Raw genomic sequence first — 72,089 nt, 5'->3', positions numbered from 1 at the left:
TTACTAGACTATCACCTATCATGTCCTCGGATGTCAGGACGGTTACGTAGGTTGGGATAACACCTACGGGTTCACATGCCATTCTATCCTCGGTTACGAAGGATACGCACGTAAAACCTACGTGTACGCATTACTTACTTCTATCCTCAGGTTACGAAGGATACGTGCGTAAAACCTACGCACACTTTATACACACTTCTGTTCTCGGACGAAGAACAGGGATAATAATACGAACAGTCTAGTGGTCACTTAACATGGGAAGCCCCCACCAGCATAACTTACTATCGGCCCTGTAGAGCCACCTGTTACTTACTGTTACACATTTACTTACTGTGAACTCGCTCAACTAGTTTGTTGATCATTCTGTTACATGCCTTGCAGATCGTTAGGTACTGGGAGCTTGCATTGGAGAGGCGGGTCGTTGTGGACGAGGATCGTGTTTCTTATGTTGAACTGTTACAACGCTTAAACTATTTACTACTGTTGGTTTCTTTACTATGCTTCCGCTACACTTTAAAACGATGATATGTTTTGAACACCTTTTGTATTGAATGGATGGTTTTCTTTTATCTTACTTAATATTAAATGCATGTTCAATATGATTGGTGGCTTGATCCTGGTCAGTCACGCTCCCAAGCGGTGATACTCCACAGATGGATTTTGGGGGGTGTGACAGATTGGTATCAGAGCCATCGGTTATAGAGAACTTGGTTTTAATATGGGAAAACGTTTTTATTAAAACCAGACTATAACCAGAACAGTGCTCTCAACGATCCACAACGACGCTTCGCTCCACGTGCAAGACTCGACATACTAGGTAATAAGGTTTATGTTTATTGCCTACATGCTAGAATTGCATAGAACTTTGCTCGTAGTATGCCTACATTACTTTGCTCGCTACTTGTTACTACTTGAGAACACCTATGTGCCTACACTTTTCTGTCATCGCACCACTCGCGAACCATTCATACATATGCTACCTTTACTGTTCGATCATGTTTGGACGTGTTAACATGACTCAAGCCCAGTTGACGGCTTTCATTGACGAACAAGTTGCCGCGGCGCTTGCAGCCGCACCAGCAGGAGGTATAACCTGCTATTCCAAACCTATCCTAGGACGTTAGATCCTACTCTCGTGACCCAACTCTCGCGCTTAACCTTGACCTATCTTTCTCGCGCAACGGGTCGGAACGCACAGCAACCTGTCTGCACATTCAAGAACTTCATGGACTGTCGTCCAAGCACATTCAGTGGCACAGAAGGAGCGGTGGGACTACTCCATTGGTTTAAGAAGCTCGAGTCAGTATTCGAGATGTGTGAATGCCCTGAGGCACGCAGGGTCAAGTACGCCACTAGTACGTTGGAAGGAATCACGCTAACCTAGTGGAACGCGCAAGTACAGATTCTCGGGTTGGCAGCTGCTAACGCCACCCCCCTGAAACGGATTCAAAGAACGCATTAAAAGGGAATACTGCACGCGTGATGACACCCACAAGTTGGAAGTGGAACTATACCATTTGAAAATGACGGGGTCAGAAATTGAAGCTCATACGAATCGGTCGAACGAACTGGCCAATATGTGTCCAACCATGGTGGACCCTCCAAGCAAGCGTATCGAATTGTACCTCAAGGGTCTAGCCTCAGACATTCAGAGCCATGCTGCATCGGCTAACCTCGACGATATCCAAGACATTCAGTGTCTTGCTCATCGCCTCACGGATCAGGCAGTGGAACAGAACAGGCTGCCTAGTTGTATCAGCGCTATTACTATCGCTACCACTTCTGCTACTCCCGCTACTCCTAGCGACAACAAGCAGAAATCCTATGCAAAGAAAAGATTGTTCGCATTCCTCGTTCTGGTCAAGAACCTCTCGAAGTTCAAGACGACAAGAGTGGTGCTGTAGTAGGCAGCATCTCCCTCTTAAAGGCGCAGAAATGTTTACGAAAGGGGCACACTGCAATCCTGGCACTTGTCACTGTCGCATCAGCAAAGGAAAAGAAGCTGGAGGATATTTCAGTTGTACGCAACTTTCCTCAGGTGTTTCCTAAAGACTTACCTGGCTTACCGCCACATCTTCAGGACGAATTGCAACTCGAGCTCGCCCCAAGAGCAGCACCTATAGCTCGAACACCGTATCGCTTAGCTCCATTAGAATCGGAAGAACTATCGACTCAGCTACAAGAACTCTTGGATAAAGGCTTTATTCGTCCAAGCTCCTCGCCTTGGGGAGCTCCAGTGTTATTTGTGAAGAAGAAAGACGGTACGTTCAGAATGTGCATCGATTACCGTGAACTCAACAAGGTGACGGTGAAGAACCGCTATCCTCTTCCTCACATTGACGACTTATTCGACCAGTTGCAAGGGTCGAGTTATTACTTCAAGGTTGATCTAAGGTCTGGTTATCATCAGCTGAGAGTCCGGGATGAGGACATCTCCAAGACAGCATTCAGAACTCACTGCAGCCATTACGGTCTGGTTATCTTATGAACAGGGTGTGCAAACCCTATCTTGACAAGTTCGTCATTGTCTTCATCGACGACATTCGGATCTACTCCAAGAGTCAGGAGGAACACGAGCAGCACTTACGTCTTTTCTTGGAACTCCTTCGAAAGGAGCAATTGTACGTAAAGTTTTCTAAATGCGACTTCTGGCTTCGTGAAGTCCACTTCTTAGGCCATGTGGTGACCAAGGATGGGATTCATGTCGATCCATCCAAGGTAGATTCGATCAGGATTTGGCCAGCACCGCGTACACCAACAGAAATACGCCAATTCTTGGGTTTGGCGGGGTATTACAGGCAATACATTAAAGACTTTTCGAAGATCGCGCAGCCGCTTACTATGCTGACATAGAAGGGTGTCACCTACCGTTGGGGAGATTCCCAAGAGACCGCTTTTCAGTACCTTAAAGATAGATTCTGCAGCGCACCTATTCTCTCATTGCCAGAGGGCACGGATGACTTCGTGGTTTATTGCGACGCATCGATACAGGGGCTTGGTTGTGTATTGATGCAGCGGTATAAAGTTATTGCCTACGCTTCGCGGCAACTCAAGATTCATGAACGGAACTACACGACGCACGATTTAGAGCTGGGAGCTGTTGTTTTCGCGCTTAAGATATGGCGACACTACCTGTACGGTACCCGGTGCACGATTTACACCGATCACAGGAGTCTCGAGCATATTCTTAAGCAAAAGGATTTGAATATGCGTCAACGAAGATGGGTTGAACTTCTGAACGACTACGAATGCGCTATCAAGTATCATCCAGGCAAGGCCAATGTTGTGGCTGACGCCCTCAGTCGAAAGGACACCCTACCTAAGCGCGTGCGAGCGCTACAGCTTACTATTCAGACCAGTCTTCCTGCACAAATACGAGCTGCTCAGATAGAAGCATTGAAACCTGAAAACGTCATGGCTGAAGCCTTACGCGGTTCAAGGCAACGAATGGAACAAAAGGAAGACGGCGCCTACTATGTAACGGGGCGTATTTGGGTCCCACTTTATGGCGGCTTACGCGAACTTGTGATGGATGAAGCGCACAAGTCTCGCTACTCGGTACATCCAGGGGCAGATAAAATGTACCACGATATCAAAACAACATATTGGTGGCCTAGTATGAAGGCTCACATCGCCACCTACGTTGGAAAATGCATAACCTGTGCGAGAGTCAAGGTTGAATATCAGAAACCAGCAGGCCTACTGCAGCAGCCCAAGATACCGCAGTGGAAATGGGAAGAAATTTCCATGGATTTCGTTACGGGCTTACCTAGATCCCAGCGTGGGAATGACACTATTTGGGTAATCGTTGATCGACTCACAAAGTCTGCTCACTTCTTGGCTATCAAAGAAACGGATAAGTTTTCTACCCTAGCAGACGTTTACCTTAAAGAAGTTGTTTCGAGGCACGGAGTGCCCACTTCTATTATTTCGGATCGCGATGCACGATTCACGTCAGAGCTTTGGCAAGCGATGCACAAATCTTTCGGCTCACGATTAGACATGAGCACAGCATATCATCCTCAGACGGATGGGCAGTCTGAGCGAACTATTCAAACTCTAGAAGACATGCTTCGAGCGTGTGTTATCGATTTCGGCAATGGCTGGGAAAAGCACCTCCCTTTGGTGGAGTTCTCGTACAATAACAGTTACCATACCAGCATTCAAGCCGCTCCATTCGAGGCATTGTACGGACGTAAATGCCGGTCACCTCTCTGTTGGGCAGAGGTGGGGGATAGTCAGATTACGGGTCCAGATATTGTTGTGGACGCCACAGAAAAGATAGCACAGATATGACAACGCATGGCGGCAGCGCGCGACCGTCAGAAAGCCTACGCGGATAAGCGTAAGAGACCGTTGGAATTTGAGGTCGGGGACCGGGTTTTATTGAAAGTTTCACCCTGGAAGGGTGTGGTACGTTTTGGTAAACGGGGCAAACTCAATCCGCGGTACGTCGGACCGTTCGAGATCATTGAGAAGATTGGCAAGGTAGCCTACAGATTAAACCTACCTCCTGAACTCGGTGCAGTTCACAATGTATTTCACGTGTCGAATCTGAAGAAATGCCTATCAGATGAGACCCTCATAGTTCCTTTTAAGGAACTCACTATCGACGAGCGGTTGCAGTTCGTCGAGGAACCAGTTGAAATCACGGACCGGGATGTTAAGGTCCTCAAACACAAGAGAATCCCTCTTGTTCGAGTTCGTTGGAACTCCCAGCGTGGCCCAGAGTATACCTGGGAACGCGAAGACCAGATGAAAGAAAAGTACCCTCAGTTATTCGAAACCAATGCATCCACTTCTGAGGCTGAAGCTACTACTACTGAATTTCGGGACGAAATTCCAAATCAACGGGGGGATGATGTGACACCCCAGGAAAACCAGTGAACGATGTAACTTACCTAGCTTCCTCAGTAAGTGCGTACCAAATTTCGGGACGAAATTTCTTTTAAGTTGGGGATAATGTGACAACTCGAGTTTTTGACTTTCACTTTCGCATCAAATACGCGCTGACTTTGACTGTTTAGTTGCTTGGATTGTGGACTTGAATTGTACAAGTTGTGTGTTAATGAAATGTATTGTCGTTTTGTCTATATGTGATTATTTGCTGTGATAGAATATAATATTAGAATTATTATTATTATCATAATAACTTTTGGTCTAGACCTCGAAAGATAACATACAGATCGAAGGACTCAAAGGACCACGAAGGATATCCTTCGATTCGAAGACCACGAAACATATCCTTCGTGCACGAAACATAAACTTCGAGCTCGAAACATATCCTTCGGCATTGTTCGATATGTTTCGGCCCAGTTACTCTAATGGGCTTGGCCCATTTCTGTGAAAGGTTTAAATACGTAATACTTGTAACCGGCAGTTAGTTTTTCAAAAACCCTAGTTTTCTTTTGTGTGTGTGTCGGCAATCACAAACAACCGGAAATCACCTGCTGATCAATTCCCTTTGCTTTCATTCCCGGTTAGTGCTAGTTGTATGGTTTTAATTGATTGAATGATGATATTGTTGCATGTTTTGGATTATATGATCGCATGATTTGAATAATTAAGGATGTCTGACTAAGCTTGTTTGAATCGGCTGCCATGTTATAGATCTGGATTGTTGTATAGTAACATTAGATTTCATGCTTGATAATCGACTAGCATGATGATGACTAATATGATTTCATGATCAATGCTGTGAATTGGTTGTTAATCGGCTGGGTAATCAGGTCAGGGTGATCGATATGTATTGATGTTTGATAATCGGCCATACGTGTATGCTTATGAAATTGGATCATAACATGATTAAGTGATTTTGTTCTTATGATCGAATTAGGGTTCTTAAGTGAAACATTGTGATTATGCTTGTTTGATCTTGTTGGTGTTGGTAGAATTGTGAAATCGGTGTTAAATGATAATCGGGTAAACTTGGAATAAACGTAACTGCTATGACCGAAAGATATCAATGGCTCGAAACATAGTTTGACCGAAAGATACTAGTTTGACCGAACCATTATTGGACCGAAAGATAGTTGGACCGACAGATAGTTGGACCGAAAGATAGGTTGGCCGAAAGATGACATAGGATTCGGAACATAACATTGGTCCGAAGGATAATTGTGATAATTGTTTCCGAAAGATAATTGTGATTACTGTTGTCGAAAGATAGTGACTGGATTCGAAGGATGTTAGGGATTATGAACATACTTTGACTGATTGATTATATGCTGGATTTAATTGGCATGCCATGCTTAGAGATGAATGTTAGCATCTGTATTCGTGCAAGGTGAAATAATACGCGTGTGCTGTTATGCAACTGACTGTTATGTGAACATTAAACTGCATGCGTACAATTGCGAACATGAACTGATTTGTTATACGTGCATACACTAGGACGTGATTAATTACTTGTGAGTGCATAACTTAGCATACCGAGCAAACCAAGGTGAGTTCACACTCCTACTAAGGCATGGGATTCCCGGGTTGTGGGAATGGGTTAAAGGTTATTATTGAAAGGAACGTACATATGCTTTACTAGACTATCACCTATCATGTCCTCGGATGTCAGGACGGTTACGTAGGTTGGGATAACACCTACGGGTTCACATGCCATTCTATCCTCGGTTACGAAGGATACGCACGTAAAACCTACGTGTACGCATTACTTACTTCTATCCTCAGGTTACGAAGGATACGTGCGTAAAACCTACGCACACTTTATACACACTTCTGTTCTCGGACGAAGAACAGGGATAATAATACGAACAGTCTAGTGGTCACTTAACATGGGAAGCCCCCACCAGCATAACTTACTATCGGCCCTGTAGAGCCACCTGTTACTTACTGTTACACATTTACTTACTGTGAACTCGCTCAACTAGTTTGTTGATCATTCTGTTACATGCCTTGCAGATCGTTAGGTACTGGGAGCTTGCATTGGAGAGGCGGGTCGTTGTGGACGAGGATCGTGTTTCTTATGTTGAACTGTTACAACGCTTAAACTATTTACTACTGTTGGTTTCTTTACTATGCTTCCGCTACACTTTAAAACGATGATATGTTTTGAACACCTTTTGTATTGAATGGATGGTTTTCTTTTATCTTACTTAATATTAAATGCATGTTCAATATGATTGGTGGCTTGATCCTGGTCAGTCACGCTCCCAAGCGGTGATACTCCACAGATGGATTTTGGGGGGTGTGACACTAAATACCCGTCATGCTATTAATTTGAACTTGACCATGACAAAAGACCAAATGGGTTGTGCTATCCCTCGTTGACTTGGTTACTTGTGCTTTTAAGATCGCTTTTTAGACAAGATATTTTGAAATTTTTTTTGCAATTTTCCCCCATCCCCACACTTGAGGTAAACATTGTCCTCAATGTGTAGTGTTTACATGAACGGGTCAAAAACAAAAATTTTTACTACTCCCCCATCCCCACACTTGAAGTACATATTGTCCTTAATGTGTAAGAACTAGAGTTTTAGAAATGCACAAGGGATGTGACACGACTAACCTTCCCAACATTTCACCCCGGAAAATACAATACAAAATACAATCCACTTATTCTTAACTAAGAATCAAAGTAAAAGGAAACACATGCACCTGACTTTTGTCGCTTGATGCTCATATCTCCTTCGTATCTTCATAAAAATGGTTGTCCCGCGAACATGTTGTACCTACAAATTCTAATCCTTGTGTAGAAGCATGCTTCTCACAACCTTCAAAATTTGTTAGTTACCTAGTTCTACCCTTTTTATGAACACATTACCAAGCCATGCGTTATTTCACTTCGATTTATGTGGAAAATATTTTACAACAACAACAAACCTAACTCACTTTTGTAGGAATCACGGTTGCATTTAGCTTATGTGACAAGCCCTTTTAAACCTCCCGATAGCTCGGGAGGACGAGAGGTCTCGTGAGGGTTATATAGGGAACACACCCACAACGTTCATTTAACTAGGCAGAAATTAAATAAAAACGACAAAAAAATAAAGAAACAAAATATACAACAACAACAACATAAAATATACCATACCTCTACCGCTGATATCGCTCGTTTGGATCCACTGGCGGGTTGGGCTGGTATTGATAACCAGTGAGGGCCTCAAACATCTCCCTATAGTTATCGAGGGGACTCTGCTCCCCTTGAGGCGGCGGTTGGTACGGAATCGGGATAAAACTAGACCCTACCGCTTCGGGCCAATGAGGAGTCGGGTCGGATGGGCCTTGTGGGTGGGGAAAGTCGGGGTAATTTGTCCATCCCGAGTGCTCGGCATATGGGAGGCCGGCTTGATAGTCTCTTTGGTGTCGCTCCTGATCGTGGAGCACCTTGGCTTTATTAGCAGCCATTTGTTGAGAGACATACAAGGCACTCCAATGGCGTCGGTTCAATTTTCTTTCTTCGTTTTGACGCGTTGCCTCTGCTTCTTCCCATGCCCGTCTTCGGGCTGCCTCATCCTCTTGCATCTTCGCCAACTGTTCCATGTGTGATCTCTGCATTGCTTGGAACATTTGTTGCTCCTCCACAAACTTATTCATTCTCTCCCGATGGGCTTTTGAGCTGCCCAATACTCCTGCATTGAGGGTCCATGGGATCCCTCCCAAGCTTCCCTTCTTCGGTTATACTCCCGGCCTTCACCTATACACGCAGAGACATTATCATATATCTCTTGTTGTCCCCGATCAAATTTTTTGTAGGAGGGTACCCGTCTCATGGTCACAAAACCCGCTACATCCGCATTAATTTCTCTATGCGGCCTCATGTATCTCTGTCTGGATCTTTGTGGACCAGAGGGTGCAGCTTCCTCCTCTTCATCACCCATTTCTTCATCTAACCTTCCGATTCTGGTGGTACCCCTGAAGTAAGAAACTCATACTTGTTACCCAAATTATCGGTCACAACATACTTGTTCCCCGAGAATATAATCTCTATCTTCCAATTCTTCCTCATGTAAGCCTTGTTAAATTCCTCCAACAGTTTAGATACCCATAGTGATTCCGGGGGTAAGCAATTTTGTTGCACAATCATGGCGCTAATGAGGCGTGCGTACGGAATAAAACGCCTCTAGGATGACTCCCTGGTAGCCCACGTGTTCATCATCACTATGTGTCTCCATGACAATGTTGGGGTTCCATAAAGCAAAGAGTGCACCACCCTACAGTCACTCGCTCTAACACCTCCATGATCACCAAACCTCACCAAAATGTTCTCAACAGAAATCCCTTGGAGAATCTTTCCCTCGATCGTCATTTTCTTTCTTTTTGCTTCTCCTCCTTTGTTGAAAGGTAGGATAACTTCTATCAGCTGCTCGGGGTCATCAGTGTTCATATGATTATCCAAGAAACGCTCAATAGGTGGGTAATCATATGCTTGTACTCCCAAGGAGTCGAAACGCGCAATACAATTCATTGTCTCGACGGACATTGTCATGTTCCCTCGATTAGTCTTTCCCACCAACTTCCACTGCGATGGAGGTTCATTTTTGTTCACGAGCTTCAGAGTAGATAACCATTCACATACCTCCGCTAAATACACCCTGGAGGTATTATCTTCACACCAGTCAAGGACACTTTCCCAACCTAGACGTTCGAACATCTGCACAATCCTAATCTGACGAAATTCTTCTACGTTCACAACCCGTTCACATATCACCCTTTCTGGAACTGAAGTGTTCACATTATTCACCATCTTCCACTTCCATAACTTAGCCTCCAACTTCCTATCCTGATAACCCGACAATGGTTTGTTTTTCTCTTCATCCCAAACCTTAGCGTTTTGGCTATCCCTAAACTTCACCCACTCCCAATCCTGCCTATACAATCTCGCATCATTCTCCTCTACGGAGCTTAGCTGCTCCCACTTCTTCGGTATTAAACCGGAAGAGGAACCAATTCCCGATGATGAAGCTTGCCCTGTAGTCTTTTGTCTTTTACCACAGGCCATAACTACAATCACAAACAAGCAAAACATCAACATAAACTCAACCTTCATTAGGCTCTCAAACTTTGAACATGATATGTGATGTTGAAATCTTAATTAACAAGTGAAAGTAAAATCGCATTTTTAAACTTACAAAGCCGCCAATTTTATCACCTACTTATCAATTTCCTTGTTAATCTTATAATTTCGACAACATTTTCAACATCACCTTCATGTTCCATCATGTTCATAACAAGTGTAAGTACTTCACTATAGTTATAACATGCTCAAATTCCATCCATAACACTAATCATACTTAAAATCATGCTAGAACAACATACATTGTCTAAACAACCTACTCTTAAACTAAAAAGTTTAAAATTTCGGAAGAAAAACACTAGATATATGAAAATCAAGCATAAAATTAAGGAGAATCCATACCTTTGTGTTGTTGGAACAAGAAAAACTGTGAAAAGATGTAAAACAAATAGATTGATGAACACCCCTTCAAAAACCCTAAATAACACGCCCAGAAATCTTGCAAAATAGCAAGAATTGATGAAAACCGTGTTGGGGGTTTTGTTCCTCTTGAAAAATCAGCCAAGATGGACTCAAAAATTAGTTGATTTGGTGAAGAATTGAGAGAGTTATGAAAGCTTGAAGGTTTTAGGGTTCTTGAATGAGAGATGGAGAAGATGATGAGAAAGGGTGAGTTAGGTGAGAGAAAGAGCAAGGATTTAGAGGGTCAATGTTGAGTTTTGGGGGTTGTTGGTTAGATAAAAAGGACTTTTGGTTCGGTTTCTTGCGTCAAAAACGAGTCAGCCGCGGAGACAAAATGGTAACCCGTCGCCGATGGGTCCCACCCTGTCGCCGACGGGCAAGGGAAAGTAGGGGTGCTGGCGACGGCTTAAGTGTCTGGTTACGGATAATTGTGGCTGACGGGCAATTTTATAACCCGTCCCGGACGGGCTCACCCCCGTCGCCGACGGGCACCTGTTTTCAAATTTTTTTTTATGAAAAATATAAGGAATTTGTGCACTTTTTCTAAAGGAACTATGTATATACAAAAATCCTAAAAATTATTAAAAATCTTTTTGTGAATTTTTATAAGTTAAAATTTTTAAATGCAATAACCGTCAACGGCCCTACCACCCCCAAAAAAATCGTGTATTGTCCTCAATGCGCATAACAAAGCCTAAACACATACCTTGTGTCTTCATGACCCGTTCGGAATGTCCGGACTTCACACAATCAAGAGAGATTAGTATCAAACTAAAACGATTATATCTAAAACACAAACAATTAAATAATTATACATAACTTTACACAAAATGTTACTGGTCCTTATCACTCGACCTCATAAACCGGTATGCTTACCACGAAGCTCACCGATTCTTTGTTTTCATCTACCTTTTCGTTACCGTCAAGAAACGGTTTCAGCCGATGACCATTTACCGTTTGCCGTACCCCATCCTTCGGGTCTTCGATAGTAACATCACCCAGTTGTCCGACCCGGGTGATAACATAGGGTCCCATCCATTTGCTTCGGAGGTTTCCGAGAAAGAATTTGAGTTTCGAATTGTAAAGCCACACCTTTTGGCCCACCTCGAACTCTTTCTTTCTCAACTTAGCGTCATGCGCTTTCTTCATCCCATCTTTGTACTTAGACGCGCATTCATATGCCATTTCCCTTAGCTCCTCCAACACACACAACTTGAGCTTCCGTTCCTTACCTGCGTCATCATATTGAACATTAACCTCTTTAATAGCCCATAATGATTTGTGTACAAGTTCAACCGGTAAATGACAGCTTTTACCGTAAACCAACCGGTAAGGTGTAGTGCCAATGGGTGTCTTATGTGTCGTATGGTAGGCCCATAAAGCATCGTTCAACTTAATTGACCAATCCTTACAGTCCGCCCGCACGGTCTTTTGCAAAATCTCTTTGATTTGCCTATTCGACACCTCAACTTGCCCGCTTGTTTGCAGGTGATAGGGGGTAGCAATCCTATGGTCAACACCAAACCGTTTTAGAAGTTTCCCAAACCGAAAATTTTTAAAATGAGATCCTCCATCACTTATGATGATACGAGGGATCCCAAACCTTGAGAAAATATTAGTTTGGACAAAATTACAAACCACAGAATGGTCGTTTGTCTTGGTGGCTATTGCTTCTACCCATTTTGACACATAGTCAACGGCCACCAAGATATACAAGTTGCCATAGGAATTGGGGAATGGGCCCATGAAATCAATACCCCATACATCGAAAACATCGAATAAAGGATTGGTTGCATCTTTATACAATTTTTGACACTCTATACAATTTTTGGCAAACTCATTTGTATCTTTAAAAATAGTAGGCCAATAAAGACCACTATTTAACACTTTATGACCCGTTTTGTGACCACTAAAATGGCCACCACATGCAAACGAGTGTAAATGTTGCAACACGCTTGGAATCTCTTCATCGTCTATGCATCTTCGTATCACTTGATCCGCACATTCCTTCCACAAGTGCGGTTATTCCAATCGGTAATACTTGATTTGAGACATGAAGTGTTGCCTCTTCCGTCTATCCCAATGTGCTGGCATATCACCTGTAACAAGATAATTGACAATGTTAGCATACCATGACAATTTATCTAATTTCATTATGTGCTCATCTGGGAATGACTCATTGATCTCTAAGGACTTCGAATCCTCTTCAACTGTCAACCGGGACAAATGGTCCGCTACCACATTCTCGATACCCTTTTTGTCCCGTATCTCCAAATCGAACTCTTGGAGCAACAACACCCACCGGCTCAACCTCGGCTTTGCATCCTTCTTCTCCATGAGGTACCTAACTGCAGTGTGATCAGAATAAATAATCACTTTACTACCCCATATATAAGACCGAAATTTATCCAATGCATATACCACCGCAAGTAACTCTTTTTCGGTGGTGGTGTAATTCAATTGTGCATCCGAAAGAGTCTTACTTGCGTAGTATATGGCAACGGTTTTCTTGTCAACCCATTATCCCAACACGGCCCCCACCGCATAATCACTTGCATCGCACATAATTTCAAAAGGTAAAGACCAATTTTGGCGATTGCAAGATTGGGGCCTCCACTAACTTCTCTTTCAAATTGTTAAAAGCATTTTGGCAATTTTCATTAAAATCAAACGGTTGGTCTTTCAACAACAAATTACATAAAGGCTTGGTTATATCACTAAAACCTTTAATAAACTGCCTATAAAACCCCGCGTGACCTAGAAAAGACCAAACACCTTTAACAGTCGTAGGATACGGTAAAGTAGATATAACTTGTACTTTAGCACGATCAACCTCTATCCCACGACTTGACACCACGTGTCCCAACACTATTCCCTCTTAAACCATAAAATGGCTCTTTTCCCAACTTAAGACCAAACTAGTTTCAACACACCTTTTTAACACTTTATCTAGTTGGTCCAAACAAGCCTCAATAGATGATCCAAAAATTGAGAAATCATCCATGAAGATTTCCAAAGACTTTCCCACCATATCTGAGAAGATACTCATCATGCACCTTTAGAAGGTGGCGGGAGCGTTACATAATCCAAACGGCATTCGCCTAAATGCGAATGTTCCGTAGGGACATGTAAACATAGTCTTTGATTGATCTTCCGGATGGATGGAAATTTGGTTATAACCAGAATAGCCATCTAAGAAGCAATAAAATTTTTGCCCCAACAATTTCTCAACTATTTGATCTATGAACGGTAAAGGAAAATGATCTTTGGAAGTTGCGGTATTCAACTTCCTATAATCAATACAAATTCGCCACCCGGTTACCGGCCGGGTGGCTACCTCTCCATTGTGTTTTCCCCACACACGACTGTGTCGCAAAGAGGTATACACGTGTCAACAATGTCTGCCATATAGCATTCATCATCAACTGGAGGGTTCATAAGTCCGGAAAAAACATGCAACCGCAACCTTCGGTTTCCAAATGTCATGTCAACCGTTCCTGTTCTGTAGTCAATTTGAGCATTTGCTGTTGCTAAGAACGGTCGACCCAAAATCACCGTGGGTTGTTTGGTTGGGTCCTTGGCCACGTAATCGAGTACTAGAAAGTCCACCGGATCGTAAAAATCCTCGATTTTCACTATCACATCTGAAACAACTCCACGGGGTAGTTTGGGTGTCAAATCGGCTAACACCACGGTGGTGTTTGACGATTGAAGTGGACCAAACTCGTATTGGTCATATAAACTACCCGGTAGAATACTTACGCTAGCACCAAGATCTAGAAGTTCCCGGTTAATTTTAAAATCACCCACTTGAATCGAAATTATAGGCGCACCCGGATCTTGGAGCTTAGGTGGAAGTGCACCCGAAAGAATCGAACTCACGTTTTCGGTTAAATCTAATTTCTTTGGAAATTTGTGAGTGCATTTTTGGGTACACAAATCTTTCAAGTACTTAGAATAAGACGGTACTTGTTTGATTGCGTCCAAAAGAGGTAAGTTGATTTTGACTTGTTTGAAAATTTCCAACAACTCTTCTTGTTGTGGACCTCTTTTGTTTACAACCTTCTTTATAGGTCCCTTCAATGCTTCGGGATAAGGGGCGGTATTAGCCTCCACACCCTTTTCCTTAGCCTTGGGGACAGGGATGGTCACAACGGGGGTGTTATTGTTCTTTTTCAAGTTATTTTTATTTTGAACCGTTTTACCATCCTCATTCTCATCTTCACTAGCATCTTCCACCACCCATTCAACAAACTGGGGTGATGGTGGTTTGACACCATTATCTATGACTCGACCACTACGTAAAGAAATTTCATTTAAATGTACCTCATGTGTGTTTCTCGAGCTTGACCCTTGATGCTTAGGGTTTACCGTAGTGTCACTTGGAAGCTTCCCCATGCTTCCCCTTATCTGAGCCATTTCTTCCGCGAGTTGGCCCACTTGCTTTGCCAATGCCTCATGTGCTTTATCCCGAATCTCGTTTGTCTTCTTTATCTCTTTGATATCATTGTGAGATTCTTTTGTGTTGCTTTGAGATTCTTTTTGCATATTTATCAAGGCATCCATCTAGGCACTCAAGTCATCGCCACCGGTTTGATTATTCGACCCGCTTCCATTACCACCTTGATTGTTGTAATTTCTTTGGTACCCACCTTGGTAATTGTTGTCCCTACCTTGGTACCCTTGGTTGTAATTTCGTTGATAACCTCCTTGGTTACCACCTTGGCGGTTTGGATATGATGACCCGCTTTGACCTCCTTGATTACCCGATTGGAAATTCGGGTTCATTTGATTTGCAGCATTACCATATCGGAAGTTAGGGTGATTTCTCAAACCCGGATGATAAGTGTTGGAGTTCATGTCATATTGCTTCCTATCTCCATACACTTGGTTGACTTCCTCCGTGTAGTCACTTGGCCCCGTTGGACATTGTTCCGCTCTATGTCCAATATCCCCACAATCTTCACATACCTCGAATTAAACCGCATTTACTTCCTTTTTCTTTATTCGAGCCATTTCCCTCTCTAATGTAAAGATTCGATCTTTAGAGTCGAGATCGGGAAGTGACCGGGAAACGGGATGCTTCTTGGCTCGATCGGCCGCTTCTTTCTCTTTCGAACGCTTACTCATCCATTCCAAGAACTCCCAATCATCATCTTCATGGTTGCTTAGAAGGGTCCCATTGCTTATTGATTCAAGTCGGTTCCATGTATTGTCATCTAGACCCCGTACAAAGCACTTAACCAATTCCCACTTCTCGATTTGATGATGTGGGCATCTCCGCATCATTTCTTTGAATCGAGTGAACGCTTCATGCAACGGCTCACCCGATAATTGGCGAAAAGACCTAATTTCATCACGAGCATCATCGGTCTTCGCCATAGAATAGTATTCATCTAGAAACGCTTGTTGCATTTCTCCGCATGTGCGGATGCTATTGGCTGGGAGGGTAAGGAACCATTGCTTCGCTTTGTCTTTCAATGAGAATTGGAACAAGCGAAGTTTAACCTCCTCTAGTGCAAAGTTATGCCCCCCGATAGTGTTGCAAACCGAAGAAAATTCCGCCAAATGCGTATACGGCTCATCGTTGGATCTCCCATTGAAATGCAGAAGTATGTTGATGTAATGAGGTTTACAGTCAAACATCCTTCGCTCGCAAACGATTGGTGAATCGTTTTCAGTAACAATCGGCCTGAAACGGTCATTCACTCCCCGTGGAGGTTGTTGACGATGATAAGGACCGTTAACTTCTTGATCATCCATTCTCCGGTTATCATTCCTATCATCTCTTCTCTCGTTCCTTCTTTCATCTCGTCTCTCATCCCTTCTCTCACCCCTTCCAACATCTCTTCTATCATCTCTCCGATTTCCACCTCGGTTACCCCCTTGATGACCACCTCCCACGAAACGAGGAATCCGGTTAGGGTTAGCATTGTTGTTGTTGTAAAACCCATCATTCCGGTTCCGTTGGTAGTTGTTTCGTGGTTGGCGGTTATTCTCGTAACCACCATTCCTTCTATTCCCATGACCATACTCGTCCTCCCCAATGTAGTTGGCATTTTGATAGCCAAACTCTTCATCTTCGTACCCTCTTGCATGGTAGCCATTACCCTGATTGATGTATCCCCAATCTTCATCATCATCCACTCGATCATCATAATAACCCCCATCATCCGAATTTTCTGTATGAATGCTTACATGTTCTGGCGATTGATAACCGGGAACATTATAAGGTTCATCATCGGGGATTGCATTTCTCAAGTCGTCTATATTGAAAAATGGATCTTCATCCGCGGGATTGCCGCGATCTCGATTACCTCTACGATCGGAGTTGACATTCCGATCATCAAGGTTGATGGGTAAAGATGCTTGTCGATGAAGGGTTTGTTGTTGAGGTGTTCGTTGGGTGTTATTAGGATTTTGGTTTCTAAAAGGTGGTGTGGGTGGTCTAGCGTTGAAGTTACCACCCGGTGCTCTTGAGGTGTAGGTTGGGTGTTTTGGGCGGGATGAAAGTTCCCTCGGGATTGAAATTGATTTGGATTGAGATTTTGGTTGGAATTGAAATTTTGATTGGAGTTGTGGTTCGCCATTGAATCGGTTTCAATAGTCGGTGTGAGTGGTGGTGTTTGGTTGGTTTGATTAGAAGCAAGAGTTGCTTCTAACCGGCTTGCTAGGTTTCTTCTTGCGACTCTTTCGATTTCCGGTTCGTAGACTAAAGGTGAAGTCCTCCCGGAGTTCCGCGTATGCATGCATTACCTGTAACCTGCACAAGTAACACACCCCGCGTAACAAGGAAAAAGACAAGTACAAAAAGAAAGCTAAACAAATTAAACAGTTAATCACAAAAATTCAAACAATATCCAAACACAAAGCGCACGCACTCCCCGGCAGCGGCGCCAAAATTTGATCGGAGTGTCGCGCTCCGGTCAAAGATAAGATTTATAAGCCCAAATTACCCTTAACAATGTGTTAGTGGTAGCAAGGGGTCGAACCACGAAGAGTATGTGGTTTGTGTGTGGATTCGATTGAATTATTAAAAGTGTCACTATATATGAAGCTTGCTAGAATAATTTTGTGTTTTCGTTTAATTGAGAGATATGATTTTTTTAACTAAATTAATTGATGAGAATGATTAATGACTAATAATTAACAATTGCAAGAAAATTGGTGACTAGAACAATAATAATAAAAAGGAATCACGCCCGGTTTCGGTAATTGTTAACCTAGGATTTCTACAAGTTTTAGTTTCAACTCAAATGCATTCGATTAACGGATTTAGTGTACCGTGACTTAGGTGCTACTATTTATCAACGTCCCGAAGAATGGACAAAAAGACACTTTGTAATCAACACAAGTAAATCCTAACAACGACAATGTACAATTACATATCACCATTTCGCAAAGTCTTACTTTTAACATCGTTCGACAATTCACGAATTCTTAACAAATGTAATACTATTGTTAAAAGTTTCAAAAACCAAACACAAATTGACACTAAGATGAAACAAGAACAATTCGAAACACTACAATTAACAACTACCTACACCAGGGTGAAACCGAGATTATTAGCCGCTCATGGTTGATGAAGCTTGATCACCGGAAATTTGGAACACGAATGATACCATCTCGAAGCTTGTAGGATGAAGGAATGATGGATGATTAGGGTTTGTGGATGAAGATGGTGAGTGTGAATGAAGGATGGAGAATTAGGGTTTGAATGATGAATGTGAATGGTTGATGGTGATTCTTGATGATGATTCGGGTGTTGTGGATGTTCTTGATGTTAGAGATGGAATGGTACGTGATTGATATCTCAATTAGGCTCCAAGATGTTGTTTCAAACTCTTCCACAAGTGTAACTCCCGAAATCCATGCCCCCGAGCCAATAGAAATCAATCTTGATCCCCAAATCAACAAATTCCTCGTTTCAGTATTCTGATACCCGTCGTCGACGGGCCTGACCCCGTCGCCGACGGGCTCCCAAAATAGCTTCTATGGCCGACGTGCTAATTACCTAGATACGGGAACTTTTGGCTGACGGACATTTTTAGGAGGCGTCGCCGACGGCCTGGGCCCCGTTGGCGACGGGCTCTCGTTTGCGAGGTTTCTGTTTTTCACTCCCAACACTCCCGGTTGACCCGTGACACGTTCCGGTGCTCCGGTTTTCGACCCGGTGACCCGTAAAGCTCCCGAAAAGCTCCTTAAACTTCGTTAAACCTGCATAACACAAATCTTATTAAAAGTAGGCCATTCAAGATTGAAACTTATGTAAAAACACAAACTTACGCAATAACGAACACCGGTTTTCAACCACGCATCAACTGTTGATGTATTTAATGTTGTCTTCTGCACTTTCGCAGGTGGTGTTTGTAATGGTGGTTTTGTTTTTGGTGTGGTAGTGGGTGCTATTATGATGAGAGCAGTGGATGAAACAACATATGTTGAAACCACTGAAGTATCAACAACTGTTGATACAATAGGTGTCTTAACATCTGTTGGTTTGGTTGTTGGTTTAGAGGTTTGATGTGAGGAACTTTTGGGGATTTTAGGAGTAAGTTTAGTGGTTTTGGGAGGTGTGGTTTTCGGTTGGCTAACCTTTCTGGTAGTATTTTTGGGTTGGCTAACCTTTCTGGTAGACTTTCTTTTGTTTGAAGTACCCTGTGCCTCGTCTGAAGTACCCTGTGCCTCCTTAGCCCTAAAAATTTTCTTTTCCTCTTCAAATCTTTTATCTCCCTTTGTTTCCATTTTCTCTTTTAACTTTGCTTTTTCTTCAGTAAAAGCATTGAGGGTCACATCAACCTTCTTTGACCCATCTAGCTTGGGAATTTCTACCAAAAGTTTAGACATTGGATCTGGTGGTAGATATAAACCTTATTTACCCTTCTTTCCTTTCTCCCCCTTTTTGGCATCATCAGGGTTTTCAACATAGATGATTGAAGGAGGAGCAATGCCAGTGGTTTGGAGCAGATGAGCTTTAATGGCTTTGATATCTGCTTGAGTGTCTTTATACCTAGCTTCCATGATATTTCTGATCATTTGAAGTTGAAATTCATGTTGTTGATCAGCATATTGTCTTTGTTTGTGAAGCAGAGGTAGAAATAATTGCCAAAGCTCAGCAGGGGATGGAGCAGATGATGAAGCAGTTGAGGCAATTGAAGGAGCTTTTTGAGATTGTAACAACTGCTGCAGCATATTTTTTATATCTACAACAGATGTTTCAATTTTATCTACCCTCTCTATCAATTCTTGGTATTTTAAACACTGTTTCCACTGGTTCATCCACTGATACCCCTTTGTCTTAGTACTGGGGACTTCTTTCTTCAGTAGTGGTTACCATTGTAAACACACCAGTGGGTATTGGATATACACTAGTGGTCACTTTGGTTTCCAATGAAGAATTTTCCTTCAAGGGAGTCTGACTAATGAAACTACTGTCCAGGTATAAATCAGTTGATTCAACACCTGTAGTAGCTGCTCCACTTGAACTACCACCAAGAGTTACTTGTAACTCAAGGGGTGTAACCTCCTCAACTGTTGATGGGATAGCAATGGTAGAGGAATCAGACTCAGTCACTTGTTGAGGTATGTTCTCAGTGATAGGTTGTTGAAAAGAACTGATTTGTGCCTGATCCATATCCAGTGCATTCAACAGAGGTAAAATAGATGGTGGAATTTGTGAAGTGAGGATGGGGGTTGAAAGAGAATTTGCCCCGGGAGCAGGGGGAAGATGGATTCAAGTGATTCCAGAGCTTCATAATGTGGGGTCCCTGTGGATACAACCTGATCCTTTTGAGAGGATGCAGGAGGAGTTTGAGGCTCAGGTTGAGATCTTTCTTCCAACTGCTGTGAGAAAGTAGCAGCAGTGGTTATAGGTGACTTTTGTGTTGTCACAGGAGTTACTTTTGGGATCTCATCTTCCAGAAGGTCCTTTTTGGAGGGTTTGGGGGCTTTTTGGATTTTGTCTTTGTGGTCTTTTTGGCGATTTTTGGTGATTTTTGGTGTGGGTTTCACAGCAGTGGTTATGCTGCTGTGATCACCAGGAGCAGTAAGCTCAACAGCAGTAACCTGAGGAGCAGAGGTTGTCTCAACTAAATTCTGCTCAGCTTCCCCTGTTTGTGTTTGAGAAGTTTTTGACAGCCTTGTAAATGTTTCAGAAGATAGGCTGTTTATTTGAAAAGGTTTTCCTTGGATAAGCACATTTGCACTATCCTTTGGAATTTTCTTTTGTAATAAAATGGTTTCTTTTTATTTTTTATATTATTAACATTTTTAACCATGTCATTGAAAATCTCCTGGGAGTAATTGAAGTTAACATCTGCCATGATAGCATATCCCAGGTATTGGATTTTCAATGGTATTTCATTAAAGGCAGTTGTTTTATTTGAAACACACATGAGGAGGGTATGGAAAAAAAAAATCTCATGGGAGGTGGAAAACTCCCTTTTTGCAAAGTATCTTTTTCCATTTGTTCCTCATACCCCCTCTCAATCAAATCAGTTTGATATTCTTCCTTTGGGAATGAATTTTTACCTGTAAGATCATTTATTTCAAAAACCTCAGAAATAGTTTGAGGTGTGACAGCAACCTGAATTCCCCCAACTGTTGAAGTAATAGCCCAGGGCTTTTTGTCCTGAATTTCAACTTGTGCATGTTTCCAGAAATCTCGGAGGGTATCTAGGTAGATTGGTGCGTTGCAGGTTAGCAAAGTTTTGTACTTTGAATTGGAAAGGGCATCAATGACGGAGTGAAAGGTTGTGTTTTGACTTGATTTTTCAAGTGTACACAGGTAGTTATGAGGGCTTTTTAATGCGAGAGCCATGGAGAATCGAAGATAGTTGCGAGTAGAGGAAGAAGATGAGTGATTTGAGGGATTTTGATGGTAACTTCTTTTGAAAGGAATTTTGAATTCGATTCGACAGTGAAAACCCTGTTTGGGGTTTTGATCAAGGTTTTATAGGGTGAAAAAATGAATGCTGACGTGGCAGCGGTTACAAAGATCTGACGCCTAAGTACTGTCCACGTGACAACCTATTATGAATAATGGATGACAGTTGTTTGGGAAACCACTGATGGATCAATATCAGTGGTTTACAGTGGTGAAAATGAAAACAGTGGCTGACTTTTGACTATCAGTGGATAGCTAATCAGTGGATTAAAACACTGATGTTTGATCAACAGTGATTATCAATGAAAATGAAAGAACAGAGGTTGACTTTCAGCAGTGGATGGAATTCAACAGAACAGATGTTTGAACCAAAAACAGTTGTTATGACAGACTTTTAGGATTAATGAAAATTTTCATTTTTAACTATTTTTAAGGATGAATTTTTTATTTTCTAAAGACATTTTAATGCTTTATTCATAGAAAAACAGGATTTTGCCTGTCATTCCATGTTAAGCATGCCAATCCTAGAGATCAAGCTTTCAAAGGTGGATGTGTCTAATGCTTTTGTTAGCACATCTGCCAGCTGATCTTTAGTTGGAACATGGTGCAGAGAAATCAAACCTTTTTCATAGCAATCCCTCACAAAGTGATGTCTGATGTCAATGTGTCTGGTGGTTGAATGTGAGACTGGATTTTTGATGATATTTTCTGCTGCCTGACTGTCCAACATGAGAGGTGTCTTTAAGGCAGTGATACCAAAATCCAACAGTTGATTTTGAAGCCATAACGGTTGGGCTGTATAGCTTGCAGCAGCTATATACTCTGCTTCAGCAGTAGATGTTGAAACAGCTGCTTGCTTTTTGCTTTACCAAGATATTAAGCAATCACCTAGAAATTGGTACCCTCCTGATGTGGACTTCCTTGTTGCATTACATCCAGCAAAGTCACTATCTGAAAATCCTGAAAGCTTAACATTCCCATTAGCAGGATACCAGATACCAAGTGTGGGAGCACTTTTTATGTATCTGAATATCCTTTTCACAGCTATGAGGTTAAACTTCCTAGGGGCTGATTGGGATCTTGCACAAACACATGTTGCAAACATGATGTCTGGCCTTGATGCAGTTAGGTACAATAAAGACCCAATCATGCTTCTATATAAAGTTTGATCCACCAAATCATCCTTTTCATCAGTCATGACTAGCTTATTTGTTGCCATGGGTGTACTACATGGTTTACAATCATTCATCTCAAATTTGTTTAAAAGTTCTTTAGCATAGTTGCTTTGATGAATGAAAGTGCCATTTTGCAGTTGCTTTACTTGGAGACCAAGAAAGCACTGTAGTTCAACCATTGTACGCATCTCAAACTCAGCTGTAATGAGATTTCTTAACTCTTCACACATTTTTGAACATGTGCTTCCAAAAATGATGTCATCCACATAAATCTGGACAATCATCAAATATTTCCCTCTCCATTTTAAAAACAGTGTTTTGTCAATTTTTCCTCTTGTGAAGCCAATAGAGAGAAAAAAGGTGGAAAGAGTTTCATACCAGGCTCTAGGTGCTTGTTTCAAGACATACAAAGCTTTATTTAGCTTGTAGACATGATTTGAATTAAATGGATCCTCAAAACCAGGAGGTTGACAAACATATACCTCTTCTTGAATCTTACCATAGAGGAATGCACATTTGATATCCATTTGAAACACCTTTATGTTGTGGTTGACAGCAAAGGCCAAGAATAGTCTTATAGCTTCCAATCTTGCTACAGAGGCAAAAGTTTCATCATAATCAATGCCCTCTTACTGTCTGAAACCTTGAACCACTAGCCTTGCTTTATTCTTGACAACAATGCCCCTTTCATCAGTTTTATTTTTGAAGACCCACTTTGTGCCAATAGGACTTACACCCTCTAGCAGTGGTACAAGCTCCCATACTTGTTGTCTCTTAAACTGTTGGAGCTCTTCCTGCATGGCCTCTACCCAACTGTTGTCTTTTAGTGCCTCTTGGTGCTTGACTAGTTGATGGAGAGATAGAAAGCCAGCAAAAAGATAGATGTTTTGGGATTGACTTCTGGTGAGCACCCCTTCACTGATGTTGCCAATGATTTGGTCTGGTGGATGAGACTTCAAGAAGATAAGATCTCCTTTGTATGGAACTATGGCATTTAAGGGTGAGGGCTGCAGATGTGAATCATCTGAGCTAACAACTGTTGGTGACTTTGATGATCCAACAGTGTCTTGAAATGGAGGTGGAGGTATAGGAGGAAGTGGTGTGGAAACATGTTGACTTTTATCCACTGTTTGAGGATTTTTATCAACAGTATTTGATGATGTGGAAGTAGGGGTTTTGGGGCTACTTTGGTCAACAACTGTTGATGTAGCAGTGGATGAGCTTTGACAGCTGTTTTGAACATCTGCTGCTCTGGCCATGGAGGTGAACTTTTGTTGTGGAATGATCACTTCATAGACATTATCTGATGGAGGAGTTTGAGATGGACCTGCACTGTTAGTCTTGACAGAAACATTTTCAAAGGTAAATTTATCAAGATCAAATAACTCAGCAGGATTTGCAGGGATTTTCATTGAAGAAAGCTCATTGAACTTTACATTCAAAGTCTCTTCCACTGTTTTGGTCCTTGTGTTAAACACTTTGTAGGCCTTAGCAGTGGTTGAGTATCCTAAATGATAACCACAATCTATTTTGGCTGCAAACTTTGAAATAGAATCTTTTAAGTTTAAAATGAAGCATGGGCAGCCAAATACTTTAAAGTATGAGATCAGTGGTTTGATTTTATCAAGAATTTCATAGGCAATCCTTTGATGCCTGGAGTTGATCAAAACTCTGTTCTGGACATAGCAGCCAGTGTTTACAGCCTCTCCCCAGAAAGTTAATGGCAAACCTGAATCAGCAAGCATGGTTCTGGCAGCCTCTATCAGTGTTCTGTTCTTTCTCTCAACAACTCCATTTTGTTCTGGTGTCCTTGGAATGCTGTACTGCCTTACAATTCCTTTTGACACACAAAACTCATCCAACTCCCTATTTCTAAATTATGTGCCATTGTCACTCCTAAAGACTTTTACTGGCAAGTCAAACTGCTTTTCAACCTGTTTGACAAAGTCTTGCAGAATGCCTGCAGTCTCATCTTTAGAATGTAAGAAATAAGTCCATGTAAACCTAGAAAAGTCATCTACAATTACCAAACAGTATATTTTCTTTCTAAGACTCGTGACTTTTACTGGGCCAAACAGATCCATGTGCAACATTTGCAAGCACTTGGTTGTTTTGGACTCTTCAATGGACTTAAATAAGCTTTTATGTTGTTTTCCTTTTAAACAGGAAACACAATGCTCTGGACAGGTGAACAATTTTTGTGGAAAACCTCTTACAAGGCCCTGTTTTGACAAAGCAGTGATTGTCTTGAGATTTGTGTGCCCCAATCTTCTGTGCCATAGTTCTGCCTCTTTGTTAGAGGCAGCTGAAAACAGACAGGCATCAGTCCTGGGGCTCTCTTTTGACAAATCAACTACATAAACATTGCCACTCCTTTGAGCAACAAGTTGGGTTTTTCCATTTTTTATTATTTCTTCAATCTTTTTAACCATTTCTGGTCCAACAATTCTACAACACTCCTTAGTAAAGAATGACCCATACCCTTTGTCACTCATTTGTGAGACACTAAGGAGGTTGAATTATAGATTGTCTATCAGATTGACATTTTCAAACTTAACATTTCCAGACTGAACTGTACCAGAACCCATCACCTTCCCTTTACTATTATTACCAAAAGATATATCACCCCCTCCATGAGTTTTGAATTCCTTGAGTAGGGCTCTACATCCAGTCATTTGCCTAGAGCCTCCACTATCTACATACCAAAGACTATCTAAGCATGCAGAAGCTCTCTGCACATCAAGTAAATAATTAGTTCAGGAGGGTCTCCAAAGCCAATAAGGCTTTGGATGGGGTCTCAACAGTGTCTGTGTTAAGTTCAGAAGGATGGACACTGGTTAGCTCAGGGGTTTGGATAGTTTTTGAAACATTTTTCTCTAACCACTGTTGGGGGTCATTTCCCATCAACTGTTGATAACCAAAAGGATGTCTGTTCACTTTTGGTTTAGAAGGCCTTTTGTAAGCCTCATAAACATGTGGGACCCTTAGGTATGATGCTTGACCTCTACCTCTTTGGTATTGGTTAGCAGGGGGTGCATCTGTCACTTGAACCTCTCTTTTAACAGAGGTTTGGTTCAACTGTTTTGTAATAGCTGTTTAGACAGGCACAAATGGTGGTTGCTTTTTAACTTGTGATTTTGATGAACTCATGAGTGTTTTTGAAGTGTACTCTTCCTTTTTGACCTCAAAGGATTTTAGGTACACACACTCCTGAGTGAGATGGTTTGACTTACCACAGATGGTGCAGCTTTTTGAAGGCACAATGGTACTTGTTTTATGAATGTCATAAGCTTTCAAATGAAAACAATCTTTGGTCAAATGATTTTTCTTTTCACAGAAATCACAAAACAAGTTTTTAATCTTTTCTTTTTTTTTCTTCTTTTCAGACTCCTTTGCAACAGAGTTTTGAACCACTGTTGGGATGTCCTTAAGAGGAATTACCTTGCCCTTTGGAGCTTTGACACCATCCACAGTTGAGAAATCCATAGGTTTAAAATTTTCAAGGATGTCACACTCATCAGACCATGTGGGTTTAAATTGGTATTTCTCAATCTCCTCAAAAGTTGAGGACCCCACAGATCTTTCCAGAGTGATTTTTTTGCCATGTTTATCAGTTATTTTAACTTCTTGGCCATCCTTGTTGGTGGGTATGATTTCAACAGCGTTTTGGACAGATTCATTTGCAGCATTTTTTTCAACTTGGTCATGTTTTCTGAACCCTACACCAAATTTTACATTGCTTTTGATCTGTTTTTCAATCATAACTTCATAACCTTTGCAAGATTCCACCCATTTTTCACATGTAATTTGGGTGGATTCCAACTCCTTTTTGCAGGCCTAATATTTTCTATCATTGCCTAAAGTTGGTCCTTGGTTATGCTATGCTCATGTTTGAGGCTGCAAATCTCATTTTCTTTTTCTGACAATTTGATTTTCAATTCTTTTAAAGATTTTTCAAATTGTACTTCATCATTTAACAATCTATCTCTAAGGTTTTCATTCACCTCCTTGATGTTTGCAAATGCTATGATGCATTTGTCTGAACAAAGGTTTTTAAGAACCTGGGGTGATACCTTAGTTTTTTTTTTTTTTGGGTAAAGGGTTACCCCGGTAAATTTTATATCAACCAACAAACAAAACAAGTGAGAAGCAAAAGTACTTCCCAGTTCTCTCGGAAGACATGCCAACCGAGAGTCTACACGCGTCAGCAAACAAGACGCCTACAAAAACACACCAGTCAAAACGAACAAATTACAAAACAAAAGAATTAACTCCTAGCCGTTATCATCATCAGCTAATAGTAACCCTCGAGGAATCACAGACATCATGGCACAATCACAGACATGTTCACTTTCTTCTGGTTTCTTCTCTTCTTTTTCACCTTGTTTCTTCTCATCTTCTTCAGCAGACCAGGGCTCAGACAGTGGTTCCAACAGGGGTTCTGAATTTTCTTTCAACAGTTGTTCACCAACAACAGCAGTAACCACTGCTTCAGCAATTGTATCCACTGTTTCAGCACTGGATGTTCCATCTTCAGTTTCCAGCCCTTTAGGAATTGACTCTAATGCTGAAAAACAGAATTCATCACTCGAAGTAACATTATCAGCATATAGAGCAAACTTTTAATCACCCAGATCCTCGGGTAAGCTACTCCAGTCAACAACGCCTTGGGTGAAAAAGCTTTGCTGATCTGGTTGAACAACTATTTGTGCAGCTTGTTGAGGTGCAACTTGTTGCACCTGAACCTGAGGAATTGGGGCTTGAACATACTGTATCTGAGGAACAGTGGTTTGGACATAGTGCACAGGAACAAGGGTTGCAGGGTGTGCATAGTGAGAAGTGTTTATATGAGTAGCATGGGCATATTGGGAATAATGCACAGTGGTTTGGTTATTTTGTGGTCTTGGGCTAGGATGTGTGATGATTGGTGCACTGTTTTGACTCCTACACTCTCTAGCAAAATGACTTAACCTATTACACTTGTAGCATTTGATCTTTGATTTATCTAACCCTACTTTCAAGTTCCCATGTAACCCTGGAAATTTTCTCCTTGTTCTCCTATACAACTTGCTGGTTCTAACACTCAGCAGTGCAAGTTGGTGCAAAATATCCATCTCTTCCAGATCAGTTGGATCAAAATGCTGGAGATCATTGAGTTCAAAGCACAGATTGTCAGAATTCTGGTTTTCTCCATTAGTTGTAAAAGCGTAATTGGATAAGTAAGAGTCAGAGTTCTTAAAAGCTCCACCAGCTGTTATGTCAATGTAATGATCATAACTCTGATCCTTACTACCACCAGATTCTTCCTGACCCAAAAGAGCTGTGTTGCCAAATGAGTAGTCATCTGCAACTTTCCCATTCTCTTGTAACTTCTTTTTCTAGTTCAACTCCCTTTCATAGGTCAGGAGTCTACCATGAAGCTAGGTCAGTGTCAGATCTTTGAACCCAACTGAATTTCTGGTTACAAAAGCAATTGTGTCCCATTTTTTCAGGAAGTGACCTAAGAAACCTACTATTTTGTGTTGAATTAGCAAATTCAACCTTAACAAGTTTTAGTTCACTTATGAGACAGCTAAAACGTTCAAATTGTTGTGTTAATGATTCACCCTTAATGTGACAAAAGGTTTCATACTGTTGATTCAAAACTTCCCTGTTGTTTTCAATCACTTCTTCAGTCCCCCCAAATTGTTCCTTAAGTGCATCCCACAATTCCTTGGCACAGTTACAATGTAACAGCCTAGCATAAATTTCATTTGGGAGTGCAGATGCAACGATGCTAAATGCCTTGGCATCCAGTTCAATTTTCTGAAAGTCCTGTTCAGAATAGTTTTCAATTTTCTTAGGTACCATAACTTTTAGATCCTCAGCACTCGGCACCATTGGACATGTGGTCCAAAGACAACCGACTTCCGACATCCGGTATTTTGTTGAGCTAGGATGTGACTCATCCTTCGCTCCCAGATGTTGCATTCAGATCTGACCAACATAGGTGGTTTGAAGAGTGAAACAGTGTTGTTTGTGTTATCCTATGATTGTGACGCCACTCTGGTTGTTTTACAGGTACTGAATAATCAACTTGTACGTGATTACATGGGCGGATGTAAAGAGGAACAAGGGGTAGCCTCCGCTACCGCTTGGTCGGAAAATTTTTGACGTTTTTAGTGTAAATTTTGGAAAAATTTTGACGTTTTTTCGATTTCGTTACCGCCTATTTATAAAACGTTACCGCTTGGTCAGAATCCTAGATCCGCTACTGCGTGATTACACCTTACTTTGTTTTTCAACTAAGACCGAACAATCGAGAATAATCAAGAGTATCAACGAAATTGAGCTGAAATTTTACGTCAAAATGATTGTTAGATCAAATTTGACTGTCCTTGCTCTGATACCAATTGTTAGGATCTGAGTTTCCTTTGATTGTGTTTGTTTGATTAGAATGAAAATGAAACAGAGTTAATTGCAGCGGAAATAGATGAAACAAACTTTCAGCACACAATCAATGGAAGAAAGATTTTTAAGCAAACATGTTTATCTCATAATCAAATGATTGTATTTATTACAATAATCAACTATAATGCATGCATGCACGAATCTCCCCCTCAGCCTGAGCTCACTTGATTGTTCGTACAGAATGACTTGGTGAAGAAGAGAGCTAATAGAACAGTACAGAATACTGTTCTATTTATAGTACAGAACAACCACTGAGCATCTTTAGTTGACGTCACCATGAAAGTGACATCTAACCTCCTAACAACCTACAACACTTACCAATACAACTACTGTTTACAAACTACTGATTACGATACAAATCAAAACTAAACTAGTGATTCTTCATTCCACTGTTGTAGTTCCAGCTGTGCTTTGATCTTGAGCAGTACTTGAGACATAACAGTAGATTGAGCTTTAGTGCTTTAACTCTTCATCAGTCTTTAAGATCAGCAGCAGTTGTGAAGGGCGGTGCTTTGAGTCATCAGATGTTAGGCCACTTTCAAGGGGAAAAATTATGTACAAATTACTGCTTATGATGAATCCACTGCTCTGATCCAGTTTTGGGTTTATCAACTATTCCTTTGTAGGGTTCAATCCCAACAGTTGGGAATTATGTTTATCACGGATAATTTGAAAGGTGTGTGGTCATTTTCCGGTCAAATTATTTTGGTGGTTCTCCCGAATAATTCAATCAGATATAAATCAGATTGAGTAATCCAACAAATAGTATGTGTGTATGTGAAATCATATTGAACGAGATGATATTGTGACCAAAACACTGATTACAAAATTAAGGGTTAGGGAAGGGTAACTGCCATTAGGCAGTTATCTTATTATCTGAATAAAAAATCCTTAAAAGAGCCTCATTTTCCATTTCGACCCCAGCTAGAGGTCCCTTGGACCAGCCAAGGACCGCCGCCCCTTAGGCTCTGCCCCCGGACTTGGATACTCCTTTGATTACGGGCTTCGTCCATACCCGGACCCCCGCTAAGGGGGCTTTGCCCCCTTGGAACCCCCTTTGATTACGGACTTCGTTCGTACACTTTGAATTGTAATAACTCAAACAAGCATGCACTCCAGCACCTCCTAACTTGCTTGATATGTATTACAATTAAGTTTGTTCACTAAGTTAATCCCAATTATATCAAAAATCTAACAATCTACACGTAACAAAAATATGTTTCTTTAAATGTTCTTTTACTTCATCAATAGACTAAAAAATGGGTTTTCACTTTAAATTATTTAGGGGTATCATTTTTTAATGACAAAGCGTATCCTAAATTACATCAAATAAATCCTAATTACTCCTTGCTGGGACTGAATAAAAAACATCCCACTAAAAGACAAAAGCCTCTACCAAATGAGCTAACCTATTATTTAAATTTACACGTTAGTACTTAGTATTTACTCATTGTTTAAAACCTCTTTTCTCTTTGTCTTCTTTACTCATTGTTTGGAAAGAATTTGCAATTTCTTTTTCTTATGTCAACCGGAGATCACCACGAAGATTCTACTGAAGAGATGGCTGCTGAACTTCCACCGTTAAAGTGGTCTAGGGCAACTTTTGACGGTTTAATTCGGAATCTCAGGTTTCCGGAAAACTGGGGTGCCCGATACCCTGACGAGGGTCAGACAGCGGCGGATGCTCCGGCCGGGTATGTGACCTTGTTTTGGGATTTCTTCTGTGCAGGCAACTTCCGTCTGCCTGCAACGAAATTTTTCCTTGAAATTCTTGAGTATTACAAGTTCCACATTTCCCAGATGCACCCTATTGGTATGGTTAGGGTTCGCCTCTTTGAATTTGTGTGCCGAACGATGCATATCGAACCAACAGTTCCTCGATTCCGTGTTTTCCACCAAATGCATTGTTCTCAGAGGTTTTATTCTTTTATGCAAAGAGCGTCTGCAAAGAAGATCTTGCTGCAACCGCCGAAATCCTTTCATGATTGGAAACAGAAATTCTTTTTTATCAAGGCAGGAGTTATTCCGATGAGGATGATCTTTAGGGGAAAAGAGGATGTTCCTACTGAGACCATTCAAACCCCTATCGACGAAAATTGGTATTAGGACCTGAAAGACGTTCCGTCTATTGCCTTGCCAGAGAAAGCCCTTGTTGGTGCCAATATGAGTCTGAATTGGAAGATAAATCGAGAAGAGAAACCGGTGTATATGGAGGATGGTAAAGGTAAGATTTGGGTTTTGCCCTGTTCCTTTTTTTTTTGAATTTGCCTTTGTTTCCCCTTTTGCGCAATTGTTTCTCCATATGTTGTTGCTTTTGAGAGGGAAGGTGGGAAAATGACTACCCTTCCCAAGAAACCTGATGAGGAACCGTGGTATCACCACATTGTGAAGAACTTTATTCTTCCACGGGATAATGACCTGTCTGCGTAACCTGCTGCTGGTGCTGGTAAGTTTTTATTGCGGTGGTTTGTTTGTTGTCTTTGCGTGCTTGAATAAGTTAATTTGTTGTTTTGTAGTAGGCGAACTGTCTAATTTGGGCGTAGGCCCTGAGAAGAAAAAACGTGCGCCGACAACTACTGCCGCGCCAAAGAAAGGTGATGCCGAGAAAGCTCAACCCTCTAAGGCAAAAAATGTTGGAGGAGAGAAGAAAGGTATGCGTCGTTCCTCTGACTCCTGGTGTGATTATGTGGTGGTATATGATTCATTGGAGGGACTTGCGCCTGCAGTTATAAGAAGACCGAAACCGGAACCAAAAGATACTGCTGATATCCCTCCCTCGAATCCTGATGATCCTATTGATTTGGAATCCAGTCCTGAGCGCTTAGTGAGGAAGAAAGCGGGGAAAAGAAAACAACCCGATGTTGAAGCTGGGGGTCAGCCTGCGAAGAAGATTTAGCGAAAGAAAATTACTAGGAGGGGTAACCTGGATGCCTTTATTTTAGAATCTGTTCCTGGTAAGTTTTATCTTTTGCTCTCTTCCTTTTACTTCCTTGAATAAGTGTGATTCATGTGCTTGTTTTTACAGAAAAACCAAATTCTCCTGTTCCCACAGAACCATCGCCTGTGGTTAATGAAGAACTTCCGCCCTCTCCCCCACGCGCATCTGTTGCTGACCAATTAAAGAACACTGAGATCCCTGAGCGTGAGGCGGAGAAGACTGCTGGGGCTGAGAATCTTGAGACTGATAAGCCTGTTGATGATGCTGTGGATGCAGAAAAGGTTACTAGCCCAGAGCTTGTGGATGGTGCTAGTAACCCACAAACTCCTGAACTTGCTGCTCATGATTTGGAAAAAAGGGAAAACTGCTGAAGAGATCCATGTTACAACTTCTCCTTCCAAAGCTTCTGGTTCTATGCCTGAGAACATTGAGAAGGTCACTGTTGAAGACCAAGGCTCATTCTCTGATGCTGGCAAGAGTTCTCCAATCCGCCCAGACGAAACTCTGGGGGGATTATTATTATAGAACTTACTCAGAAAAGAATGCTTCTGAAATTCACATCCCTGTTTGGAATTTGAAGAAAGGGGACACCTTTTCAGATTGGCGCGTATGCCGAGACTGGCTACAGGGGACCTTTCCGCCTGTAGAAATTAAGTTTCAAGAGGGACATCTTCACGATCAAACTTATCATGCCTATCTTGAGGAGGTTGCTTCTTATACATCCACTACGCACCGCATAGTGTGTGAGTGGCACAGTATGTATAAGGAGTGGGCTGCCTTCAAGGTATCCAAGAAGAAAGTTGCTGATGATGAGATTCGTGTTGCCCAGTTGCGGGCTAAACTGGAAGCTGATCAGGCTAAGTTTGAGACTGATCGGAAAACTGAAGAGTGGTCCGTTGCGGGCTGGAAGAGAAAAGCGGAAGCCGAAGCTGCCCTTCTTTCCGAGGAGCGCAAGAACTGGAAAAAGATCTGCGAGAAAGATAATACCGAGAAGATGGGTCTCTGCAATGTTATCAATAATCTCAAGGCTGAGGTTGAGAAATTGAAGAAACAAGATGCAGAGATCGAAAAGTTAAAGAAGGAAAAAGCTGACGCTGAAACTGCGCGAGATGAAACGCGTTCGCACAGAGAACGAAGTGAACAACGAGAGGTATATACATGCGCCATTCTTGCTATTAAAGATAAAGAGATAGAAGAACTTACTGCTTTGCTGTCTGATCGGGAACAACTCAAGAAAGATTTAGAGCTTGCGCATTCTGAGAAGGCTGAAACTTCCCGTTGTCTAGCTGAAACTGAAGAAAAGTTAGAAAATTCTGAAACGGCGCGAGCGACGGCAGAGAGTGAACTTAAGCCTTTGAAAAGTGACATGTTATGGCTGAAGGAACGCGGAATCGCCAGTGTAAGTTGCTTTCTGCTTGTAATTCTTGTGGAAGATTTTTGTGCTTTTTCCTTATTTGCCTTTCTTGCTTTTATAGGTTGCCGAATCGGTGTTGAATTCTGAAGAACTAGATATAACAGTTGCGCGATTGGTGGTTGCTGCGCGAAATTACGGATATGCTCAAGGGTATGCAGAATGCTCGCACCATGTTGTTAATGCTTTGAAAGTTGATTGGGATACTAGCAGATCCGCTACTCATGGTGTTAATACTGGCACTGCCCTTGTAGCTATGAAAACAGAATTCAACAACTTACAGCTTCCTGTCATGGATCTTATAAACGTTGCATTGCAATCCGAAGATCATGTGTCGCAACTGAAAGAAATCTTCCCGGATGGAAATGAAGGTGAAGGTTTAGCGTAGGTTTCCTTTTGTGGTTGTATGAACAATTATTTTTGTAGTCTTTTTTGAATGTGTATTCCTTTTTTGTTAATGCGCTGCCGCGCAAGTAACATGTATTGAAACACTGCCGTGTTTGACAATTTTTAAGGCGTATTGGTGCGCCAGGAGTAGTATGATGTGTTTTTGGTTTACAATATTTTGCATGGGTACAATTACTTTGATTAGGTAAGGCGAATGAAGGTGGTATAAAGCTCATGTGTGAACGTATGGTCTCGCGTGTTGTAATCACTGACCGTTCATGAGACTTGTATTATATTTACCATAATGTTTTTGCGCTTACCAAAAGAAATTGCATGCACTTTGTAAGAAAAAACACAAGAATAATAGAAACTTTGTTGTTTATTCATGGATAAGGCGCAAAGGCCGTACAAAGTCTATTAAAATAATTACACGGGACTTAACTTACACTCTATTTCTCCCTCAGAATTGATAAACTGTAGAGTCTGTTGCAATCTGCGAGGAGACCATAGAGTTGTTGCTTAATTTTTTGCTTTTTTACTCGGGCCTTCCTCGCCACGAGTGATCTGTTTTATCTCCTTGCGCACATTTTGTAATAGGTGAGTGAGCTCACCTCTTTTAAGCGCCTTCTCGATCTCAGTGCGCAAGGAGATGCAGTTATTGGTGGTATAACTGTTGTCTTTGTGATAATCACAGTACTGACTCGGGTCCTGTCCGCGTTTGTTTTTCATAGGTGGTGGAGGCTTAAACTGGTAATCCTCCGTAGTCAGTACTTCCGCGGGAGTTTTGGTTAGGGGAGTCCATTGTCTCTCCCTGTTTTCTTGTTTAGCTTCCCTCTGTGCGGTGAGCTTATTGATGGTAGCTCGTGCATCTTCTGATGAATAATTCCCCGAACTTGAATCGCGCCAACCTTTTTTAAATTTTTTCCCGCTGCTCGGGCCTAAATCTGTGGGACGGTTGTGCGGTGGTGGCGACCTGTTGGTACTGAGATTTTTCTCAGTCTGGGCATAGACTTTAGCCTCCGCCATTAATTTTTCCCAGCTTTTTGGGAGTCCCTCCGTTCCGGACAAAACTTTTATCATGTCGTCACACCTGACGGCATTTTTAAATTGGGCTCGGATCAGATGCTCGTGAACGTTGCCTATTTCAAGTACTTCTTTATTATAACGAGTAATGAGGTCTTCTAAACTTTCATCATCACGGCGCCAGATATTCATTAGATCCGCCGTGTCGCGGATGGATCGCCTTTGCTGGCTTTAGTGCACCAAAAACTTCTCGCGCAAGTCTACCCATGACGTGATTTTTCCCACAGGCAGGTTGTCAAACCAGAGCCTTGCGGCGCCAGTAAGGGTTTGAACAAAGAGGTGACACCACATTGGTAGAGTCCAGCCTCCCATCAATCATGCGCTTGTGAAGACTCGCAAATGGTCATCTGGATCCGTCATACCGTTAAACTTGCCTACGTTGGATGGGAGCTTCACTTTTCTAATGGGGCCAGAGCAATCTCGCTAATAAATTTGGAATTCTCTGCCGCTTCTGAAGGGCGATAGATCAGATCATAATTGTGCTCACCTTCGGGATTGTAAACCGCGCGGGGTCTACATTTGTTGTAGTTCGGTTGTAATCGACTAAACACACTGGCACTATCTCCTTCACGGTAAGTTTGATCATATTCACTGGTGTGGGTGTTCTGTTGTGAACCCAACCTGGTGTGAACTGATGGCCTTCTATAAGAGTGGGACTCATCTTGGTACTCTCTCCTGTGATTTTCGGACTGAGTATACTCATATCTCGTTGGAGATCTAGAGTAGACTTCAGTGTCTTCGATCTGGACCCGTGATGGTCCATCATGCTGAGAAACGTGTGGGACTGATGGTGCTCGATTTCGGGATACAGGCCTTCGTGATTGGGTCTGGGGAGCAGTTTGTGCACAGAGTTGTGCATACATAGCATTCAATGCCCCCTGAGATCTGACATACCAGGAGATTGGAGTCCCTCCTGTGGGTAGAATTGAGCTTACAGGGATCTCAGGCTGTACCCCTAGGGTGACAGGTTCGTTTGGATGGTTATTAGTGAACTGCACCTCATTGTCATCCGAGGGTTCTTCTACAATACCCTCAACCTGGGTATTGTTAACGAAATTTGACCGAGGGCCATTTTGACGATGATTTGAAGTTTCTTCCATTTACAAATGGAAACAACAAGGTGAATCGAAAACGAGAAAAAATGGATGAAACAGAAAAATCGGTGGGCGCCAATGAAGAAACACTGGATAAATGACCGGAATCAGATAATCCAGGGGGTTAGGTTCTGCATAAAAAGGGTTGGTTCTCTCTCGTTCGGTTCAAAGGGATAGATCTTCTCTTCTTCTTGATAGCTGCAAAACAGACACCGTCAGACTCGCCACGGGGAGAATGGGGGTTCTCTCCGTGACCACCCTCCGGCGTGAGAATAAGTATCGGTATATGAAGAAGAAGAAGTATAAGTGAAGTGAGTATGACTTGAAGTTTGTACCTGAATTACTCTTCTATTTATAGCCGGGAGTTTGGGCGGGAAAACCTGTTATTGAAATATTGACGGAATGTGCTAACTCCGTAAGCGGTTATCTCTCCCTCCGTTAATTCTCTTAATCCTACGTGAGAGCACAGTGGAAAGTGGGCAAGTGGAGATTTCTCTTTGATTCCATGCCATCATCGTGACTTCAAGGGAGCCCGGGATGATGACACGTGGCCTAGACGGTTATAACCGTCTGGTGGTGCACGATTGAGTCTTCTAGAAGATTACAGTCGTAATCCAGTGTGACTCCTTATCGTGTGGTAGCAGTGAAGTAATAATATCCAAGTCTGGTTATTATTTAAGCGGGAATGCCTACTGGGATTTTTATCCATGTTTGTTATGGAGAGAGGCGCAAGGATTTGTTAATTTCCTTTTGGCGCGCAGGTGTTGCTTGTTGTCTTTCTTCTGTGTCCTCTTTGTTGGACCGGTGCGCGGCCGCGCAAGGTCTAAAGAGGTTTTAAAGACAAGGTTGTGGTATGGTGTCAAGTACTTAAAGCGAGGTTTTTGGGACCTTACCCCTTCAATTCCAAACTCTTATTATTATTTTTAAATTGATACAACATTGACAGAAAATCAAATGTGACACATGAAATTGATATAATACACACTTAATAATTCATTTATAAACATCATCATCATTATACTTAGTAAATTCCACCAATAGCAAAGCTAAAGCCAAAGAAATTGATATAATACACACTTAATAATTCATTTAATGGTATGTGGGAAGGAGACACTATTCATGCCCCTTCAATATAATATATATAAAATTAATATATATATATATATATATATATATATAAAATTACTACTTATCTTGTATAAATTTAACTAGTAGATAAATATATACAATTCTTAGAAAATGATACAATATATCTAAAATTGTTATTTTGTATGAAGTGTATACTTACTATAAGGGAGGACGGGGCACCGTGCGGGATGCCTTGTCCGGCTTCTAAGTCGTGCCAATACGCCGTTGCCATTCTAGCGGGTTGGTTTGGCCAGCGGAGAAAGCCACGTGAGATGTGATGATTTCGATGGTTTTGACTGTTGTGCAACGGTCATGTATTTAAAAAAAGTTACTTAAAATAATATATATATATATATATATATATATATATATACTGCCTATAGACAAAGGTTGATTAATGCATGTACTCCCTTGTCTTTCGGCTATCAACGCCACCACATGATGCATGATTAACTATCCACCTCTTTTAACATTATTTTCACGAAATTAGTAAAATAACATTAAAATTAGTGCATTTTCACTTTTGCCCCTAAGCACCCACATATATATATTATATGCGCATACTTCAAGTTAGGCAAATTCATCTATAAACATATATTTTCTATTTTTATTTTGAGTCTAATATCGTTTTTCACAAGTTAAAGTAAACCGACTTCTTACCTTTTATACATATTAGACGATGGGGTATCGGGTGGGGTTGGGGCATGGGTTGGGTACAAACGCCTAAGTCATCACTCTGGGTGGGCTTGGGTTTCGGCGTGGCCCCTTGGGCGGGGGTTTCAGCCCGGGCGTTAGGCGGGGCCTAGCGGTCTTCCGTGGCCGGCTCTCATTGGCTAGGTTGGCTAGGCTATAGTGGCTAGGATTTAAATTTAAAAAACAACCGTTTGGCCAAGCCAAACCCATACCCCAACTACTATAAAACCCCCCACCGCCTATCCACATCGCTACCTCAACCCTTCACTCTACCTAACGCTTAATTAGGGGTTTTTTTATATGTCTAAATATGTTTTTTTTAGATTTGTAATCCTTTTTATTTTATTTTTTTTTTTTGTAGGATTTTGTAATTTTTAGGAAATTTTAATAATAATTTTAGGTTTTTTTTATTTTGTGTGTATTTTTATAATAATTGAAAAAAAAATATACACGTGGCCAACCCACGCGGGCTAGCCACGCCCCGCCATACCGACCCAACATACAACTGACCAGTGGTGTCCCTCGAAGTCCACATGTCAACCCATGCCCCAAATTCCCGTCCCACCATACCCCACGGTCTTAAATAAGGAAATATATATATATATATATATTTATTTATTTATTTATTTATTTATTTCCGATTTTGACATGTCCATTCCTTTGATTAAGCTCATGCATGCAGTGTTGTATTTTATATATAACCCAATTCTAAGGGTATAGTTGGTGTGTACGTCTCTGTTTCTCTTGGTTTTCATATTTATCTTTTTATTCTCCTCAGTAGTCATACAAAACTTCCTTCCACCGCCCTGTTACGGTGGCAGTTATGGGTGGAGGGAGGTGTTGAACTGGTCGGTGATATGGCAGCAATTGGTGGCTCCGTGTTGGAGATTAAGCCACAGCATGACTTGGTAGATGATCAACAAAACTTTCTAAAGAGACTAAGAGAAAGGATCGACAGGTGATACTTTATTTTTACTTTCTTTTTATTTTAATTGTTTCAGAAAAAATAAGTATCATGATTTGAATCCAAAATTTTTCCTTGTTAATGGTTTTGTTTTGCTAATTGATAACGATTTAGGTGTAAATTTTTTATTGGTCTCAAAATAATTGTTCGTGTTATTGTTTATTTTTTTTAACGGGCAACAGAATTAATCCTCGGCATCTCGGGACACCTATTGGATCAAACGAATTACTCCGAGAGTAACCCAAGTCCACCACCAATTCTGGGGAAAACCCGGTAGCCCACCCGCTCGTAGGCACGACAGTGTAATTACCGGTAAAACCCGTTTGGCTCAAGGATCGAACCCAAATTTTCTTGGGTCTCCTATCATTGTCCACCAGTGTCTCACTCTGCACCAATTTTCCTCTCATTACTGTTTATAATTTCCGTAAAAAATCGGTTTACTTTACAGATTTGATGGTTGTAAATTTGTAATGTATGTATTCCTTATTTAATTATAATTAGTTACCCTCGTAAGGGTGTCGGGACGTAAGAGGTGATGGATGCGGTGAGAGAGTTTACCGCGCGGGTACACCGCCGCCATCCCCCATACACACATGGTGAACAATGCAAATCAGGGTGGAGTCACCACTTGAAATGCATGCTTTTTTTATAGTTGTTCCTCCAACGGCTCTATAACTGTTAACTTTTAAAACTTAAAAAAAAAATAAATTAATATTTTTTTAATACCTCTCTCACATTTTATTTTCTCACAACTCACACACCATGGATAAAGAAAATAAGCGTGATGCAAAAAAAAAAAAAAAAAAAAAAAAAAGGTTCGGTGTATATCATAAATAAATGCAAACATTTCCTATAAACAAGAGGGGTTGTTAAATTTAGAATTTTAGACTACATATATCATAAATGGAGGGATTTTTTACTTTTTTATTTTTTTCTTTTTTTTGGATGAGCAACGTATCAATGTAGGAGGGAGAGATTATACCATTATGAATCAAACTGTTACTGATTGAAAGCTCACCACGAAGTATGAGGGAATCCTAGTGGTTGTTAACAAAGCTTGAAGTGACCAAATCGTGTGATAAAACGTACGTAATAATTTAGTATGAACTTGCTAATTTTGAATAAAGGTACCCTGTGAAGATTTTTTAATTAGTATTCTATTTTATATGATTTTTGTAAGCGAATTATAATTGTATTTCTTTGGATTGCCTCTACTCACACATTTGAAGTTTAGGTATAAATAAAAGTTTCATTTTTTAGTTAAGTAGTTTTCGTTTGTAATAAGTTTAGGTTATAACATTAATTTCATTAAAATATTTGTTAACTTTGTATAAAATAACTAGAGTTAATTATACAGATAGACCCTGTGGTTTATAGCCAATTTCACATTTGAGTACTAACTTTTTTTAACAGATATGGTTTCAATTTTGTAACACCTTTGTGTACTAACACCAAAATTATCAATATAATGACTAAAATACCCTTCCATTTTTTTTTTAATTTTATCAATGTAATACCTTTGGGTACTAACACGTAATTTTACTTAAGTTTAAATCAGTTTTACAAAATCTATTTTATTTATTTTCATCTTTATTTTATATCTCTTAATTAACAAAAAATCTATTTTTTTTAAATTTTTTTGTAAGTAAATATTTATATATAATTTTTTAAGAAATGATAAATAATTTAGCACGATAGAAGTTGCTCAAAATCTTAAATAATTAAAAATTCAATAGGTATAACAATAGTTGGTAATGTGCAAATAAATTATTATTATTAAGATATTATGTTAAAACTTCGAGTATTACACATGTTTAATATATAAAACTTAGTTTTAATTTTTATAATTTTAAATATACGGGATTAAATAATATAAAACCAATAACAATAATAATAAAAGATTGTATCTCATCGGAACTAAAGTGTTTCCTAAGCACATAGATACAAAAATAAAATAGAGACGTCATGGTTTAATCACACCGTCTCAAAATGTGCCAAGTAATTGATCGTAACAAACAAATCAGATTAGATTATACATTTTTACGATTTTACTACAAAATATATTAAATTAGTTGTAGTTATTTTTAAACAGTTTTTCTCGATTATGCTACACATCTTGATATATTAATTTAACTAATTTTCAGATATTATATTCATGTGTTTTCAAGATTGCTATGAATTTTAATAGATACTTATTATATCATTTGTTTCATTATTTAATTTATATTTTAAAGAGTTTTTATAATTAAAATTATATAAAATGTATTAAAAACTTATAAAAATATTTACTAGTAAGTAAACAAATACATAACACTAAAAAACATTACATAAATCTTAAAAACATTACATAAAATAAAAATACGAAACTAAAAAACAGATAATTTAAATAAAAAATCTAATGATTTTCCACGCCGAGCGGAGCTTGAATTCACGGTGGTGCACATGCCTAAAGCTGATGAGAGCCAGTTGGATGATGTCGTCCTCCCCGAAATCACCACCCTCGAACTCCACGGTGGTGTGGATCATCTTGAATCTTTCGCAATCGAGACGGATTGTCCTAAAACGATATGAGAGGGAATCGACGGTTCGGTTGTTCTCACCCGTATAGGCTTGAAAGTATTATCGGGTTGTCCTCCAAAAAGGACTGCTTGAGCGCCTATCCGGCGTGTGGTGGTTACATATAAATTGAATTTTATTTGTTGTTTATGATATAATTGATCAACTATATACTTTTTTTTTTCTGGAAAAAAAATGATTACATAACTTTGATCATTTCTAAAGTTTTTATTTTTTAACTTGCATATTTGTTCATTTTGTTAAATGCTAAATGAACAAAATGTAGGCAAACCTAACCTCTATCCTTGTGGATAGAGAGGCTGCTTCCAGAGAGACCCCCAGCTTCAAAACAAACGACATGTAAACACGTAGAACTGTAAAAGTAGAAGTAGAAAGTTACCAAATACAAATTAACGGAAGAAAAGTTAAGAAAAGAAGTGGTAACTAACACAGTAAACTTGAAACAAATATATCATACAGAAACCACATATACCCAAGTAAGACCTCTTAAAGTGTCTAAGAAAGTTCACCCTTGAGACCCAAGTAAGATACTACGGTACCCCCCTCTAAAAATCATTAACCTTAATCTTACGCCTCCACGAACTCCTATCATGAACCATGTCCTCAGAGAGGTGCAACTCTAGTAAATCATGTCTAATCCGCTCATCCCAAGTCAACTTGGGTCTGCCTCTACTCCTCCTTCCCTCCACAGTGAGTGTTTCCACTACTCTAACTGACACCGTTGACTGCCTCCTATTCACATGCCCAAACCATCTCAATCTCCCCTATTTTATCTACTTCAAAATAACTATTACCCTTATACAAAGATAAATAGAAACTTTTTATGTAATCTACTTCAAAATAAATAAACAAAAACACAAACCCCCATTCGTCCCACATCGCACACCCCTTTCCAATCTCACACACAAGCACAACACGTTTCTTCTTCTTTGCTCCTCCATGACTACTATCCATCGTAGTCTGCAACAATATTTTTTCGATGACCTGATAATCTAAAAAAAAAAAATTGTGTATTGATTGTGTCTAAGGGGGGTCGGTATGATGTCGGTGAGTGTGATCAGGGAGTTTGTTTGCCGCTGGGTGCAGTGGCGGACCTAGCCCGTTAAATCAGGGGTATCCTAATTTTTTTTTTTACCGTGCAATCATAGAATATTAATAAAAACAACAATAACGAAGGTCGAAGAATGCAGCGTCTAAGTCTGAACGAGAGGCCAGAGCGACGTTTGGTTTTCTTCCAGGTTGCTGCCATACATAGTTGTGTATTTTTTTTTTTTTTTTTGCTAATCTAATCAATTGGCCAGTGTTTCAATCGAGCTTCCTTATTTTTTAAGTTTGAGTTGGTTAGACCACACGGTGTGGAAAGGCTTGAAGATGGGGCATTATGCGACACGTGGACCACGCATCAGAACGGGGTGTGGTTTTAAAACAGACGGTGTGGCCTAGGGCGTGTAAACATGGCTCTTTTCGACACGTGTCATACACCTTTTGTATTATTTTATAATTAAAATTATATAAAATGTATTAAAAACTTATAAAAATATTACTAGTAAGTAAACAAATACATAACACTAAAAAACATTACATAAATTTTAAAAACATTACATAAAATAAAAATACGAAACTAAAAAACAGATAATTAAAATAAAAAATCTAATGATTTTCTACGCCGAGCAGAGCTTGAATTCACGGTGGTGCACATGCCTAAAGCTGATGAGAGCCACTTGGATGATGTCGTCATCCCCGAAATCATCACCCTCGAACTCCACGGTGGTGTGGATCATCTTGAATCTTTCGCAATCGAGACGGATTGTCATAAAATGATACGAGAGGGAGTCGACGGTTCGGTTGTTCTCACCCGTATAGGCTTGAAAGTATTGTCGGGTTGTCCTCCAAAAAGGACTACTTGAGCGCCTGTTCGGTGTGTGATGGCTACATATAATTTGAACTTTATTTGTTGTTTCTGATATAATTGATCAACTATATACTTTTTTTTTCTGGAAAAAAAATGATTACATAACTTTGATCATTTTTAAAGTTTTTATTTTTTATCTTGCATATTTGTTCATTTTGTTAAATGCTAAATGGGTGTTTTTGTTTTGAACATTGAAAAGTTCCAAAAATATTTTTATATTTTGTTAATAATATACATACTTATCATATTATCCGGTCTCAAATTCGGTCAAACCGGTTCGACCGGTTCAACCAGTGAACCAGTAAGACGTCCGGTTCATTATCCGATCCGGTCTTGAAAACATTGCGAAAATCGCACTATGATATGGTAATTATTGAGATAGAAAGTGAATAAAAGGTTGAAAATGGTTGAGTTTTGTAAATGATCGATTTTGAAGTTGTAGAAAAATAGAAAGGAGAAGATAAGATAAGATTGACTAAGATATAATCCCCTTTATATGTGATCATGTCTCTCTATATATCCCTTAAAACCATATTTAAATATTATATTTATCTAATAAACACTATAAAATCAAATACGTGTGTATATATATATACGTGTGTATATATATCTATATATCTATATATATAAAATTCAAAATTCATCCTATAACTTATCAAATTATTATCTTTATAAAATTATTATCTTTAAACTCATACAATCAAACCTCTAAACATTAAATCATCAAAAACCCTAAAGATGGACCCGTAGTAATTCTAAACGCGTGACCCACCACCAGCAATATGGATCCAACAAAATGGTATAGATATTTGTAAAAAAAGAGGTTTTATTGAATCTAACTACACCTCTCCTCCCGCTAGTATAGTATAGTATGAGCAAGTAGATAATAAAAATTGTATGTATGTATGTATGTATGTATGTATGTATGTATGTATGTATGTATGTATGTATATTGATTTGATTTGATTTGATTGTAGGGAGACACCAAAGATCGAAGTAAGATTTAAAAATGTATCAGTGGTAGGAGATGTTAATGTAGGTGACAGGGCTCTTCCATCTCTCTTTAATACCATCTTCAACTCAATTGAGGTACGTTCTTCATGATCATCATCCTATCCTATCCTATTAGAATGTTTTACCTTAGTGTTTATTGTAGAGCCGAGTGATAGGGATCGTCCCTTGTAAGAAGAAGAGAAAGGTGAAAATTCTTGACTCGATTAGCGGCATTGTAAAACCATCAAGGTTGACACTGCTTCTAGGCCCACCTGGTGGAGGCAAGACAACCTTGTTGCTAGCACTAGCAGGAAAGCTTCATCATCATCTTAAAGAAAGTACCTTCACCTTCACATATACAATACTATTGAATTTGGTTTTATAAACAACAACCTATGCTATTATTATATTATTAATTAAGTGTTTCCCAGGTCTCTGGGGATGTTTCATATTGCGGGCACCAACTGTCTGAGTTTATTCCTCAAAGAACTTGTGCTTATATAAGTCCTCATAATCTTCATACCGGGGAGATGACTGTCAGAGAGACATTGGAGTTTTCAGGACGCTGCTTAGGCACAGCCCTCAAACAAACGGATCCAGACACACCCCAGGAAACCACCAACTATATCCTCAAGGTTTATTATTATTACTATTTTAAAACCAACATGTAATATCAAATAAATGCTTTTGTGATGACATTGCTTTGCTGTATAATAATAATAATAATAGATACTTGGGTTGGAAAGATGTGCTGATGCTATGGTTGGTGATCAAATGATAAGAGGGATATCTGGGGGAGAAAAGAAACGTGTTACTACCGGTATGCCCATAGCAATAAGCAAACCTGCTTATTTTCTTAACTCAAATCATATGATTAAAATCAATCTGTTTCTGTTTTCATCATACACAGGAGAGATGTTAGTTGGACCAGCAAGGGTTTTCTTCATGGACCAAATATCATCTGGTTTGGACAGTTCTACCACTTATAATATCATCAAGGTCTTAAGACAAATGGTACATATAATGGATTTAACCATGGTCATATCCCTTTTGCAACCTGATCCCGAGACATACAAACTTTTCGATGATCTCATATTGATGTCCGAAGGCCAGATTGTATATCAAGGTCCTTGCCAAAATGTTGTTGAATTTTTTGAGGGCATGGGTTTCAAGTGCCCTGAAAGGAAGGGGGTGGCTGACTTTCTTCAAGAGGTAACTTCAAGGAAAGATCAACAACAATACTGGTTCAAGCCAGAGCAACCATACACATACATCCCCATCCCTGAGTTTGTGCAGGCTTTCAAATCTTTCCGCATTGGTCAGAAACTTGAAAGCGATATTGCTACTCCTTATGATAAATCCAAAACGCATCCAGATGCACTGGTGAAAGAAAAATATGCAATATCTAACCTTGAGCTTTTGAAGGCCTGTTTCAAAAAGGAGTGGTTGTTAACAAAGCGTAACTCTATGCTTTACATATTTAAAACATTTCAGTTAACGTTTATGTCATTAGTAGCCATGGCCGTGTTCTTTAGGACTAAGATGCACGCCGGAAGGTTGGAAGATGGAGGGAGGTTTTTCGGGTCTCTTTTCTTTGCTCTCCTTATTGTGATGTTTAATGGGATGGCTGAGCTTATATTGACTGTAATCAGGCTTCCGGTGTTCTATAAACATAGAGACTCATTATTCTATCCAGCTTGGGCTTTTGCTATCCCCATTTGGGTACTTAAAATTCCATTGTCTTTCATGGAATCAGGCATATGGGTGATTTTAACATATTATACTATAGGATATGCACCAGATGCCAGCAGGTACCTTTGCTAACAGTTACTCTTTGATATTTTTGAACTTTTTCTTCCTACTTTGGAAATAAGATTATAACTAATACTTATTAAGTATAACCTACAAGGGGTGTAGTGGTAAGCACCTGATTCCCCTCTAGGAGAGGTCTCAGGTTCAATTCTTGCTTCCACTATTTTCCTATCATAACCTCTTGAAGGCCACCTGCCTAGCGTATTTATAAAGTTGGGTTTCATTAAAATGTCAAAGTTTTGTGGTTCAGTTTTATTAAGCAGTTCCTGACCTTCTCTGCAATACATCAAATGGCTCTTTCCCTTTTCCGATTGCTTGCTGCTGTTGCAAGAACAGAGGTTCTTGCAAACACCTTGGGTGCCTTCACCTTGTTGCTGATTTTAGTTCTTGGAGGATTCATAGTGGCCAAGAGTAAGCTTCCTTTTTCAGTTTCTCTTACTGTTTTATTGTTCTGCATGCACCTTTTGATTTTATCTACTACTGTTTTAATGTAGTTGGTTATCCCAAAATATATGTTGAATGTGATAAGTTGTGAAAAGTAAATTTTATGTCTGTTTGTTGGCGATAAAATCAGATGATACGGAACCATGGATGTCGTGGGGATTCTATGCTTCTCCTATGATGTATGCACAGAATGCCTTAGTTGTAAATGAGTTTCTAGCTGATAGATGGAGTGCTGTAAGTACTTTAAATAATACTTCATATCTCTTTCAGCAAATTCTATATTTTCTGCTAAACAGGTTGTGTTCACGGGTTGACGTATCCAACCCAACACAAACCCAAAAATCATGTCAGACATGAATTCAAATACGACACGGATATTCTCGGGTTGACCCGACCCGTTTAACCTTTTTATAATTATTTTTCTTTTACATGTTAGTACTTAAAATATATACAATTTACAACAAAAATACGAATGTGTATAAAACAATTACATTTTCATATGAAAATCTTATGTGATACTCTCATTCAAGTTTTAAATTTTCGCATATAATATTCAACCAATTTAATTAATGACATGAAACACATTCTATAAAAATCTATTACAAAATAAACGGGTTATACGGGTCAACCAGTGAACCCACCGGCGTTACACGAACACGACCCACTTAGCTAAACGGGTTTGAACCTTAACTGACCCAAACCTGTGAATTTCATTACAAAAATCAAAATATGTTTGAAACTAAGAAAATACTCCACTGCAACTTATTCGCAGTCCTACAAGTCATTTCTCATATATTCTTGGTGCAGCCCAACATAGACCCACGAATTAATGCTTCAACAGTTGGGGAGGCCCTTCTCAAATCAAGGAGTTTTTTCACTAAGGATTACTGGTTCTATATTTCTATTGGAGTACTGATTGGCTTCTCATTTCTCTTCAACATATTATTTATTCTAGCACTGACTTTCTTAAATCGTACGTCACCTAATTCTAGTATCTTCTTTTTTGATTTTGTATTTTAGAATTTAAGCTTTTACCTCATGATTCCTTCCTTGAAACCTTTTCAGCCTTTGGTGATTCTAAAACTGCTTTCAGAGATGAAAGTGATGCCACCAGTTTAAACAGTGAACTTAGCCAAAGTGAACTCTATAAAGGTTGGGCCTCTATCCTTTTCATTATGTAAGTTTTGTGGCATAAACTTTTGTCGGTTCTTCAGTGTATTTACGGCTGTAAACAAGCTGAGCTGAGCCAGGTTGGGCTCGGGCTCGAAGTTAAAAGAGCTAGCTTTGCTCGGTTCGTATATTTTAACAAGCTGAAATGTTGAGCTTGAGCTCAGCTCATAAAAAGCTCGAGCCAACTTGTTTATTTCTCAAAATTTGTACCTTTAATTTACACACACACACACACATGTATGTATATATATATATATAGGGGAAAACTAGAATGAAAACCCACTTAAGTCGAAGAAACTTTGGAACCTCTCACTGCACTATCTAAAACAACACATTTAAAAAAAATTAAGGGCATGTAATATAATCCTTTTGAGTGTTTTGAACAAAACATATATATATATATAGGTGTGTGTGTGTGTGTGTGTGTATATATATCAAGCGTCTTGTGGATATTAAAATAAAAAAACTTTCATGTGTTCCATATGTAACAAAACGTTGTTATATGTTACACACTTGTTACATAGGAATTTTATTTATTTATTTAAAAACAAATCCCTTAGGAGCTTTTTTGGTTTTTTTTTTTTTTTTTTGCCAAAAACACTTGGAAATATGTATATTACGTCCCATAGTTTTTTCATAAAAAAATATGTTGTTTTAGATAGCATAACACAAGGTTTCCACGGTTTTCTCAACTAAAGTGGGTTTCCAAATTAACCCTAGACCTACATATATATAATAAAAAACGAGTAATACATATGATATACATATAATGTAGAAACAAGCGAGCTAACCTTGGCTCGGATGTCGAGCGAGCTATTTGAACAACCCTAAGTGTATTCTGTGTACATCACAAAGTAACCAACATGACTAACCATGCTATAAAGGAACACAAGAGTCATGGAAAGTTTGAGCGCATTTATATAAGTGTGTCAATGATTTTAGGTGCCCATATGACAGTGAAAAATACTTCAGGGAAAAATGGGTCAGCTGTTGGCTCAGGTGAGCACATGGAAAGAAGAGGAATGGTTTTGCCATTTACACCCCTTTCTCTTGCTTTCAACCATGTCAATTACAGCATTGATATGCCTGCTGTGAGTCTTCTTTCTAGTGATTCATTGTTAATACCTGATCTGTGAAACTAATATTAAAACTGAACTGTTTTCACCAGGAAATGAGGACAAAAGGGGATGAAGGTGGTCGTCTTGAATTGCTCAAGGATGTAAGTGGTGCATTTAGGCCTGGAATATTAACTGCACTTGTAGGAGTCAGTGGCGCTGGAAAAACAACCTTGATGGATGTTTTAGCTGGACGAAAGACTGGCGGATCTATCCAAGGAAACATTTTTGTGTCTGGTCACCCGAAGAACCAGGCAACATTTGCTCGTGTTAGCGGTTATTGTGAACAAAATGATATTCATTCTCCAAACGTCACTGTTTATGAATCTCTTCTCTATTCTTCTTGGCTCCGTTTATCTTCAGATGTAGATTCAAGGACACGAAAGGTATTTCACTAATCGTCTCAACTGTGATTTTTTTTTTTAAATTTATATTTAGTTTTTAAATTTATTATTAAACTGACTGTTAGCATGTAAAATTGGTTGTTTTTGAATACTAGATGTTTGTAGCAGAATTGATGGAACTGATGGAGCTTAATCCGATAAGGGATGCTTTAGTGGGTATTCCTGGAGTGGATGGTCTCTCAATAGAAGAAAGAAAAAGGCTGACGATAGCTGTTGAGTTGGTTGCAAATCCATCCATCATCTTCTTGGATGAACCCACTACTGGTCTTGATGCTAGAGCTGCTGCTATTGTCATGCGTACTGTAAGAAACACTGTTGACACGGGAAGAACTGTTGTATGCACAATTCACCAACCAAGCATACACATTTTTGAATCATTTGATGAGGTGTGTGTGTGTGTGCCCAACATCTTCTAAATATTCTCTTTTTCATGACATTAATCTTAACTATCTTGCAGTTGATCTTGATGAAAATGGGAGGACAAATTATTTATGCTGGACCTTTAGGGAAACAATCTCACAAACTTTTGGACTACTTTGAAGTGAGTGTTATTTCTACATCTTATTTGAATATTTAGAGTGGTCTTTTTTCTATGATATTTGTTGCTACAGGCTATTACAGGAGTGCCAAAGATTAGGAATGGTTATAATCCTGCCACATGGGTGTTGGAGGTGACATCATCTGCGGCTGAGAGTCAACTTAACATTGACTTTGCTGAGATATATTTCAATTCTTCTCTTTATCAGTAAGTTAAAAGATAATTTCGACTTTTTCTTGGTTTTTTTTTTATTATTAAAGTGATTGATTATTAGTCGTCTGCCAAAAAAAAGATTGAGTAATTGTGAAACTTAGGAAACCCTGTGCACTATAAAACAATAGTTTTAATGATGGCAATGGACTATAGTTACTTTTCGAACCAAATTACCGACTTAACAACTATTTTGTGTGTATTTTCTTATTAGTAATGTACGATATATAAACGTCTAGAGTGCATAATACTAGAGTGGTGGTTCCACTTGACATTGCTAGAGTATATCGAGCTCAGGGTTTAACATATTGAATGGAATACATCAATCAATTCTACCATTTTACAGTACCCTAGCCGTCACCACTTTGTAAAACCCTCCTGTCCTACCACTGTTCATTTCATGTTTACTAATCTTATTTCCCGTTTGAAATGAAGTCCCGATTTCGGTTCCAGATCGTCGAGAATTTTCATTCATTAGCATATCACTTTTCTTTCCGTTTCCGTCAAAGTCTTTCTGCAATATGTTCTTCCTCATGAACAATTCATTGACGATTATGAATTGAAGTTTGCTGGAATTTTGGCAGGCAGAAATTGCGACTTACAAATCAAGGATCGAGATGGAAGCTAGTTTTTACATTATTATTATTATAATTGTTTGTTATTGTTTTCCCTCTGACTGCGGGGGAGTATTGATATTGTAACAACATACATGAATCAATTCAGACATAAGTAATAGTTTTTCTTTTATGTTTGTTGTTGGCAGGGAAAATCAACAAGTAATTAGAGAAGTTAGTACTCCTTCAAATGGTTCCAAAGACCTCTTCTTTCACACGGAATATGCCCAACCGTTTCTTGTACAGTGCAAGGCTTGCTTATGGAAACAACATTGGTCTTATTGGAGAAACCCACAATATAATGTCACTCGATTTGTCACCACCATTGTAATAGCTGCCATATTCGGTGCTGTTTTCTTCAACAAGGGTCAAAAGATGTAAATGCTTTTATATAATTTTGGATAAAAGCATACAACAATGTTTTTGGTCAACTCAGCCCGTACTTGTTATAGACCGTTAGCTTCAGTATTTACATACTATGTGTGGGCTTTTGGATTCTCTAGTTAATTCAAGCTAACTAATTGTGGTTTTTTGCATGCAGACAAAAACAACAAGATCTGCTGAACATGATGGGAGCTTTGTTTGCTGCTGTGGTCTTCCATGGAGCAATCAATCAAAATGCCGTGCAGCCTATTGTTGCTGTTGAAAGAACAGTTTTCTACCGTGAAAGAGCTGCTGGGATGTATTCATCATTACCATATGCTCTTGCCCAGGTAATAATCACAAATAAATAAACTAAAGGCTGCTCTCGCCTAGGCTCCCAGGCCCAGCCCAGCGCAACCGTACTGCCTTGCGCCGGCCTGAAACATCCAAATATGGCTTTGAATATAAGCATTAAAAAGGTCTGTGTGCGTTGCTTAAAAACGCCCTCGCTTTTTAAACGCCTAAGTCTCACCCTTTGCGCCTTGAGTGTGTTCGACTACCTAGATTCATGACATTCCACGTACAAAGGAAACTATTGTAATTTGATTGTATATGGGGTTTTGTTTGTTAAGTTGTAAACATGTAATACGAGTACAAATATACTAATTATGATGTTCAGGTAACAATAGAGTCGCTCTATATCGTGATTCAAACTAGCATCTACACCATCCTTTTGTACCCATTGATCGGATTTGAGTGGACAGCTGCAAAATTTTTATGGTTCTACTTCTATATGTTGATGAGTGTCATCTACTTCACCATGTTTGGCATGATGACCATGTCATTGACACCAAGTCCCCAAATTTCTGCTGTCTTAATCTACTTCTTCCTTTGCCTTTGGAACTTGTTCTCGGGTTTTATCATTCCTAGACCGGTATGTCATCTTTTATTATTAGCTTTAATCGATAAAATACAATTAATTTGACCATCTACTGACTTGGCAGCAAATACCAATATGGAGTAGATGGTGTTACTGGGTTACTCCTCTGAGTTGGACAGTGTATGGTCTCTTAACCAGCCAAGTTGGTCAGCAAGATCTCTCTTTTGAGGTTCCTGGTGCTGGCAATATGACAGTTAAAGAGTTCATCAAAGAGGAGTTTGGGTTTGAGTACGACTTCCTTCCGGTGGTGGCCGCAGCACATATTGGTTGGATCCTTGTGTTTTTCATCGTCTTTGTGTGTGCCATCAAGTACCTTAATTTTCAGCAGCGATGACAGTTGTTCTCTACAATGAAAGTTGTGTTTATTTCAGATTGAAATGGATTAAGAACACCTTACTCAAATTGTTGGATTAAGGGTTTATTATTATTTTTGTATTGTAAAATTATGTTAACAGATTCTCTCTCAAATGGATATTAAATCCTTAGGAAACAATTTGACTAATGAAAGAAAGGTGATTGATTATTTTATTACACTATCGTTTGGGACAAAAATCATTGAACAGGGTTGGGGGTCATGTCTTTCCTTGTGAGCTATAACTGTTCACTTTTTTTTTCCAGACAGAATCTCACTATATTTTCAGGTAATGATGATATACTTACTATGTTGATTGTTGAAAGACGCAACATTGACTCTATAATAGTAGATAAAAGTGCTATAAAATAGGGGAAAATGTCAAGCAGTAGATTATGAAGCCAACATAACATATCTCTGTCCTTGCATTTGCCACCAGTGATATCTGAGTCAACGCATGCATGCATATCGGATATCTGGTATGTTCTGTTAAGAACTGAATTTAGACGAGTTCGAGATTGAATACACAATGGTCCAGCTCAATTAACGCTCGGGAAGCTCAACAGAAAGTTCATTAATGGCGGTTACAAAGAGATTTAAGGGAGAAATTGTTATTATTTCAAAACATGCCCTATACTATTACAATCCTTCCTTTTATACCCTCACACTCCAACTACCCTCTCAACTAACAACTATCTCTCACAACTAACATCCAACTGCCTATCTGACTCAACAAACCTACTATTGATTGACCCGTTGACCATTAGTTCGTATCATATTCTTGGATGTCATGATCCCAAGGAAGGTCAAACTTTGAGGCTCAGTGGTGCACAACATGAAAGTTGATATATTTTTCACTTATTGTTAAGCTAATCCCAAGGAAGGTCAAACCCTGAGCAGCAGGTGAAAGGCATATGTATCCCTGCCACAATTTTTTTACCAGAAAATTGTGAAGCTAATCACAATATTTTATTAGCAAAATGGTTGAAGTAAAACTTAAGTCTAAGGTCGGCACCGAACCAAAAGTACTAATCCTAAAAAACACAAGAAGTGGGTACCAGTACCGAAAGTGCTTGGTACGGTACCGGTATTCTAAGGTGAATCAACCCACAATACCGGTGTACCTTACAAATACAAACCAAAAGTACCGATCCCGTAAAATGCAAAAAGTGGGTGCTGACTTGGTACCAATACCCAGCACCTAATACCAAATGGCAAATGCTAGTCCCTACTTAAGACCCAACCCGCGTACCTAAAACCTGTATCAAACCTACCAATCAACTTTGTCATATACTGATCCATAAAATGAAATGTTTCATCTCCTGGGCAACCTTTCAATCTCAGCCCCTTTTATAGCTACGGCCTATGAATCTGTTAGTTTTAAAAAGTGTGAGTCACACCTGGCCGAGAGGGTTAACAAAGCCAAGGCACACGACGAAAGCACGCTCATCACATACACGAAGTGTGAGGTACTTATATAATATTTATTATACTTGTGACAAGTTTCTAACATCAAGTGCCTAAAATTTAGATAGAAATAACCTCTATATAATATTTAATATATAAACAACCTAAATATCATCTACCTATACAACCTCCTGATGCACAAAATTTGCACATTTACAAAATCTACATGTACGACCTCCTAATGCCCAAAATCTACACAATAACAAGAGGTGTACGCCCGTCACCTCACACCATGGGAAGCGATGCCTCTCTCACTTGAGTGCGCTCAGGTAAGATTTTAGAGGAGACTTTAGCCTTGTGAAGAGATCCACACATGATTTTATTCATGCCATAAAAAAAATTAAAAAAAAATAAAAAAAAAACCTTGCAAGATAACAAGTGCATTGACTATGAAAACGTGGAAGGGATGATAGTTTTGAAAGCATAACAATTGCAGCAATCAACCCAACCCAGGAATGGTGAGGGTAAAAAACAAAACATATGAATATATAAAAAGTAGATGGAAAGTATTTATGTTTTCAGCAATTGTGTGTATCAGTGTCACGGACAATAGTCTTTGAAGGCAGAACAATTGCAGCCACCGGATTTTGTGGGAGTCCACCGCCTTGGTCAATAATCAGCCTAAGACCATCCACATGAAGCTTTCCATGGTGACCGCTCACCACAATCGTCCCGGTTTTTCTCAGTTCCTGTTTTTTACAAACAACTGAATTGATTATATCCTGACTATGATAGAAGCTTGGTCATTTAGATTCGGGGGCACTAACATATATGTATGTATAAGCGTAAACATCACATAGGACTTATAATACCTCGGGGATGTCCCAAACACTCTTTCTGCCGCTGAGAGGCTCCACCTTAGGAATCCTTGTATCCTTGGCTTTCAAATATTTAATCTGCTCTTCAACATCTTTCCCTCTCTCCAAACCTCCATGAACCGCTATCAATTTACAAAATTCCACTCCTTTCTCTGTATCTATGCCCACATTATCCTAAATAACCATTAGATTAGATTAGATTGGGTTATAAACCATTATCTCTCATGGGGTTTGGAACCAATTCAATTTGCTTTGGTCTTTGTTTGAAAGCAAAAAGGATTGATTACCTCTTCATGGATCCACACCAAATTAGAAAGAAACTTCTTGTGTTCATCAGGAACGGCTTTCATCAGTTCTGCAAAAATATCAACAACACTTCGATACTAATTTCATGTTTAGAAAGCAAAGCAAAGGCTAGTGAAAGCAACCAGGGGATCCATGGGGAAGGCCATAAGATTGAAAGGTGGTTCCAGCATCATAAATAGAACCCTGATACTCGGTCCCCTTTACCGCATTAAATCTGACAGTAATCTTGCCAGCCCACCTCCTCCCCTGCAAATGCATATTCTCGTAGCCATACCCCTTATACCACCCTTCTCTCTCTTCGCTTGCCTCAAACTCCGCCCAGGTATCCCGAAACTCGGAGCCGTCGGGGGGCGGCGGGATGGCCCCCACGAAGGCAGCGAAGGCAAAGTCGTGGTTTCCGGCGAGGAAGACGTGGGATTGGTTCGGGTATTTCGAGGGAAGGTCGATTAGGAAATCCAGGACTTTGCGAGTGTCGGGGCCGCGGTCGCAGTAATCCCCCAGGAAGATGATGCGTGCGTTCTCGAAATCTGAGGCTGGGATTACCCTTTCAAGATTCGACCACAGATTTTGGAGCTTCGTCATGTATCCATGGATGTCGCCTATGCATATCACAACCCTGCTGCTGTTTTTAGACATGTTCTGCAAAATGGGTGGTGGTAGCATCAACTACAGGTTATATCCTTGTTACGTCTTCGCATCTAGATTTTTTTTTCTTTTTAGAGTAATATGCACGGATAGCCCATGTGGTTTTGCAAAATAACACCTATAGTCCTCAACTTTTATAAATTACACCGGTGCTCCCTGTGGTTTGACAGTTTGTTACTCGAATAGTCCCTAGAGTGGATGTCCGTTAGTTTTCTCCGTTAAGTGGTTGTGAAATGACAAAATTACCCTTCATCTTCACTCTGTAAAAACAAAACAACCCCACCCACAACCCCCCCCCCCTCTCTTTGTTTCCCCCACCATTAACCACCAACCACCACCCCCACATTTCTCTCTCGAAAGCGGTGCACACTTGCGACAGGAAGAAATTAATACCATGGGGTTGAAAGCGTGTTTTAATAAAATTAATTAGAAAACCAATGGATGTTCGTTGCCTCTGCATACAAAATTTCCATCTCCAATCTCCAAATTAACTTTAGAAAGTAAGAACATAAATAGAAAAACATTAAATAACAAAATTGAATAGCATCTAAAACCTAATTTACCAATTGAATTGAAGACGACGAACTAGACCTGAAGGCAGCGAAGATTCTTTGAAGTTTTGTTGCTTGAGAGAGAAAGGTGGGGTTGTTAATTTACCAATTGAATTGAAGACAACAAACTAGACCTGAAGGCAGCAAAGAATCTTTGAAGTTTTGATGCTCAAGAGAGAAAGGTGAGGGGTGGGGCCTGCAAAGCCGGCTCATTAGGGAGTAAAGTCAAGCTGCTTTAGGCCTTACTCTTTTCAAAGGGCCTCCATTAGTAGCTTTGTTTTTCATGTATGTTAATTTGGGCTTTTCATTTTGGAATTGCTGAAAAATGCGACCAGTACAGCTGGTGTTGTTATTCTTAATTTCTCTTTTTTTTCATTAAACATTTAAAATAACTAGTTTTTGCCCCGCCCGTGTTGCGGGGCAAAAAGCCGAATAATTGTCTCATAACATTAAGATGTATGTCTGTGTTTCGGTTACTTGTACATACTACTCATAACACGGTCACAAAAAAAGTTACGTCGACTCAACCAATTAATGAGCATATGTTGGGCAGCCGTATGACACAAATAAAAATTACACTGAGTCAACAAATCAAAACAAAGCAAAACATTACAATAGTTTTGTAAAAATAAAAAAGAAACTAAAATGATAACATGGTTATATTACATTGGGGACAAAATCGTAATTTAACAGAAAAAAACTAAAGCGATGACGAAGCTGTAAATTTGAACTGAGTGCAAAATTGTAATTTGGCTAGGAGGAAAAAAAATAAAAGCAATAGTAAAGCTATAAATTTAAAATGGGACAAAATCGTAATTTGATAAAAAAAAATTGTGGGTGGCATGTGACCGCCCCACTCAACCAATTCTAGCACAATACTATTGCTGCCACCGATTTTGTTATAGTAGATAATATGTAAATATCTTCAAATTTTAATGTTATATATATTACTGTTCAATGTCTTCAAAATTTAATATACTAGTTTTTGCTCCGCTCGCGTTGCGGGGCAATAAGCCGAATATTTTAACATGTATGTCTGTACAGAGGGCAAAATCATAACTATATTTTGAACTGGAGGCGAAATTATAATTTTAAACTGAGAGCAAAATCATAATTTTGAGCTAGGGGGAAAACATAATTTTATTTTGAACTGTGGGCAAAAACGTAATTTTGAGCTGAGGGCAGAATCGTAATTTTGAGCTAGAGGAAAAAACATCATTTTTTTTTGAACTGGGGGCAAAAACGTAATTTTAAACGGAGGGCGAAACCGTAATTTTAAACTGGGAACAAAATTAAAAATGAGTTTTCGAACCGATGGCAAAAGTGTAATTTTGAGCTAGGGGCAAAATTATAATTTATTTTGAGCTGGGGGCAAAAACGAAATTTTAAACGAAGCACGAAAGCATAATTTTAAACTGGCAATAAAATTAAAGAAAAAATGGGTTGGTCCAATAGGGAAGTGCCAGGCAAGCTGCCTGGCACTATTCCCTCAACTTGAAAATACTTGAACTGTGAGCAAAAACATAATTTTGAGATGAGGGCAGAATCGTAATTTTGGCTAGAGGGAAAAACAACATTTTATTTGAGCTGGGACAAAAACGTAAATTTAAACGGAGGGCGAAACCGTAATTTTAAACTGGGAACAAAATTAAAAATGAGTTTTTGACCCTAGGGCAAAAGCGTAATTTTGAGCTAGGAGCAAAAGTATAATTTTAATTTGAGCTGGGAGCAAAAACGTAATTTTAAACGAAGGATGAAAGCGTAATTTTAAACTGGGAATAAAATTAAATTAAAAATATGTTGGTCCAATAGGGAAGTGCCAGGCAATAAGCCAAATATTTCTCTCTCACAACATGTATATCTGTACAGAGGGCAAAATCATAATTAAATTTTTAACTGGAGACGAAATCATAATTTTAAACTGAGAGCAAAATCATAATTTTGAGCTAGAGGGGAAAACATAATTTTATTTTGAACTGTGGACAAAAACGTAATTTTGAGCTAAGGGCATAATCGTAATTTTGAGCTAGAGGAAAAAACAACATTTTATTTTTAACTGGGGGCAAGAACGTAATTTTAAACGGGGGGGCGAAACCGTAATTTTAAATTGGGAACAAAATTAAAAATGAGTTTTTGAACCGAGGGCAAAAGCGTAATTTTGAGCTAAGGCAAAATTATAATTTTATTTTGAGCTGGGGGCAAAAACGTAATTTTAAACGAAGGATGAAAGCGTAATTTTAAACTGGAAATTAAATTAAATTAAAAATGAGTTGGTCCAATAAGAAAGTGACAGACATCTAATAATTTTGAGCCAGGGGAAAACATAATGTTATTTTAAACTGTGGATAAAAAAGTAATTCTGAGCTGAGGGCAGAAGCGTAATTTTGAGCTAGAGGGGAAAACAACATTTTATTTTGAACTAGGGGCAAAATCGTAATTTTAAACGTAGGGCGAAACCGTAATTTTAAACTGGGAACAAAATTAAAAATGAGTTTTTGACCCGAGGGCAAAAGCGTAATTTTGAGCTAGGGGCAAAATTATAATTTTATTTTGAGCTGTGGGGCGAAAACGTAATTTTAAACGAAGGACGAAAAAGTAATTTTAAACTGGGAATAAAATTAAATTAAAAATAGGTTGGTCCAATAGGGAAGTGCCAGGCAAGTTGCCTGGCACTATTCCCTCAACTTATAAATGTATATGTAGGTAATAGATAAATAGGTAAATATCTTCAAATTTTAATTATATATATATATATATATATATATATATATATATTACTGTTTAATGTCTTCAAAATTTAATATATAGGTAAATTCTATTCCATATAATCAGTTAAAAAGTAACAATTTTCCGTATGTATTGTTGCTATGTTTTTCGATTTATAATTGTGTTGGTGTTACCACCACCAGAGCACCTGAATATGGTACCTGAGTTTTTTCCATCTAAAAGGTATTTTAATAGATTTTATCATGTCATAGTTAAACATCAGTTGATTTAGTTAAGGTTATAACTCATGACTAATTCCTCATTAAGGTTTTTGGAAATGCAAAAGGGGTTGTGACAATCATTGAATTGAATTTTTATATATTTGGAAATCTGCTTCGTTGCTATTAGGAAAATTAAGTTAAAGCCTTCAATTTGGGAAGAAATTAGATCATTCGATGAGTCAGAAAGTATTATTACGCGAATGTATAATCTAACTTATTAGTCATAATTTCATTATAGTTTCCTTAATCATATAAAAAACGTGCATCATATTCCCATGTGTTAGGAGCGTATGCAATTTTTTATTTTTTCAAAAAGGGCCCCGAATTTAAAATCCGCTTTAGGCCTCCAAAAAGGTTGAGACGGCCCTGGGTGGGGGTTGGTGAATAATGGTGGGAGGAAACAGAGTAAAAGGTGGGGGTGGGTGGGTGGGGTTGGGGTGGGTTGTTTTGTTTTTACAAGTGGAGAAGATGAAGGGTAATTTTGTTATTTCACATCCACTTAATGGAGAAAACTAACGAAAATCCACTCCAGGGACTATCCGAGTAACAAATTGTCAAACCACAGGGAGCACCGGTGTAATTTCCAAAAGTTGGGGCTATACGTGTTATTTTGCAAAACCACAGGGACTATCAATGCATTTTACTCTTCTTTTTAAGACGAAACTACAATTTTACCCCATGTTATTGGGTGCGATACCCTTACCCCTACTAATTATTGTCTTGCTCCCAGCTAATCTCATTTGCATCGATCTTAGGGAACTGGGAGTGGTTCGTGATGACACCTTCATCACACGTGAAACCCAATTGCACACCGCCGCCACCACCTCCCATAACGCGTGAAACTTTCAACGCGTGGAAAGGATCACGCGTGGAAAAATGAAAATGACTGATTGGATTTTGACCGTTTGGGCAAATTATGAACGTTGGGGCTTTTATTTTTTTTGAAGGTTTTTATACAAATCCACAAACTATTCCCCCCACTCATTTCAAAAAATAAAAAAATTCTCCATTTCATTTAAAAAATTCTCCAAGTCAATCTAAATAATTTTACAACACACATGGAAGGTTCAAGCAAGAGAGGTGCGGGTTCGAAAAAAAGAGGTTCGGGTACGAAGAAAAATCCCATAAGACCCAAGGTTCGAGCGAATCTTGGTGAGCCGACGCGCTTTAGGTTGCAAGACGAACCCGACCAAGTCCAACATTTTCAAACCCAACAATATCCACCCTTTCAAACCCAACAATATCCACCATTTCTATCTCAAACGTATCAAAACCAACCGTTCGTTCCACCGTTTCAACCTCACCAATTTCAATCCAAATCGTTTCCACACTTTCAAACCCAACCCCACCAACTCGACCCACTACTAGAATATAACACCCTCATCCGTCAATTTGCACATGCGTATCGTGAACCACAACCAAGTCTCGACGACGATGAAGATGATGATTACGTTCAAGAAGAAGAAGAAGAAGAAGAAGAAAAGAAAGAAGAGGAAGAAGAAGAAAACGATGACGTTCAAGAAGTTGTCCCGTCATCCGTTCGGAAAATTTGGACGAGTGAGGAGGAGGTCGCCTTGGTGAAGGCGTACTTGCACATCTCCGAAAACAAGAAACATGCTGTAACACCTCAAAAATTTACGTCCTATAATGTACTAACACGTGTCATAAGCTTGAACGTGTTAATGAATACTATAGAAGGACTAAAGTTGACAAACATAGAAAGTATGTGAATTTAAGTGTTCAAAATGTCAACAAGGGATAAATATACTTTACAGTAACCCTACATGATGCTCGTACCTTCAAACGAATGAATCATGGACCATACGGAATTAAAGTGGAAGAAAGTGAGAGATTTTAAACTACAGGGGTTAAATGTGTCAACATGTTTAAGTTATACCTCTGAGTGACCTTTTAGCAAACCCGAAGCTTTGTATCGATTAACTATGCTCACTAGAATACATGACAAAAATTTCATAAGGTTTTGTTATCGTATAAGAAAGTTATGATCAAATTCGTATACGAGGGGTTAAAAGCGTCAACGATGAAGTTTATGACTTTTCGGGTGACAATACAGTTAACCGAGGACTTAACAAAGTGGGTATATATCTTGAAGCCCTTATAAATCAAATTGGAGGGTTCATAGTGCAATAAATCATGTCAAAACAATGTTATGAAGAGCCAAGGACCAAAGCCTAAAAATCAAAAGTTTGGATTTGATCAGAAGGGGCATCGCGCGACGCGAGGGACCCTGGAGGGGGGGGGCTACGCGTGGCACGAGGGGCCATCTGATCCGCAAAATTCGGCTAATGTCTGCTAAGTGTATTGTAACCGACTTAGAAGGATATTTTCCTCAGCATGGGCGACCCCTAATCATTCCTAGGCACTTAGGGACACTTGTTGATGATCAATGATCAGTTGTAGCCTTGGTTGTCAACAATCTATGAGGTTTTGAACACTATAAAAGGCCCTCATGTGCAACATTTTGTTCACACCACACTTCTGCATTTGTGAAGACTTCTGAAGCTCCAAAGCAGACCCAAGTCATCCCTAGTCGTGCATAGGACTTTGGTAAGCACCCTTGACCTTCCTTACTTGAGTTTTTCATAGTTTATAGCTTAGAAGTCAAACCGTCGTAATTAACGGTTGACTTAACGATTAATCACTAATGGTCCAGTGATTAGTCGAATCAAAGGTAGTTATATGTTGGTAATTATGTGGGCATTAAACCCTTAAAAGGGCACCATCTGATTCCCACTCTAGCTGGTTCAAATGTCGGGTCAAAGTTGTTTAGAAAAAGTCAACAGAACCTTAATTTTTGGATTAACGCATAATTAACAATGTAGAAGGCTTGTAACCTATTTTATCACTCATATAACTTGATAATAAGTTTAAGAACTGGTCTAAGCTTGTTTGATCCGACAATTTTCTGTTTAGACCCGGTTCGGAACCGAAAGTCGCAAAACTTTGACTTTTGCTTTGACTTCAGTTCTAACCCGTTTTAGTAGAATTTAGAATGCCTTAGGACTTCCCAAGGACCAGGTTACATGATAGTATAACCCTCTGTGACTGGTTCGTTGTTTGTCCGAGTCGTTTGCACATTTCCGTTAAATGCTTAAAAGTTGACCATAATGCCCTTTTGGTCATAAAACGAGAATTTTGGGAATGTGAGAGAGCAAAAATCTTAGTTACTGATTTCTAAACATGTCCCTAAAAATTTCATGTCAATTCGAGGTCTAGAATAGGAGTTATGCTAAATAGCGCAATTAAGAAACTTTTATTAATTAAACGGCGCAATTAGCATAAAGCCTATCTAAACCCAAATTTCGACACCAAACCTTTTACACACTAATGTAATATAATATCTTAAGATTTTTAAAGATTTTTAATTATTTTTAACCTGCTCATAACCTAAGGTTATGGCATTGATTCAGTAAATACCGATTATACCCCTTTTCGGACATAAAATGAGTTCTACAAAGTATTTTGACACGAATCCAGTTGCTACTGATTTTAAATAATAAATAAAGTATTTTGAACTTTATAACCTGATCAGAAAACTCAGATTTCCTGTATAACCCGGAAATCGCTTAAAACGACTTTATACGCGTATTAAACGCATAGTTTGAGTTTAAAACCATTTTGTCAAGTAAGGCTTCTTGCCTACTGATATAGCTTGTTAAAATAAGTGGTTTTACTAATTACTTCAGACCCGAACATCAGAAGTATAAATAATCTCTTTTATAATCTTTAAAATGACCAAAATACCCCTACAGGGCGTATTATGGGATTAAACTCGTTATGGGCATAATGGAAGGTATCCTACTGATATCACAACATATTTAGAGCATATTGACTCAGGAAACCTGTGTAAGACTCTTACGGTTACCCGTTACGCCATTTACGCGTTCGGTGCGGTTTATGTAACTAGTTTACATAAATTAGCCGAAACGGGTCAAACCTTGTCATTTTTATCTCAAAATCGAGAATGTGATTGGATTACCCATATTAAACAAGTCTTCAAACTTGTTGGGCCTAAATCACATTTTATTCCGGTCTTCGCTTAATCGTGCGTTCGAACCGTATCTTTCGTTAAAACTAACCGGTCTAAGTTTAGGCTTAATTAAAGACCCGTTAGGATTCTAATAGGTTATTATTAAACCTTCGTTCCAGAATAGGAGACCCGGTAAAAGCTACTTGCACTTGCTGTTTGTGAATTATACTTGCAAAGGTAAATACTTTTAACTTATTTCCCTATACGGGCTTGGGGTACGGTATATAGAATACCGCTTGGTCCAGCATCGAATCTTTAATCGAATAGAGATTAAATCATTGATATGCTTTGTTTTGAAATGTTTTGTTTGCTTAAAGCCTTTGGGGGGTTAATGACCATGTCCCGGATATCCCTGGCATCATCTTACGAGATGGCCACGACCTAAGCACGGGGTGTAGGCGTACACCCGACAGCTGCATATGAAAAAAAAATGGTATCCCACTTAAGGATTAACCTTGTGGGCATTATACATGTGGTGTGTCTATTAGTCTTTAACCCGGTCTACGGAACGGGCTACTGAACGCATAAGAAACATGTAATTCGTTTACAAGTATTATATTAAAATAATGATCCCAAGTTATAAAAGTTTGTGCCACGTGCATTCAAATCAATTTTATTAAACCTTTTTCAAAAGTGTCGGTTGAATGTATTTACCAGTGTAAACTGACGTATTTTCCCAAAAAGGTTAAGTGCAGGTACTATGCGAACTAGGCTGGCTTTCTCCTAGCATCCACAATAAGTCTCACAAGCTTGGATGTCAACTGTTGAACAATATTTCCTATTTATTTTTGATCCCCCTGTGGATTATTTTCAACTGTTTGTGATACATGATATTACAATAACATTCGGTTGAAATATATCTATCTTTTGCTTCTGCTGTGCATTTAAATATTGTGTTGTTTGACTGTAATGTTACCAACTACGTCACGATAGTCCCCCACCGGGCCCACCGGTGAGACGTGAGAAAATCGGGGTGTGACACATGCCAACGAGCAAACAAAGGAAATGTTTTGGAGACGAGTCATTGATCATTTTAGCCAACTTCCCGGTTCAACGGAACGAAACATGGACCAAATGACGTCGAAATGGACGGATTTGAACGGGAAAATTAGTAAGTTCAACGGTTGTTTATTCAAAAGGTACGTTTGTTTATAAAGTTTAAAACTGTTTTTTTTATTTTAAAAACTGAATTCTTTAAAAAAAATAGAAAACTGTTATTTAAAAAAAACAGAAACTATTTTATAAAAAAAATCAGAAAACTGTTATTTAAAAAAAAATAGAAACTGTTTAAAAAACAGAAAATTGTTATTTTTATAAAAAAAACCAAAAACTGTTATTTAAAAAAACAGAAAACTGTTATTTAAAAAAAACAGAAACTATTTTATAAAATAATTCAGAAAACAATTATTTTTTTAAGAAACTGAAAACTGATATTTAAAAAAAACAGAAACTTGTTTATGAAAATAGAAAACTGTTATTTAAAAAAAAACAGAAAACGGTTATTTAAAAAAAACTGTTATTTATTTTTTAAATAACTTTTCATATTTTTTGTAGAACCGAAATCCACAAAGTGGAGCGAGCGAGGCGACTATCATGCAACAAGCCACCGAAGAGTATTGCCGTCTCTACCATAAGAGGAGTTTTCCACACATGGTGGCATGGGAGGTTGCGAGACGTCACCCGAAGTGGGTACCGGTTAATTTGGTCGACATGGGTGGGCCTACGGCTCCAAAAAAGGAGGTCCGAAAAGATCAAAGACCTTCGATTCGGGGAACTACACGACTTTCGCGTCGGATAACTTGCCTCAAATGAATTTAAACGACGACCCCCTTGATGAACCCAATCAACCCGTTGACGACCCCGTTGAAGAAGATACACCTACAAGGCCGCGCCGCAAGAAAAGTGGTGAATCGTCAAGCAAAGGAAAGGAAGTGGTGGCGGAGTCGATCTTCAGAATCGAAGAGGCGAAATTGGCGCAAATTAGCGACTCCAAACAAAGAAAAGAAAAACTTGTGTCCATAAAACTTGAACGCGAGCACGCGTACATGGGACACTTGAAAACGGTAGAAAGACAAAATGATTTAAAAATATTGTGTGAGCCGCACGCACATCTCGACGAACCGTTTAAGTCGGTCGTAATTCAACAAAAGCACGAGATTTGCGAAAGGTGGGGTTGGGAGATGCTTAGTTGTTTTTTTTTTGCTATGTAATTTATGTTTTAATTTTAATGAAATTTATCATTTTAGTGTATTATTGTTAATTTCTAATTTAAAAAAAATTAAAAAAAAATTGTGAGTGATGGAATTCCATCACTAGTGATGACCACCGCCACTAAAAAATGTTTGTGAGTGATAGAATAATGGCTGATGACAGGGCGGGACTTGATTGGATGTTTGTGAGTGATAGAATTTTTGCAAGTGATACCACCCTCACTCCCCTTAGACCTTGCTGTTAAATGACACTACAATTCTGTTAGTTGAGATGCGAAATGACAAATTTTCCCTTTCTTTTTACACACATGTTTTTTTTTTGGGTAAAGGGTTACCCCGGTAAATTTTATAAATAACCAATAAGAACAAAGCATGTGCCTGACATAGCACACGCAACTAGCCCCGGCATACCAAGACTAGGCAACAAGAAAACAAGACCAACATCAACGTACAACCAAAAGACGACACACAGCCCAAAACACTACCAATAAAACAAACAATTACTACCAAACGGACAACACAAAATCTTGGTCCTTAGCCCGGGTCTTCATCCGATGCCCTACACAGGTTCTGCCACTTTGTGAGCGTCCTTTGGTAATCCAAATCTCCTTTGTAAACGAAACCCATTAGCCTGAGCCGGACAATGTTTTTAATCTTCTCGGTTACCTGTTCCGCCGTGCACTCCTTTGACGTAAACAACCGATTATTCCGCTCTTGCCATATGTAATAAGATGAGGCCGATATTGCTAGCTTACACACGATGTGTTTGAACCTTTTGGAATCCGAATAGCGTTCCATCCAAACCGCAATCGAAGTCCAAGAATCATTAACGTTTTCCAAATCCACCAACATCCTTATAACAATGTTTGATCTTACACCCTGCACAACTCTTAATCAGTTTTGACATTGGATAGTCAACATCTTAAATTGTTTGACCCTGGCAAAGACAAAGCCTGTGACTGTAAATCCAATTCTTGTGTGGTCTTTCATATTCAAATGTAGAATGTTAAATCCTAATAAAACGATCAACATCAGATCCTAATCAATCTATAATGGCCAAAACTGCGATCAATTCTGAATCCAAAGCCAATGCACAAACAATGGTTTCTAATCCTTGACTTTGTCAACTTTCTAATCCACAAAAAATCCACATATAACCAAGATATCATGGCCAGTTCAAATGCACAACCAAACACTATTTGATTAGATAATCATCATCCATAAATCAGTTAGCCTACATAAATATTAAACATAAGATCAAAAAAAAACTCCTTCAATTATCCTACATAAATATTCTCTGGTGGATACCGGAAGTTGAGGAAAGGACGGCCATACATGGTGACCACCATGTGAAACACTAGAGTTGTAACTGATATGTTCATCCCCACCTTAACTATAAACAAACAATCAACAAGTAATCATGAACCACTGTGATCAAATGAAACGAACAATGAACAGGTAACATAATTGACTAAATCATGAAGAGGAAAACAATCAACAGGAAAAAAGGATTAGACTGTGATCAAACAATTGGCAGTGAATCAATGAAACAATCAACAGGACACAAACAATTACACTTAATCATCAACTAGTGTGATCAAATAATGACTTAAGTATACACATGATCAAACAATCAACAGGAAACAAACGATTAACAAACAATTTCATTCGCCAAGTCGAATTTGGCATTGATCTCGTTCCTAGTGCCAACCTTATTGCCAAGTCTCCATATCGTCTCGCACCCTCTCAGATGTAAGAACTTTCCAGCCAGCTTCAAGAGCTTTTTGACAAGGGCATTATTCGCCCAAGTTTTTTTCTCCATGGGGAGGTTCTGTCTTATTTGTCAAGAAGAAAGATGGATCTCTTTGTATGCGCATCGATTGTCGGGAGTTGAATAAACTCACAATTGAAAATCAATATCTTTTGTATGCCCACCAGGCACGCCCCCATGCCCAATTGTCTGATGTCAAAAAAATTTCTGCCAAGGAGGTGGCACGGGCCGTGCCCACTCAGCACGCCCCCGTTTCCACCATACTATAAGTTTTCTGTTTAAATTTATTACTGGCAGTGTGGCCACGAGACCGTGTCCACCTAGCACGCCCCCGTGTTGCAGTGACTAGTAACCATAAAGTTGTTATTTTCACACACTTTTTGCATGTTTAATCAAAACAAATCTTATTTGGGAAACATTGAGAACAATCTGTAATTTAAGTGTGGGGATGTTAAAACCTTGAACCATTTGTCCTAAAAACAAGACTTACACAAAACTCGTCTTGGAAAACCTCTAATCACCCCAAACTTTTTTGTCAATATCTTTTTAACTTATCTTGATTTAATTAGAAAAAAAAATAAGTTTTAAAAATTATGTTTTTACTAATTTATATCTAATAACGTCGTGATAAAAAGAACCAATTAAGAAAATTATAAAAACGGGCATAACAAATCTTTGTAAAATTTGATTATATATACATTTTTACACTATAACCCTCTTTTCCCACAAAAGTGAGTTTTGAGTCTTTACCGAGCATACAAATACAAATCTATACTAATTGCTCAATTTTTCGTTTCTTGTGTGAATAGCCCGTTTGATTCTTACAAATCTAGAACTTGCCAAAACGATACATTCAAAATCCTTACCAACATAAATCCAAGTAAGTAAATGATACAGGCATTAGAACTAAACCCATTTTTCGTTTCAAACCTTTTATTTTTCTTTTCATCCCTTACCAAAAACATCCCCTTAGATAAACCCTTTTGAGCCTTAACCCTTTATGTTTTGTAAAAGTTTGGTTATAAAAATTACAAGTATCGCTCAGTTTCAACTTTGGTAAAAAAAGAGCCAAAGTTTGTTTGTTTGTTTTTTTTTCTAAGCCACAAAGCAATGGAAAAACGGACACTTTTACGCTTTTCGCCATTTTTACCAAACACACCTACTCGAGCCACAGCCTACCCTTTTAAAAGCCCTCTTGATATTTACGAGGATTAAACGTCAAAAAAGGAGGAGGTTTGATTATTTGTCAAGCCTATAGTAGGAATAAGTTCCAAGCCGGGTCCGAGTATTTTCACTTAAACAACTTCGGCCGAGTATCGAGTGACTACTTGTGAGGTGTATAAATTTGTATATAACTAAATAGAATTTTATAATGGCATGTTATGCCCAAAACAAATAATTTTTCTTAATATTTGTTTTAAATAAATCATGACGAATAAGATTGAAAATAAAATAAAATAAATAAATTTAGAACTTGGATTCCCGACACTCTAAAGATAAGTCCAAAACTTCTCTTCTACCAATTCCATTTAGGTGTGTAAGCCACATTATAGAGTGTTGCTTGAAGATAAGCAAAGATTCAAGTGTGGGGGTATTTGATGTGCATAAAATACAACATATAAATTACATCAAACAAGGCATAAAATCAACCCTTTTTCGGTACTAATGTTGGAAAAAGCATGTTTCTTTGTTTCCTTTTAATTTACAAGATCAAAAGAACTTAAACGAACAAATGAACAAATTTACAGCAGAAACCAACATAAATATAAAGAAGAAGAATTGACACGACTCACCGAGCCCCCATCCACATCTAAACCAACAAAAATAACAAAACAGAAGTTTAGGCACGGGGTCGTGCCCAGTCAAGATTCCCTGCAGAAAAATACAATATCAAAAGACAAATCAACACGGGGCCGTGCCAGCCCAACATGGGCCGTGGTCTACTCTAAGATTCGTAGAATCTGGGATAGTACAACAAGTACATTCACCACGGGTCGTGCCGTTGACACACGGAGTCGTGTTAGTACAAGACCTGACATCTACAGTTAATGAAGGGAGAGAGAATGAAGGCCACGGGGCCGTGCCAGGTGGGCACGGAGCGGTGTGAGCACTCTGATTCCAGCTATAAATAGGGGTGCTTGGTTTCATTCAAAGTCATCCTTTGGCAAACCACTTCTCTCACACTTGCCACCAGTCCACCACCACTACAACACCAACACCCACCACCATCAACCATCTTTCATCTTTTAAAGTGTCTAGTAGTCTCGAGATCCAAGATCGATCGTGAGAGGTCTTGTCAAACAAAGGCCATGCTTGGCTAATCTCGTACATCACTTGGTGAAGACAAATCTTTTATGTATTACTTTTGATTTCCAACCTTTGGCAAACTTTTTATTTGGGTATGTATTAATGACTTTATTAACTAGTTTTCTATATTAAAGGTGAAATTTACTTAATGATTTCTTCATGTTTTGTTGATTCATTTATTCGTGTCTTTACGGTCTATATAAAGTGTGTTAACTACCTGGAAGGGGGTTAGACGGGTGTTTGGGTAAAGTTCTTGCCTCGTTCAGTGTATAGATCCTGCGAGGACCTTGTCACACCCAACCGATGGCGGAAACATTGGGGCGCGACACTAACCGAAGCAGATTGCTCGAGAGAATCCATAACACTACTTGTTTCGATATAGATTAATCAAAATTTCATAAACAAACTTAAATTGTCACACAATCCGAAACATGATCAAAATAGTAACAAAGTATCATCAACATTCAACAAGTTTCAAAATATTGTCTTTCTTAGATGAGTTTCTAAGGTCATCCTAGCTTGATTTCTTGTTTCCTTTGCCTATCAACCTGCAACATGCGTTAAAATAAAATCAACAAAAATGTTGGCAAGTATACAAGTTTGAATACATAGCATAATATTTTAAACCTATAAAACTCATATCCAACATGAACAACATATCACAAGTTTCAACATGCTAGATAACGTGGTTCATATGATAACCCAAGTCTCCAGCGCGTTAACGTGCCTTTCCTACTTCGTCGCAATGAAGAGGAGGTAAAAGAATAAAAAGCATAACAATACTCCCCAAGACTCAAAGAGCGGTGCGTTACCCCTATAGCGTATAATTGTTAAGGCGAGCTACACATAAGAATCAAACGTTCACATAGCATAAAAGTCTCAAGTATCACAAGTATCATGTTTTCATGTTTCATAGCGGATAGAGTAAGTTTCAAACAAGTTTCAAGTGTCACGTGTTTTCATATAGAATACATGTTGCATCCCAAAAGTGTTTAACACAAAAAGGCATCGAGTATACTCACAGTGGATGCTTAGAACCAATCACTGCCTAATTGGATCGAAGGGAGGGCTGGATCAGCCTGCGTGCGGGGAACAGAGCATAAGTCCTCTAAGTGCTGACTCGATCGGGAACAGAGTGTTGAATCGTGTAAAATCGAGCTAAAGTGTCTGACAAACTACCTGAGTGGATGGTCATCCGAACGGATGGTCATCCGGACGGATGGCCATTCGAACGGATGAGCTCCATCCGAGCGGATGACCATTCGAACGGATGGCCAATCGAACCGTGTGTAGGTGTCTGTGAATTGTTAAAAATTTTGATCATAGTGTCACACCCCGACCACGTAAAACAACAAAACGTGGCGGAAACGTCGGGGAGTGTTGTAACAGAATCATTGTTTCACAACCATGGATTAAACAGTTTTGTTTTATTGCATTATTGAACTAAATGTTTTTGCTACAAATTAGATAAATACAACTATTATCTTTCAAGTTTTAAAGTCGCTAAGGCCTTGTTCATTCCTATGTGAGAGTGCACCAATATCATCATCAAGCATCATCAACTATAGTACCTGAAACACATGTGAAAATAGGTACGTCAGCATAAAAATGCCGGTGAGTACATAGGTTTTGTATGAGTTTCAAATTCATGGCTAGTTTGCATGTTGCAATACTTATTTAAAAACCTTGTTTTGAAAAGTATAGTATTGCGACATAATTAACCAATTCAAATCAAATTGGTTACAGTTTATAAAATCTCGTAGCCATGATTCTTAACTCCAAAACATTTGTTTAATTAAATCCAGATTGTAAATCGTTTTTGGAAATAAAAATTCGAATAGTATATATATATCATTGGAAAAACCTTGTAATATATCTTTGTTTCAATAACCTTGCCCAAGTGATCTAGTTAACACAACAACATATAATGTATTAAAAGCACTTATATATAGGAAGTACCAGCGGTGTATCCACCATGCTTTTAACACATTACACCCGCCCCGTTACCTAATCACTTCCCTAACCCAACGGTTCAAACAGATTTCAAACGGTTCATGTCAATCAGCGGTTACAAACGGTTCACATAGTCAAGTAGTCACAAACGGTTCACATAGTCAAGTAGTCACAAACGGTTCACATAATCAAATGGTTACAAATGGTTCACATAGTCAAGTAGTCACAAACGGTTCACATAGTCAAGAGATCACAAACGGTTCACAGGATCAAACGGTTACAACGGTTCACAGGATCAAACGGTTACAACGGTTCAAAATGTAAAACAATGTGTCCATATGCTGGATGAGCATATGCGACAAAATGTAATATACGGAAATCAATATGCTAGCATGTTAAGTGAACATACATAGCAAAACATAATGAAATCATGTACTAATAGTGTACTATTGAACATAGTAAGTATATGATATAAAAACATGGGAAACATGAAAGTATCAAGTAGGCACATGTGTTCCACCCCAAAACAGTTTGAAAACAGTAAAAGAGGGGACTATGTACTCACTTGAGGGTGCTTAGAAGTCTTGAACAACAACCAAGCAAAGCTAGAGGGATCACGGAATCAAACGGCACCCTATATAGATAACTATGTAAATAACCGGACCTAAATCGGGAGATCGGATAGAATGAGGTCTTGTAAACCAAATGAGTGTTGGAACTCATGTGATATGGTTTAACAAAGCCTACATCCTAAAAGGAAACCTAACCTAAGTGCTTTCGACCCGTTACGACCCGTTTAGGTAGCTTACGCTACTTTAACGCGTCGTTCGCGTAAAACGCGTTCGAGACGTCTAACTAGTCCTATGACAAGTATTATATGCTTAAACATGTTTTATTATGTTGCATAATCAGTTAGGTGACAAATGTTTAGGTTACATATGC

The 72,089-nt window shown here is 39.2% G+C and overlaps 2 protein-coding genes across 9 annotated transcripts; one reads left to right on the top strand and one right to left on the bottom strand.

Annotated features, from left to right (window-relative positions):
* The first annotated feature begins 38,380 nt into the window (after positions 1 to 38,380).
* On the top strand, positions 38,381 to 52,260 carry LOC110908346 (ABC transporter G family member 39). 6 transcript variants are annotated; one of them, XM_035983199.1, is made up of 20 exons: positions 38,381 to 38,631; positions 44,104 to 44,215; positions 44,283 to 44,453; positions 44,551 to 44,754; positions 44,849 to 44,939; positions 45,030 to 45,564; positions 45,655 to 45,930; positions 46,182 to 46,342; positions 46,506 to 46,609; positions 47,183 to 47,348; positions 47,441 to 47,527; positions 48,488 to 48,636; positions 48,714 to 49,046; positions 49,160 to 49,450; positions 49,522 to 49,605; positions 49,676 to 49,809; positions 50,576 to 50,803; positions 50,968 to 51,139; positions 51,469 to 51,723; positions 51,794 to 52,260. In XM_035983199.1, exons 1-20 carry the CDS (start codon positions 38,531 to 38,533, stop codon positions 52,061 to 52,063), a joined length of 3,924 nt encoding a protein of 1,307 aa, XP_035839092.1. In that variant the 5' UTR covers positions 38,381 to 38,530; the 3' UTR covers positions 52,064 to 52,260. The 6 variants fall into 6 exon arrangements, with proteins under 6 accessions (XP_035839092.1, XP_022008969.1, XP_022008968.1 ...); XM_022153277.2 differs by having other exon boundaries at positions 45,030 to 45,930; positions 48,518 to 48,636; XM_022153276.2 differs by having other exon boundaries at positions 45,030 to 45,930; positions 48,503 to 48,636.
* Positions 52,261 to 53,907: 1,647 nt separating this feature from the next.
* LOC110908347 (tyrosine-protein phosphatase RLPH2) lies at positions 53,908 to 56,017 on the bottom strand. 3 transcript variants are annotated; one of them, XM_035983202.1, is made up of 5 exons: positions 56,003 to 56,017; positions 54,795 to 55,311; positions 54,654 to 54,721; positions 54,361 to 54,540; positions 53,908 to 54,237 (listed from the first exon to the last, which is right to left on the bottom strand). In XM_035983202.1, exons 2-5 carry the CDS (start codon positions 55,306 to 55,308, stop codon positions 54,067 to 54,069), a joined length of 933 nt encoding a protein of 310 aa, XP_035839095.1. In that variant the 5' UTR covers positions 55,309 to 55,311; positions 56,003 to 56,017; the 3' UTR covers positions 53,908 to 54,066. The 3 variants fall into 3 exon arrangements, with proteins under 3 accessions (XP_035839095.1, XP_035839093.1, XP_035839094.1); XM_035983200.1 differs by lacking the exon at positions 56,003 to 56,017 and adding an exon at positions 55,881 to 55,988; XM_035983201.1 differs by lacking the exon at positions 56,003 to 56,017 and adding an exon at positions 55,909 to 55,924.
* Between the last annotated feature and the right edge of the window lie 16,072 nt (positions 56,018 to 72,089).

The sequence above is a fragment of the Helianthus annuus genome, chromosome 14, assembly GCF_002127325.2.
Source record: "Helianthus annuus cultivar XRQ/B chromosome 14, HanXRQr2.0-SUNRISE, whole genome shotgun sequence".
Lineage (NCBI taxonomy): Eukaryota > Viridiplantae > Streptophyta > Magnoliopsida > Asterales > Asteraceae > Helianthus > Helianthus annuus.
This window is presented reverse-complemented; position numbering and strand designations above follow the sequence as displayed.

Coding starts and splice junctions, on each gene's coding strand:
- LOC110908346 (XM_022153275.2), top strand. CDS start 38,531: ATGGCAGCAATTGGTGGCTCCGTGTTGGAGATTAAGCCACAGCATGAC. Junction 45,931..46,181: donor TATGCACCAGATGCCAGCAG/GTACCTTTGCTA, acceptor TTTGTGGTTCAG/TTTTATTAAGCAGTTCCTGA. Junction 47,349..47,440: donor AGCACTGACTTTCTTAAATC/GTACGTCACCTA, acceptor AAACCTTTTCAG/CCTTTGGTGATTCTAAAACT.
- LOC110908347 (XM_035983202.1), bottom strand. CDS start 55,308: ATGTCTAAAAACAGCAGCAGGGTTGTGATATGCATAGGCGACATCCAT. Junction 54,541..54,653: donor TGGTGTGGATCCATGAAGAG/GTAATCAATCCT, acceptor ATGGTTATTTAG/GATAATGTGGGCATAGATAC. Junction 54,238..54,360: donor GTGTTTGGGACATCCCCGAG/GTATTATAAGTC, acceptor TGTAAAAAACAG/GAACTGAGAAAAACCGGGAC.